The sequence below is a fragment of the Arachis hypogaea genome, chromosome 12, assembly GCF_003086295.3.
Source record: "Arachis hypogaea cultivar Tifrunner chromosome 12, arahy.Tifrunner.gnm2.J5K5, whole genome shotgun sequence".
NCBI lineage: Eukaryota > Viridiplantae > Streptophyta > Magnoliopsida > Fabales > Fabaceae > Arachis > Arachis hypogaea.
The window spans coordinates 46,004,623-46,076,711 of record NC_092047.1 but is presented as its reverse complement, the minus strand read 5'-3'; the positions used below and the strand labels follow the sequence as shown (position 1 = coordinate 46,076,711).

Below are 72,089 nucleotides of genomic sequence, written 5' to 3'. Positions count from 1 at the left end.
TTCAAGGGAGAGTTACAAAACCATACTATATCATTGAATAAATATGGAAAAAGGTGATAAAATCCCTTAAAATAAGCACAAAATAAACCACGAAATCGGGGTTTATCACAAGGGCATGAGATACAGGAGCTAAAGCGCCAGAAGCTGCCCCTTGAAGAGCAAGACGTCCCATGGATTGAAGGAGCAAGTATCTCTCAAAATAAAGGTTGTTGAGTCCTAACTTTGTGATAACGTTTGTTATTAGAGACCTATTTTATGAGTCATTTATTTTTATGTCTTTAATTTCCTTTCTTTTATTGCTATTTGTCTGATTTTATGTTTAGTTTCTATCTTGTTCTTATCTTTATTCAATGATTATTAGTGTTTAGTGTCTATATCTTAAAGCTATGAATGATTCCATGAATCCCTCACCTTTCTTAAAAGAAAAATGTCTTTATTTGCAAAAGAACAAGAAGTGCATAATTTCGAAATTTATCTTGAAATTAGTCTAATTATTTTGATGTGGTGGCAATACTTTTTGTTTTTTGAATGAATGCCTGAACAGTGCATATTTTTTATAGTTAAGTTTATGAATGTTAAAATTGTTGGCTCTTGAAAGAATAATGAAAAAAGAGAAATGTTATTGATAATCTGAAAAATCATAAAAGTGATTCTTGAAGCAAGAAAAAGCAGTGAAAAACAAAGCTTGCGAAAAAAATTTGGCAAAAAATAAAGGAAAAGAAAGAAAAAAAATAGAAGAGCAAGCAGAAAAAGCCAATAACCCTTTAAACAAAAAGGCAAGGGTAAAAAGGATCCAAGGCTTTGAGCATTTATGGATAGGAGGGCCCAAAGGAATAAAATCCTGGCCTAAGCAGCTAAATCAAGCTGTCCCTAACCATGTGCTTGTGGCGTGAAGGTGTCAAGTGAAAAGCTTAAGACTGAGAGGTTAAAGTCGTGGTCCAAAGCAAAAAGAGTGTGCTTAAGAACTCTGGGCACCTCTAACTGGGGACTCTAGCAAAGCTGAGTCACAATCTGAAAAGGTTCACCCAGTTATGTGTCTGTGGCATTTATGTATTCGGTGGTAATACTGGAAAACAAAATGCTTAGGGCCACAGCCAAGACTCATAAAGTAACTGTGTTCAACAATCAACATACTGAACTAGGAGAATCAATAGCACTATCTAAATTCTGAGTTCCTATGGATGCCAATCATTCTGAACTTCAGAGGATAAAGTGAGATGCCAAAACTATTCAGAAGCAAAAAGCTACTAGTCCCGCTCATCTAATTGAAACTAATCTTCATTGATATTTTTGAAATTTATTGTATATTATCTTCTTTTTATCCTATTTTGTTTTTAGTTTCTTGGGGACAAGCAACAATTTAAGTTTGGTGTTGTGATGAGCGGATAATTTATACCCTTTTTGGCATTGTTTTTACATAGTTTTTAGTATGTTTCAGTTACTTTTTATTATATTTTTATTAGTTTTTATGCAAAATTCACATTTCTGGACTTTACTATGAGTTTGTGTATTTTTCTGTAATTTCAGGTATATTCTGGCTGAAATTGAGGGACCTGAGCAAAAATCTGATTCAGAGGCTGAGAAAGGACTGCAGATGCTGTTGGATTCTGACCCTCTTGCACTCGAAGTGGATTTTTTGGAGCTACAAAATCCCAATTGGCGTTATCTTAATTGCGTTGAAAGTAGACATCTTGCGCTTTCCATCAATATATAATAGTCCATACTTTTCCCGAGATTTGATGGCCCAAACTGGCGTTAAACGCCAGCCAAAGACCCTTTTCTGGCGTAAAACGCCAGAACTGGCACCACAACTGGAGTTAAACGCCCAAACTGGCACCCAAGCTGGCGTTTAACTCCAAGAATGGCCTATGCACGTGAAAGCTTCAATGCTAATCCCTAGCACACACCAAGTGGGCTCCGGAAGTGGATTTCTGCACTATCTGCACTTAGTTACTCATTTTCTGTAAACCTAAGTTACTAGTTTAGTATAAAAACTACTTTTAGAGATTCATTTTGTAACTCATGACATTTTACATTTCACATTGTATCTTCTACAGCCTGAGTCTCTAAACCCCATATGTGGGGGTAAGGAGCTCTGTTGTGTTTCAATGGATTAATGCAATTACTACTATTTTCTATTCAATCACGTTTGATTCTATTCTAAGATACTCATTCGTACTTCAATATAGGGAATATGATGATCCGTGACACTCATCATTATTCTCAAATCTATGAACGCATGCCTGACAACCACTCCTGTTCTATCTGAGCTTAACGTAGTCATTGGGCGACAGCTTGAGTGCGTATCTCTTGGGTCTCTGATCCACTGACCGAGTCCGTGAGATTAGAACCTTTGTTGTATAGGCTAGAACCAATTGGCAGCATTCCTGGGATCCGAAAAGTCTAAACCTTGTCTGTGGTATTCTGAGTAGGATCTGGGAAGGGATGACTGTGATAAGCTTCAAACTCGCGAATGTTGGGCGCAGTGATAGTGTGCAAAAGGATAGAGAGATCTTATTCCGACACTAGTGAGAACTGACAGATGATTAGCCGTGCGGTAGCTGTACCTGGTATTTTTCATCCGAGACGAGAAATCCGACAGTTGATTAGCCATGCAGACATCGCACTTTGTATTTTTCATCTGAGAGGATCATACAGCTTGCCATTGAAGGAAGCCATGCATGTTTGGAGATGAAGGCAGTAGGAAAGCAGAGATTCAGACGACAGAGCATCTCCAGAACCTCAACCTGTTCCTCACTACTGAATCACAAGTACCATTTATTTCATGTTATTTACTTTTCATAAATAAAATCATTTTTATCATTAATCTCCTGACTAAGATTTACAAGATAACCATAGCTTGCTTCAAGCCAACAATCTCCGTGGGATCGACCCTTACTCACGTAAGGTATTACTTGGACTACCCAGTGCACTTGCTGGTTAGTTGTGCGGAGTTGTGAAAAGTGTGATCACAATTTCGTGCACCACTAGTGTTAAAATATACTTATATTATAGTTAGATGATAGGCTTTGTGAATTAATTGTTACTCTTATTGTGTCAAATTAAAATACTATTGTAGTAATACTGACAAATTTTATATTTTTTATATTAGTTATTTTTAGAATTTGAGACTTAATTATTTATAAAATGTTAGTGAAGATATGTATTTTAAATTTTAGTTTTAAGTTTTTGATTATTTTATATTTTTTATTTATCTGAGACCGGTTTTATCGGTTCAACCAGTAATTTATAGGTTGAATCAATAAACTAATGAACCAATAGCTTGATCGTTTGATCACCGGTTCAGTTCTAACAACTATGTTGTGTGGTGTGATATGTGTGTTTCACATTAAGTTAGGTTTTACTAGTTTATTGAATTGTTTCACCATCCCTACACAACTTGCACTACTTGACAGACACTTTTATGCGTAATAGACTCTAACTGTTGCAATGCCCTACTACACATAACTTTACGCTTAAGTCTTAAAACAGAGGTGGTGTGGTATTACGACCTCTAAAATAAAATATACATGTATAATAATTGAAAGAATGTAATATACGAGGAGTCTTGAAGGATAGGTAAAGAAAAATCATAAAATTAAAAGCGCAACGCTCAGGAATACTGTTTACTTGCGTACGAAGAAAGCTTAGGTACATAAACATATATATACAAGAAGAGTAGAGAGTCAAGATTACAAAATATTCAAGCTCTGAACTCAGCCTATAAAGCTAAGGCTGGCCGGAGAATATTTACATACATACATATAAAATCCAAAACCTCAAATACACAAAAGAAACCCTAGTGCTCCATAAACATCTATGAGGTACAAAAGTATATCAAGTCTATAAGAGAGTTCTATACATGAGCATATACCTAAATAATGTCCCAAAAGACCCACTTCACTGTAAGAACTCCAGACGCCTAGTGAGGTGCCTCTCGATCTGCATCTGAAAAACACAAATATCATATGGAATAAGAACCGGAGGTTTTCAATATGGTAATGGTGCCGCATACATAAGATATAAGGTCCTGAGAAAGCCAGAGGCAATCCTAGAACTCTGACACTCATATTATAAAACTTAAAGATTTAAAACAGAAAACCATAAACAAGGGTGGTTCTCTAAGGTTCCTAAACTTAACCAAACTCTATTCTAACCCTCCATCATCCATCATCCACTTTCCTACAAATTCTCCATCTCTGGTGGAGCCACATAGACAAACAAGCAGACAATGGCAAACACAATTAGAATACAAGTAATACAGGTAGCAAGTATAACAATTAGGCATATTAAATTCATATAGGCATTCTCAATTAATGCAAAAGCAAGCAATTCAAACATAAGCATATTATGTATGCCTGTTCTATGGCTGATGAGTCTCATCTACTTCTTCCCCCTTGTGTGTTTTGAACGTGTGTGGTGAATGGACAAGGAAGGAATGCTGAATTGGGGTTGGGCCTTAGGCTCAATACGGGCCTATTTTTCCTGGTTTGGCCCGTTCAGCCCAATCTTGGGCCAAATTCCTTAAAATTAGTATCAAAATTCTTGTTTTAATTAGTTCTATGTCATTAAACTAAAAATTTCATATTTCTAATTTCTTTTATTAAAAATTAATTTATTGACTAATTATTCGTTAATTTTATAGGGTTTACAACTGTTCTTGCTTTTCCAGGCCATTAAGCCACCCCAACGAATAGGGCTACTTTGGCTTGCTACTATTCGGCTAGAGCTAATCTCTTTATATATAATAGAAGAACAGTACATGGTTCATTACTTGACAAGTGTCCAATCTCTATAATTGAAACGTGGTGCAGTAAAAGGATAGGGGCATCAAAGTAAATAAATATTGTTTAGATGTCAAATTTAAAACTATATTGTGTACATATAAATAGAGTGACAAAACCCCAAACTGAACATTTTTTAGCAGCCACTATATTTCAAAATTTGAAAACCTATTCTCCTCCCTCATCAGATCTCTCTCCATCCATCTCTCCGCCTGCCGGTACCGAAGCTCTGCACCGTCATCGGAGCAAACATAGAAACTTTGCTTGCAATGCAAACAAAGGAACTGTCGGTAGAGACTTTTCATCTGTTTGCGAAAACCGAAGCTCGATCCCTTCGCAGTTACTCAGCATGGATGGATGTCATTGGTGGTGTTGCAGAGGTAATTTTTTTATGAGTTAGAATAGTTACACAAATCATTGTGTTTATGCAAAATCAATGAAACTGAAAAGTGTTTCTTTGGCACGGTTAATGAACTCAAAATGGATCTCAGATTCAGTTTAAGAGCTTGAATGATTCTCGATCTATTGCATTAATGTATGTAATATTCAGGTATGGTGTCGGAGAGTATCTTGAAGGAGCTCAAAGATTTGCAGAAGGACCCTCCTACGACCAGTGAAGAAGTTCAAGAAGGTAATATTTGATTCGCTTATATTGATTGATTGGTAGATTTGGGGTTTAGGTTTGATACAGTGTTGCTACTGTCAGTGAAGACGCAATAGCTCAGCAGCAAGATAATGATGCTGGAAAGCTAACCAGAGGATATTCACTATCTAAGAAAAAAGAGAATAATGGTGGTAGAGATCCTGCCGTTGAAGGTGCTATCGACGGTGAGGCAGAAGTAATTTTTATTTATTTCAAAACAAAAATACTTTATGTAATTATTTTTCTAATATCCTTCTATTTTGGCTGAAGGTTGGGGTCGGGTTCACAGAGCAGGGAATGAGGTTTGAAGGTCGATGACGATTCGTATGAGGTCGTGATAGGTGGCTTCAAGTTTGGTTAAATTGTTTCTGGATTGGTATTTGATGTGAATTGGTTTTAGGTTTTGGTGGATGGTTTGTTTTGAATCATAAATGTGTTTTGTTGATATGGTAGATTTTAGATTCACTATTATTTTTGGTTGCTGTTTGATTGGGAGAAGAAAAGCAGAAAAAGAAAAAGAACATTTTCCCCTTTAAATTTGCTTTTGTGTCTTCTGTGTGTATTTATGTAGGGTTGAGTGTGGGGATCTCTAGTTTGATTAAATATATTTTCAATGTTAGTGAATAATGAAACGTTTGTGATTTGTCTATTTGATTGTGCTGTACTAAAATGAAGATGGCGATGCTGTGAATTATTATACTAAAGTTTAGTAAATGAATGTTTGATGGGAGTAGCTTCGTCTTCCTGACATTGTTTACTCTTTTTTTGAAGCTTGCAACTTATTGTCAAACAATAGAAATAAGAAAGTTTACACAGTATATTATTAAGGAAAAGAAAAATGACAAAATAACATTAGTGTTTAACTTAACAGTGTGTTCACAGTTAAGTTTAAGTGATGATAAAAAAAAACAAGTGAAATCAGCTCCTATGATTTATTGATTTTTCATCTTCTGAAGTTTAGGGTTTTATGGTATAATTAAATTATTAATTCCAAGTTTAAATCTTTGTGATTGTTTTAGTGACCAAAAGAGAATCAGAAGCAAAGAAGAAGAAATAATCTTGCAGCAAAGGAGAAGTAAGTTATTATTGCACAAATTTTCAAAGTTTACACACTATATCCATTACTTTTATAAAATTTTGTTTATATATTACTTATTTGATTAGCAAGGAAAAAGTTCTATGTTTTTTAGAATAACATAAAAGGGAAGGGTTGGGTTGAAAGTTACCAAATACTAACATAAAACCTTTTTGTATGTTTTGAGCTAGATTCTAAATTCAGATAAAGTGAAAATCCTATTTTGAAGAGGTTTTGGATATAGAATGCCATGTATTGGAAAAGTTTGTTGGTCATATTAGTCATTTTTTGTATTATTTTCTGTATTTTTTGGTGGTTACTTATTTGATGTTAAGTGTTTTACATCTAAATTTGCTCTTTTCGAAATCACTAAACATGAATATTTTTATGCTTTTTTTTACTGCCATAAAGAATATGAAGATTTTTAACCTTTTAGATCTTTAATTGAGTAGTATTATCATAAAAATATTGAAACATGCTGTAAGGTATTTTTTTTTTGTTAATTTGCATTTCTAATTTTTTAAAAATAAAATATGTAGCTTATTAAAACAGAAACTTAGTATTAAAAAGAGAAGTTGGGATAGTTTTTAAAAGTGTGATATTTTTCAAAATATAAAAGTTAGACACCAAATAAGAGAATTTCCCTTTATAGGGTTACATGTAGGTATATATATAATGATAAAGGTATTTTGTTTACTGTAGGATTTATGCTGTGCATATATGTTAACATGTGGTGTTTTATCTATGACTTATAACTGCTTTGTTTCTTTATCATAAATGGATATGTATTAATGTAGTCACATTTTGAGTTGTAAATGAAATAGAAGTCATTGGCAGTTCTTCATTTTACTATTATGATACCAATTAGGTGGAATGAATGCCTTTTTATCAATGGAGTGTTCTCCTTCCATATTGTTACATCATTATGAAGATGATAAGGTTGACAAAATAACCATTTTAGTTATTTTAAAAGTGAGATAAAATTTATATTTAAACATGTCTTATTAATGAGAAAAACTAATGTTGATTCAGGTTGCATTTGCAAAAGGGCACTAAAAGATCCAAATCTGAGGATGGCTCATAAGCTGCATAAGATGTCATCATAATTGGATTAACTTATAAATATTTTTGTATTTTGCAATAATTGTGGTGATAGAAAAGTCTGGTGTTTAATGTCTTTCTCTTTTCTAACAATAAATTTTACTTTGGATCTGTATTTTATTTTTTCGGTGAATGACAGCTACAAGTTTCACTGCTCCATGGTAGGTAATTGATAAACCATTATTTTATGGTCTATATTGTGTTTAATTGTGTGGTTTTATCAAATCTTTACCCACTTATTCATATGATTAGCATGTATTTACAATTCCTTCCTAAAAATTACTCCATGGTTGAAAACTTGCTTCCTAGAGACTTTTAATTATGTATTTTAATTCTCCTTTATTCTATTCGATGCCGTGATCCGTGTGTTAAGTGTTTCAGGCTTTATAAGGCATGAATGACTTGGGGATTGGAAAGGAGGCTTGCGAAAATGGAAGGAACACAAGAAATTAAGGAGATGACCAGCGAGAAGTGACGCGGGCGCATGGCTCACGCGACCGCACGAAATAAAGGAAATTGCAGTGACGCGATCGCGTGCCTAACGCAAACGCATGGATTGGAAACTGCACAAGTGACGCAAATGCGTGGACGACGTGCACGCGTGGCAAGGCAAAACGCTGGATGACGCGAATGCATGGATGACGCGATCGCGTGAGTGCGCGATCTGCAGAATCTGCAGAATTCGCTAGGGGCAATTTTGGGCCCTGTTTTGACCCAGTTTTCGGCCCAGAAAAGCATATTAGAGCCAGGGAACATGCAGAGATGAAGGACGACATTCATTCCGCATAATTCTAGTTTTAGATCTGATTTTACTCCTCCTCTAGGTTTTCTCTCTACAGATTCATAGTTCTTAGTATTTTGATTTTGATTGCTTTTTTTGGATTGGGATATTGAGAAGAGTTATTACCTCCGCCAAGACTTCATCATTCTAGTTTGTTTCCTTACTTGTCACTTACTCTTTCATATCCTTAATTTATTCAGAGTTATTATTGGATTATTTTTAGAATTTATTAATACAAGAACTATTTTTATTTGTAATTGATCCTTTTGATTATTATTTATCATGTCTTTCTTTATTTCCCTTTCTTATTTTGTGAAGTTTACAATCATAATGAGCGAGTAGTTCCATAACTTGATTGGGAGTTGATTGAAAGGAAGACCTTGAGTTGGAATGCACAAGAGTAAAATTATAATTGGGTTTATCGTTGGGTCGCCCTCTAGTCAGTGACACTAGTCCTTCCCAAGGGAGAGGATTAGAACTTGTGAATAGAAACTGACTTCCAACTTGCTTAACTTTCCTTTATCTGGTAAGGGATAACTGAGCAGAACAACCTTCGATTATCAATTGATCTTGGGAGAACTCCAACAAGGATAGCACTTCCGACTAATCTAATCCCGGTCAAGGTTTTTATTTAAATTACTTAAATTCCCTGATTTAATTTCCTGACTATCAAACTCAAATCCTTTTGGAAAACATCTGATTAATAAAATAGCACATCTCTCTGCAACTCATTGGGAGACGACCTGGGATTCATACTCCCAGTATTTTAATTCTAATTTTGTGACAACCCTTCTAAATTGATAAGAGGATTTTTGTTGGTTAAGGACTATACTTGCAATGTTCTTCTTACATCAATTTCTTAATCCGCCAATTTCCGCCATGTCAATTTTTGGCGCCGTTGCCAGGGAGTTGCAATAGAGTGCTAAGTTATTGATTGGAATTTATTTATTTGTATTTTATTTTATTTTTTTTGCTACTATGAGCTGCATATTTCTTTCATTAAATGACGCGTTCACTTCCTGATCCAAGCTTGCCAGTATTTGATCCTGAGATTGAAAGAACTATTTCACGTATAAAGCAAGCTTGGCGTCGGTTAGTCCTCCCCAAGGGCGAATCTGAAATGTCACGTAAGGAAGAAACAAGCTCCCTTTCTACTGATTCGATTGATTTACGTGCAGGTGACATGGCAGCACCTAGGAGAGTTACCATCCAGGAGGCTGGAGCCCCTGATTTTACAATGCAACCGTTTCAAGCGCATCACCCAGCGGTGGCTACAGATTTTGAAATAAAGACTGCACTACTCAACTTGATGCCTAAGTTTCATGGCTTACCTGCTCAAGAGCCTATCAAGCACCTTAGGGATTTCCAAGCAACCTGTTCTACTGTCAGGCGTGATGGTGCAGATGAAACTTCTATTCTGTTAAAAGCCTTCCCATTCTCTCTTGAGGGAAAGGTGAGAGAGTGGTACTACACTCAACCCCCAGCAACTGTTTCTGACTGGGATATGCTTAGAAGAGAATTTTTGGAAAAATTCTTTCCAGCTGAAGTTACTGATAAACTGAGGAAAGACATTTCCATGATTGTTCAGGATGAATCCGAAACTCTCTATGAATACTGGGAGCGCTTCAAAAATCTTCTGGAAGCATGTCCCTACCATATGATTGACAAGATAGTGTTGCTCGGCTATGTCACACAAGGCATGAGGCCTCAAGATAAGACCACATTGGAAAGTGCTAGCAATGGGTCTATGAAAAAGTACAAGACCACTGATGAGGCATGGCAATTGATCAGCAACTTAGCTGAATCTACTCGGAATCACAGGCAGAAATAAAGCCGGTCAAAAGCTATTGCAGAGGTATCTTCTAGCAAGGAGACTACTGCTCTGACTCAGAGTATATGTGAAATAACCAACTTACTGAAGCAGATGCAGTTGAGTCAACAACAAGCACAGCAGAGCCAACAGTTAATCCCACAGAGAGTGTGCAGGATCTGTGCTGATTATAGCCATTATACTGATGAATGTCCGCAGCTCCAGCAGGAAGACAACACTGTGGCAGCTACTCATAACTTCTATGAACGCCCCAACCAAGGATACAATCAAGGTGGCAGCTACAACCATGGATGACAAGACAATTCCAACCAAGGTTGGAGAGATAATTCTAACCAGAGTTGGAGGGACAACAATAACAGAGGAGGCAGAGACAATCAAGGAAATCAGAGGTGGAATAATAACAACAACAGGCAGCAGAACCAGAACCAGCCTTACAGAGCACCTCACCTGAGGCAATCCCAAGGAGCACAGCACAACCAACAACAAATTCCACAGATCACTCAATCTAATTCCTCTCCGAGTGACGAGGTGTTTCAATCCCTTGCGCAAGGACAAAAGAACGTGGAGAGTTCACTTAACAGTCTAACATCCGCTATACAAGCTCTCATATCTCAGCTGGGATCATCCAATACTTCAAACATTCAACATGCAAGCTCCAGTGCAATTCCTTCTCAACCCTTACCCAATCCAAAGGGTGGCATCAATGCCATCACCCTAAGGTCCGGAACCACACTACAAGAAAGGAATCAGGAGGAGCCAATCCCATCAGAACACGCCTCAACTGAAGAGGTGGTGGAAGTAGAGGATGCTGAAGAGGAAGAGGACATACAAGACATGGTTGAAGAAGAAGAAGCTCAACCACAGAAAAAAGCACCAAAGGATACAGACGCTGCAGAAAACGCCCTTCCTATTCCATTTCCCCAAATCACAAGGAAGCCCAGGAAGCAGATGGAACTTAATCCCAAAATGGTAGAAATATTCAAAAAGGTTGAGGTAACTGTTCCCCTTTTTTATGTTATTCAGCAGGTACCTAAAAACGCAAAGTTTCTAAAATATTTATGTATACATAAAGACAAAATTAATGAATTTGAAACTATTCCTTTAGGTAGTTCTATATCTGCTTTAATGGGAGGTATACCTGAAAAGTGTAGTGATCCAGGTCCATGCATGGTTAATTGTACTATTGGTGGTGTGATATTTTCTGACTGCATGTGTGATTTAGGAGCATGTGTTAGTATAATGCCTTTGTCTATATATGATACTTTGAGGCTCCCTCCCTTAAAAAGGCCGGCAGCTCGTTTTGTGTTAGCAGATAAAAGCATTATTACAGTGGTTGGAATTGCTGAAGATGTATTAGTGAGCATTAAGGGGCTTACATTTTCCATTGACTTCTATATCTTGGAAATGCCCCCTAATGACTCAGGAAGGCCATCATCAATCCTGCTTGGAAGACCATTCCTGAAGACTTCAAAGTTCAAGCTAGACGCATTTTCTGGAACTTATTCTTTTGAAATAGATGGCAGACTAGTAAAATTCAGTTTAAATGGAGCTATGAAGCACCCTCCGGATGATCATTCTGTCTCTCAGTGTGACATCATAGATGAAACCGTGGCTGAAGTTCACCAGGAGGAATTAGAAGAGAAGTACACAGGACAAGGTCCAAGTGTAGGGACACTTTCAGAGGACAATGAGGGCACTTTGCCATTATCACCAGCTCCGGATGATCCAGAGCCTAGCCATGAGTAGAAATTAGAATTAAAGCCCCTCCTTCCATACCTCAAATATGCTTACCTTGAGGACAAGTAGAGGTTTCCAGTTATTATTGCAAGGGAACTCACTTCCCAACAAGAAGAACAGCTACTCAGTGTGCTGAGGAAACACAAGAAAGCAATTGGATGGAGCCTGGCGGATATAGTAGGCATCAACCCTCAAGTTTGTGAGCATCGAATATTCCTAGAAGAGGGAGAAAAGCCTATCTGTCAACCTCAGAGAAGACTGAATCCCACCATCTTAGAAGTTGTCAAGAAAGAAGTGACCAGGCTACTTGAAGCAGATATCATTTATCCCATCTCAGATAGCGAATGGGTCAGTCCAGTACAAGTGGTGCCCAAGAAGTCTGGAATCACAACAGTAAGAAATGAGCATGGAGAGCTTCTGACAACTAGAGTGCAGAATTCATGGAGAGTTTGCATTGACTATAGGCGTCTCAACCAAGCCACTCGCAAGGATCATTACCCCCTACCATTCATTGATCAGATGTTTGATCGCCTGTCAGGTAAATTCCATTACTGCTTTTTAGATGGTTATACAGGCTATTTTCAAATCCATATAGCTCCTGAAGATCAGGAAAAAACTACTTTTACATGTCCTTTTGGCAATTATGCTTATAAGAGAATGCCCTTTGGCTTGGGCAATGCACCAGCTACTTTCCAAAGGTGCATGATGAGTCTTTTCTCTGACCTTATTAAGAAGTGTATGGAGGTTTTTATGGATGATTTTAGCATTTATGGTGATTTATTTAGCCTTTGCTTGGATAGTTTATCTAGAGTATTAGATAGATGTGTCAGTACAAACCTTGTACTGAATTTTAAAAAATGTCACTTTATGGTAAAACAAGGGATTGTACTAGGACATGTTGTGTCTAATACTGGCATTTCTGTAGATCCAGCAAAGGTGGATGTTATTTCTAGTTTACCTTACCCCTCCTCTGTGAGGGAAGTCTGTTCGTTCTTTGGCCATGCAGGTTTTTACCGGAGATTCATTAAGGACTTTAGTAAGGTAGCACTACCCTTATCCAGACTACTGCAGAAAGATATTGAGTTCGAGTTTAGTGAGGATTGCAAACAAGCGTTTGATAAGCTGAAGACCGCCCTGACTCAAGCTCCAATTGTGAGAGGACCAGACTGGAGCCAGCCATTTGAAATCATGTGCGATGCTTCCAACCATGCAGTAGGAGCAGCGCTGGCTCAGCGTGAAGGTAAGGATCCTTTTGTAATTGCTTATGCGTCTAAGACTTTAGACACTGCTCAGTCTAATTACACTACTACTGAGAAAGAGCTTCTTGCTATTGTTTTTGCTCTGGATAAATTCCGAGCCTATTTACTTGGTGCTAAAGTAGTAGTGTACTCAGACCACGCAGCTCTAAAGTATTTATTAGCTAAAAAGGAGTCCAAACCAAGGCTTATACGTTGGATACTGCTACTACAAGAATTTGATTTAGAAATTAAGGACAGGAGTGGTAACCAGAATCTAGTGGCAGACCACTTGAGTCGCCTTAAGCATATTAGGGATGACTCCATTCCTATAGATGATAATTTCCCATTTGATAACCTGCAAGCAGTATCTGAAGTAGTCCCTTGGTATGCGCCTGTAGCTAATTATCTAGTTAACCGCACTTTTCCTCCAAACTTTACTAAGCATCAAAGAGACAAGCTGAAAAGCGAGTCCAAATATTATATATGGGATGACCCATATTTATAGAGATGTGACGTGGACTAGGTAATTAGACGGTGTGTGCCTCAATCAGAATTCCAGTCCATTTTAGAGGCCTTCCACTCATCTGAGAGTGGAGGACATTTTGGCCCTCAAAGAACAGCTAGAAAAATTTTAGACTGTGGATTCTGGTGGCCTACTCTTTTTAAAGACGCTGCTGAATTTTGTAAATCTTGTTCCCCATGCCAAATGTTTGGTAATATATCCAAGAGGGATGAGATGCCTCAACAGACTATACTTTTCTGTAAAATTTTTTATGTTTGGGACATTGACTTCATGGGTCCATTTTCACATTCTAATGGTTATTTTTATATATTGCTAGCTGTAGATTACATTTCTAAATGGGTGGAAGCAATTCTTACCCGCACTGATGATGCTAACACTGTTGTTTCCTTTGTTAGAACCCATATTATTTATCGCTTTGGATCACCACGAGCAATCGTGAGCGATCAAGGCACCCATTTCTGTAACAGGAGACTAACAGGATTACTAAAGAAGCATGGGATAGTTTATAAAGTGGCAACAGCCTACCATCCTCAAACTAATAGGCAAGCTGAGGTGTCTAACAGAGAGATAAAGAGTATATTGTAGAAGATAGTCAAACCTCATAGAAGAGACTGGAGCACCAGGCTACAAGATGCACTCTGGGCATACAGAACAGCATACAAGACACCCATTGGGATGAGTCCCTTCCGCTTAGTTTATGGAAAAGCTTGTCACCTCCCAGTTGAGGTAGAGCACAAAGCCTTTTGGGCAGTAAAAGAGTGCAATATGGAATTTGAGAAAGCCGGAGTTGAAAGGAAGTTGCAACTGCAAGAATTAGAAAGCCTTCGCCTAGAAGCTTATGAGAACTCAAGGCTGTACAAGGAAAAGATGAAGGCTGTGCATTATAAGCACATCAAGAGGAGAGAGTTCCAACCTAGGGACTTTGTCCTCCTTTACAACTCTAGACTGAGGCTCATGTCAGGCAAGTTGAGATCAAGATGGGAAGGTCAATATAGAGTAGAGAAGGTTGAGCCATACGGAGTTTTCCACCTGAGTCATCCTTCAAGCTCTAAATTCATCAAAATTAATAGACATCACTTAAAGCTATATCATGGTGAGAAGGCGACAAAAACCAAGGAGTTAGAGATCTTCCTCTTGGAGGATCCACCCATAGCAGAAGACTGAGCTAGTGGAGCGTCCAACTTAAGGACGTTAAAGCAAAGTGCTGGGTGGGAGACAACCCACCATGGTATGATCGTTCCTTTCTTTCTTCTTAGTTTTCTTTTTCAATAACTCTTCTCATTATTAGCACAGTTAGTTTGCATATTCATTTGTAATATTAAAAAAAAGCGAAAGGAGGAAAGCGGCATGCGATGCGACAGCGTCACCAACGCGTCCGCGTCGTATTGCCCTGGGAAGCAAACGCAAACTTAACAAAAAGTCACGCGAGAGCGTGGCTGGAGGCGTGCCTTAGGCACAAATTGATCCACGCGACCGCGTCACTGACGCGTCCGCGTCATGTGGGAAAAATGCCTCCCACGCATCCGCGTCACTCACGCGGATGCGTGACCTAAAAATCGACGTAAGAAAGGGTGCATGGCCGAAAGTTGTGCTGGAGTGTGGCTGGACTGGCGCTAGACGCACAAGCCTTACCACGTGAACGCGTGCCCCACGCGTCCGCGTCGTCTTCCAATATTGGCCACCCACGCGATCGCGTCCACCACGCGATCGCGTCCACCACGCGAACGCGTCACCCTGGAATTTGGCAACAATGAGTTTCAAACAGAGAGTTGTGCGAGCGCGAGGCTGCCCTCGCGCCAGTAGCACCGAACGAGTCATACGTCCGCGTGACCGACGCGACCGCGTCGATTCATATAAGCGCCATCCGTGCGAACGCGTACCCCACGCGTCCGCATCGATTGCGCTACACAGCTTATCCTAATCTGCCAAAATATCTTATCTTTCTCTTCCCCAAATCCTACTTTTTCTTTTCCCTTCTTATTTCTTTCTTTCCCTTTCTTTCTTCTTCCTTCTTTCTCACTTTCTACTTTCTCTCTCTCTCACCACCATTATCAAGGTTTTTCTTTTCTTCTTCCCTCCTTACTTTTCTATTCTTCTTCTTATTTTTATGTTTTCTTCTTCTTTTCTTTTTCTTTTCACTTTCATTATCCATGTTTTCTTTTTCATTCTTTTTCTTTTAATTGGTGTTGGAAATTTATTAGGGTCATTATTATTCCTTATGATTTGCTTGTGGATTGTTAAGGAATTGTTTGGAAATTATATATTAATTTTTAAGGGTTGCTTGCATGTTCAATTCAATACTTTCAATAGCTTATTCACCATGCATGCTATGTGTTTGTGAAAACGCCCATATGGCATTTTGCACCATTTTGAGATTTCTTTTAATCTACTACTCTAATTGCTTGCTTTTCACAAAAACCCTTCTTTTATTTTATTATTTAAATATAATTGTTATTACAAACAGGTTATTAGTTTGAAAGGCTTGGTAATCTAACTTGGACAGTGAATGCTTGATCTATGCTACTCACGCCTTTGCCGGCATGCCAATAAACACCTTGAATTTATTTGTCATCTTATGCACTTGTTATTTTTTTCCATGGATGATTTTTCACATGTAGTCATGACCATGTGTTAGCATCATTCATCTTTCATGTGCATTGTTTACCACCTTTCCCGCCTTCTTCCTCGCTCTAACCCTTGATGTTTTAACATACTTGCTCTTTTCTTTCTTTTAGGATGGCCACCAAGAAAGGCAAAGAGAAAGCTACTCCCAATTCAATAGCAAGAAGAGGAACAAAAAGACCATTAGTGGCAGAGCCATCTTCAACTGCAGTTAAGCCCTCAACAAAAAAGAATTAAGAGGATTATAAAGGTTGATGAAAAAGAGAAAGCCTTCCCAGCAAAGGACACTGCGCGATTTACCAACCGCTACTGTGAGCAGATGTTCCCCATCCTGGCAGAAAGGAGTTACAACATCGAATACCTTCTTATCCTCCCGACCCGTATTGCTGAATTTGTTGAGCCGCAAATTGAACGAAGACAATGGGTTTCCTACAGAGACAGCCACGGCAGGTTAATCTTTCCTGGGTAGTCGAGTTCTACTCTAACTTCCACCTGCCAACCCTGCAGTCTGTCTATGTCCGTCAGAAGTAAGTCCCCATTACAGAAGAGGCCATTCAACGAGCTTTAGATCTTCCCCTACTCCAGAAGGACTAGATGCATTTCAAGAGGCCGCACTCAAGCGCCAGATGTACCAATTTGACTGGGACGCTGTTCTCAGAGTTATCGCACTACCTGGCAGCAGATGGATTTATAGATACCATCATTCTCATCCTAAGAGAATATCGGCTTCCGCACTTACCTTGGAGGCTCGCGTATGGGCACAGATTATGTCTCATTACATATTTCCGAGCACTCATGAGTCCTCCTTCACTGCGGAGATGGCCGTTCCACTATGGTACATCCTTATAGACCAGCCTCTAAACCTACCAAGACACATCCGGAATGCCATGGATCTTGTCTCAGCAGCAGGAGTCTCCTACAGAGCTGGAGACACCAAAGCCATGCTCCCACGGGATGATCAGTACGTCCCTAACGGCAAATATATCAGATCCCCAGCAGCCACTACAAGCCAACCTACTGAACCGGTTGAAGACATTCTACCTTCAACACCACAAACACCTACAACAAACCAACTGCTCCATCAGATACTTGAGAGGTTGGATCGGCAGGAACACAAAGCAAAGCTAAGAGAGCGCCGTAACAAGCGCCGATTCACATACCTCAAGGAGCTACTTATGGGAAAATATAAAGACCCAGACATCCCAGACTCCACTTCATTTATCAGCACAGAGAGCCATGACGGTCCCGACTGTGGAGATACTGCTACTAGCCCACCTTTGTTCCTGACAGATGGCACCAAGGACGGTGCAAAGCCTTAAGTGTGGGGAGCTCGGTCAGTACCTGACTTCCGGAGGTAATTTCTCTTCCTTAACACTAATAAAATAGGATATTTAGTTAGTTTTTCGTTTGTAGAATAGGATAAATTACATAGTAATAGGTTAGTTGCATGCATGTTCTACTTGATTGAAAAGATAATAAGTTTCTTCTAAGACTCTATTTTTAGAACAAAATTTCACTAATTTTAATCAAAACTTTTATGTTAAATTTGCTTGAAGTTGTATTTGGAACATGGGTTTTGAGCCAAAGAACACACAACCTGTGAGACTTTGAGCCTAAATACATGGTTACATTATTTAACCATAATTATTTTATTCTTGTGTGTTTACTTCTCTATGATTGTAATCTATATTTTGTTTCATCCTATATGTCCAATGTTTAATATATTTATATGCTTGCATATGATTGAGGCCATTATTTGTTTAGCTCACTTATCCAAATTAAGCCTACCTCATAAGTTACCTTTGTTAGCCATTTTGAGCCTTTAAATCTCATTTGTTCTGTATTTTACCACATCACTAGCCTTAAGCGGAAAAATAATTATATATCCCAATTGAATCTTTGGTTAGCTTAAGATAGAATTATGTGTTAATTAAGTATGGGAAAATTATAGGAACAAAAGATAATAAGGGAATGTGTCATGATAATATAATGAGAATTTGGGTACCTACTCATGTGAAACTATAAAAGAAAATTAAAAATCTATGTGCATTGATAAGCTATGTTTATTTTTATTCTTAAAAAAAATCCAAAAATATTCAATAAATAAATAAGGGGACAAAATTACCCCAATGCTAAGTTAAAATTCAAGGATCAATGCATATATGATAAAATTAAAAATAAAAGTTGATACATGAGTATGGAATATGAAAGGGAAATTTTGGGTAGCTAGGTATGAATTTTAAGTTATATAGAATATATGTGTGTGTGTGTGTGTGTGTGTGTGTGTGTGTGTGTGTGTGTGTGTGTGTGTGTGTGTGTGTGTGTGTGTTAGGTGAAAGCTTGGGTTAATTAAAGATTCAATTTATAAGCTTACTCAGCCATATATGTACCCTTACCCTTACCTTGGCCCCATTACAACCTTGAAAAGACCTCATGATGTTTGTATTGGTACATTAAATATTGTTGATTGGTTAGGTGAAGAACAAAAAAAATTAGAAAGCATGATTAGAGAAGAATAGAGTGATTACTCTATACACTAGAGAGACTAGAGCATACATACATCATCAGTAAGGGTTCAATGCTTAAATTCTATGTTCCCTGCTTTCATGAGCTACCTTCTTGCATTTTTATCTGTTGTTACTATATAAGAATTGAATTAGTGGAATTTGATTTGTGATTGTCTTGAAGAGCTTATTTACTTTTGACCAAGTGGACAAGAATCATATAGTTGCATTCACATATATAGGTTGCATTGCATTGCATGAGTTTTACATGTTCCCACTCATTTATTTTATCTCCTTCAACTAAGCATGAGGACATGCTAATGTTTAAGTGTGGGGAGGTTGATAAACCATTATTTTATGGTCTATATTGTGTTTAATTGTGTGGTTTTATCAAATCTTTACCCACTTATTCATATCATTAGCATGTATTTACAATTCCTTCCCAAAAATTACTCCATGGTCGAAAACTTGCTTCCTAGAGACTTTTAATTATGTATTTTAATTCTCCTTTATTCCATTCGATGCCGTGATCCGTGTGTTAAGTGTTTCAGGCTTTATAGAGCATGAATGACTTGGGGATTGGAAAGGAGGCTCGCAAAAATAGAAGGAACACAAGAAATTAAGGAGATGACCAGCGAGAAGTGATGCGGGCGCATGGCTCATGCGACCGCGCGAAATAGAGGAAATTGCAGTGACGCGATCGCGTGCCTGACGCGATCGCGTGCCTGACGCGAACGCATGGATTAGAAACTGCACAAGTGACGCGAATGCGTGGACGACGCGCACGCGTGGTAAGGCAAAACGCTGGATGACGCGAACGCATGGATGACGCGATCGCGTGACGTGCGCGATCTGCAGAATCTGCAGAATTTACTGGGGGCGATTTTGGGCTCTGTTTTGACCCAGTTTTTGGCCCAGAAAAGCAGATTAGAGCCAGGGAACATGCAGAGACGAAGGACGACATTCATTTCGCATAATTCTAGTTTTAGATCTGATTTTACTCCTCCTCTAGGTTTTCTCTCTACACATCCATAGTTCTTAGGATTTTGATTTTTATTGCTTTTTTTGGATTGGGATATTGAGAAGAGTTATTCCCTTCGCCAAGACTTCATCATTCTAGTTTGTTTCCTTACTTGTCACTTACTCTTTCATATCCTTAATTTATTCAGAGTTATTATTGGATTATTTTTAGAATTTATTAATACAAGAACTATTTTTATTTTTAATTGATCCTTTTGATTATTATTTATCATGTCTTTCTTTATTTTTCTTTCTTATTTTGTGAAGTTTACAATCATAATGAGCGAGTAGTTCCATAACTTGATTGGGAGTTGATTGAAAGGAGGACCTTGAGTTGGAATGCTCAAGAGTAAAATTATAATTGGGTTTATCGTTGGGTCGCCCTCTAGTCACTGACACTAGTCCTTCCCAAGGGAGAGGATTAGAACTTGTGAATAGAAACTGACTTCCAACTTGCTTAACTTTCCTTTATCTGGTAAGAGATAACTGAGCAGAACAACCTTCGATTATCAATTGATCTTGGGAGAACTCCAACAAGGATAGGACTTTCGACTAATCTACTCCCGGTCAAGGTTTTTATTTAAATTACTTAAATTCCCTGATTTAATTTCCTGACTATCAAACTCAAACCCTTTTGGAAAACATCTGATTAATAAAATAGCACATCTCTCTGCAACTCGTTGGGAGACGACCTGGGATTCATACTCCCAGTATTTTAATTCTAATTTTTTGACAACCCTTCTAAATTGATAAGCGGATTTTTGTTGGTTAAGGAATGTACTTGCAACATTCTTCTTACATCAATTTCTTAATCCACCAATTTCCGCCATGTCAGTAATCAATTAAAGTTCTTCTTCATCCTTTTTGGAGCTGTATCTTGATGGAGGTAGGTAGTCAATTAAAGCTCTTCTTCATCCTTTTTTTATTCTTCAGCTATGTGTTTGGATCAGAAATTGTAGATTCAAGAATCAGAATTTGGAGTTTTCACGTGAAAGTCACTATTATGGCAGATCTAAGAAACAGATTTACGAAAGTTACCATTATAGACTGGGATTTGGGATTTGCTCAAGTAAGTAGAGGAATGCTTCCTTTTTAATTATTTCCACAGATTATAGATTATGCACTAATATAAAGCTTGAAGTGCCTTTGAAGTTTATTTCATAAAATGATGCTATAAATGCTATTTGTAAACCCCGTAAAATAAGCGAATAATTAATCAATAAATTAACTTTTAATAAAAGAAATTAGAAATATAAATTTTATATTTAAATAGGATAGAACTAATTAAAACAAGAATTTAGATACTAATTTCAAAAAATTTGGCCCAAGATTGGACCGAACGGACCGAACCGGTCGAATTGGGTCCGAACCGGGCCCGTGGGCCCGACCAACTCAATAAATATGATGAGTTGAAGCTCATCTTCTCCCTTTCAGCATGCAAACACGCTAGGAATATTCAAAAGGGTGAAGAACATGTTGCAAGTTCACAAACCCTTGATTTCATTCAAATCCATGTAACTTTTGATCCGGAGCTCCGATCGCCGTACCATTTGCAGCCATGTGTCCACGGCGTCGAGCTCTACAAAGCCCGGTACATTGTAAGATAAGGAATTCACGTTTCCTTCCTCGATTTTCTTAGTTTCAGTTTCAAAAATTCATGACCAAAGATGTTGAAATTATCAAATTTCGGTGTTTAGGATCAAATTAACTTGGTAGACTTGCCGAGTCTTGTCCCAATTTTCCATTGGTAAGGTGAGAATCCTAGAACTCTAGTTAATTCTCTAATTTTGTGTGTTGGATATTAAATTTGGATATGTATATGTGTGGTAATGTGAAGTTAGGTGTATACATATTAATTGGAGCTTGATTTGTGGACACTTGAGACTTGGTGGAGGTTGGATGACGTTGCCTTGGTGATTCTGGACCTCTTGGAGCTGTGATGATGACCTAAAGTGGGTTTGGAATTTCTCTCAAAAATAGAATTTCTCCGTTGCAAGTATAGTCCAAACCCAACAATTGACCATCAATCAAAGTTTAAATCAAAGAATAGTCACAATTCAAATCAAATTAACCGGGAGTTTTAAGTCCCGGGTCATTCTCCCTAGGAATTACAATGAAATATTCAATTATTGGTTATGAAATCAAGGGGGTTAAGATTGCAAGAAATTAAAATGTAAGAAATTAAATAAGCATGCAAGGGAATTAAAACTCAAAGCAAGTAAATCAAAAATGGAATGCAAGTGGCAAAAAGGACTCTGTGCAAGGATTGGGGAATTGAGGATTCCTATCCTAGTCATGGACCACAAACATGGTAATTGCATAGAATTAATCCCAATTAGTCTATCCTAACATCGAGGATAAGTCAAAAGGGCATAATTAATCTCAATCCATAAGTCCTAGTCAGCTTATAAATTACTTAGTGAAAGACCAGCGTCAATAGAAACCCAACCAATGAACAATCCTAACATAATGTAGAATGGACATTCATAACTCAAGTTCACCTAATTATCCAATTCCTAACCAAGAGTGTGAAAAACTATACAAAAATTAGAAAAGACATTTTACCAAACACCTAGCATGCATAAAAGGAAAAATATCATAAATTGCAATAAAAATAAATTCTATAACTACCAATTGCATGAGAAGAATAATAGAAACTCAACAAGAATTAAAGAAAGATAAAATATCAAAATTCCATTAATAAAACCAAAATTGACAAGAGTATTCATAAACTAAAAATAGCAAAGTTGAGAAAATAACAAAAGAGATGAAGATAATCAAGACAAGAAAGCTTGAAAACATAAATGAAACTATACTAAAACAAGAATTAAAGACTAAAATTAAAGGAAAATTAACTAAGAAAACCTAAATTCTAGAGAGAAGGAGGAGCTTCTCTCTCTAGAAAATGACCTACAACATGATAAAACCTAAACCTAATTGCTCGCCCCCTTCATCCTTCTTCACTTTGGCTTGAAATAGGTTCAGAAATGAGTTGGACTGGTTTTGGAGGCCCAGAATTTGCTCCCAGCGATTTGCAATTAATGAGCTCACGTGCCAGGACTTGTGCGTACGCACACTTAAACTTATATCCACTATAGCAAATTATATATCATTTTGAAGCCCCAGACATTATCTTTCCAGTGTCACTAGAACCGCCTCATTTGGACCTCTGTAACTCAAGTTATGATCAATTTAGTACAGAGAGGTCAGGATTGACAGCTTTCCAAATCCTTCCTTTCTTGAATTCTTCCACTTTGCATGCTTTCCTTCCTCTTTCTCAAGCCATTCTTGCCTTTAAAACCTTAAATCACTCAAACAAATATATCAAGGCATTGAATAGGAGAAAACTAAATTAAAATTGGCAATTTAAGCATGAAAAGCATGTTTTTCACAATTAAGCACAATTAGGAAAGAATTCACAAAAGCATGCTATTTCAATGAATAAATGCAAGAAAAGTCAATAAAATCCACCCAAATAGAGCAAATAAATACTAAGGTATGGTTTAGGTTTCGCGTATTTAATATATAATATTCTGTGAAAACTTAGGCTAGATGATTATAGGATAGGTTGAATGCATGATTGTACTTAATGCTTAGTAAGACTTATGAAGGATGTTGAATGAGTATAAGGATGGATTGATGGTTATTGCTTGTTGTTGATGTTGGTGATAAAATGCTATATGGTGAATTGATGGTGTTTGCTAAGGTATGAGCGTGAATATGTATTTTGTGATCGATTGTTGATGAAACTTGTTTATTTAAATGATGAAATTAGGAATGAGAATGTGTATATAGGATTATAATTGATTGAGGTTGGATTTGGAAGTTTTGGTATTTTAATTGGTATGTTGTTATGCTAGATATATGTATAGGAAGTGGGATTTGAGTTTGGTTTTAATGAAAATGAGGTTTTGAAGTTTTTGTGAAAATTAGTTTTTGGCCGAACTTCGGCGAGCCATAACTTGGCTTTCGGACCTCCAAATGATTTCAAACTTGTTTTGTATGAAAATTAGATCCATGAAGTTTATGCCGTCAAAGAACGGATGAAAAATGTTTTAAGACGAAAAAGTTATGTGCATCGGAAGTTTGGGGTTTAAAATGGTGAATCTGCAGTTTTCAGACTTAGTAAAATTTTTGGTAAAATGTACGCCCACGCGTACGCGTAACATGAGACTTTTGCGTACGCGGAACCCTCATTCGCATGTGGTGGCTACTTCCTCCCATGCATGCGTACGCAAACAAGCCAATGCGTACGCGCCATGGACCAAACTTGCACGCCTACGCGTACGAGTGGCCGACGCGTGCGCGTAGCCTTTGTTTTCTGTAAAATTGGATTTTATGTTTTTAAACGGAATTTCAAACTTCTAAACCTCTATTTTCATTCTTTTAGTTATAAAATATAATAATAAGCCTAGTAGTTAGTTGAAGCTAGGAAATAGATGTAACTTGGGAATGAAGTAAAGGTTAAAAGATAAAATAGAAAAAAATAGGTAACAAAATTAAATGAGGAAGATGAGTATGTATGAGGAATATATGAATTATATATGAAGTAAAGGTTAAAGATGAGTTGTGTGAGGAAGATGTGTATGTATGACGGCTATATGATGCCATGGCTATGATGAATGATTATGTAAGGAATATGAATGGTTATGAATATTATGCGGCTTATGAATTTTAATGTTATCTGAGATATGAGTTTTCCTGGGTACAGAGCCATGGTTTGCCACCACATGTTCCACGTTGAGACTCGATACTCTGTTGACCCTACGTCGTAAGGGTGACCGGGCACGTATAAATCTCCGGGAATGGATATCCCCCATTGAGTAAGTTATATAAGAATATATGAATGTATGAATGAAATGAGAAAAAGCTATGCATATACTCATGGGATGCATGACGAGGGACAGTCTAAGGGTTTCAGACTTGTTGGGTTGGTTGGATAACTGGCAGATGAGCCTCATCAGCCATAGGACAGGCATACATCATGTTCATTATATTTGTTTGTTTGCTATGCATTATTTGGGAGTGCCTAACTGTATATATGTTGTTAATTGCTATATTTGTTACTTGCACTACTTGTCTCCTACCTGTGCTTACAATTGTCTGTTTGTCTGTCTGTGCAAACTCACTGGAGACGGAGGAACAGAGAAAAGGTGATCAGGGTAAGGTTAAGATTAAGTTAAGCTGAGTTTAAATTTTTCTTAGAACACCTACCCCTTTGTGGTTTCTGTTTAGTACTTAAGCTTTATAATCTGAGTGTCGGCATTCTAGGATTGCCTCTGGTATTCCCAGGATCTTATATATTATGTGCGTGACACCTTTACCATGGTGAGAATCTCCGGTTCTTACCCCATACTGTGTTGTTGTTTTTCAGATGCAGGTCGGGAGGCTCCTCGGTAGGCATCTGAACTTCTAAAGCAGAGTAGTCTCTGGGTTTTATTTTGATGTACAGCTTTATATATATGTACTTGACTTTCTCTCCGATCAGCTTGTTTATTTTGTTCCTCTTAGAGGTTTAAGGAGAGTTAGGGTTTCAGTTATGTATTTTGGGCTTTCAGGATATGTATATATATGGAAATATTCTCCAGCCAGCCTTAGCTTCGCAGGCTGAGTTAAGAGCTTGATATTCTGTACTTTTGGTCTTCTATCCCCACTTTCTACTTAGTTACACCTATGATCTCTAGGTTTCTTAGCATGCAAGTAATCTCGTTTCCTGAGTGCTGCGCTTTTTATTTTATGATTTTGTTTTACCTGTTTTTCAAGGCTCCTAGTTTATTATATTCTTTCTGCTATTATATATGTATTTTATTTTAGAGGTCGTAGCGCCTCGCCACCTCTATTTTACATCTTAGGTGTAAAGCTCTGTGTAGTAGGATGTTATACTATTCTACTTTTATATGTCATCTATCTGTCCATGAATTTGCACTGATAAATTTTTACTTACAAGTGTTGATGGTGAATTCACGTTAGTATGATTTTAGCTTTTAAATCATTTCCATTTAACACTTTATTAGTCCTTAAGGGATGAAATATGTACAATTTAATCACTGAATACTTTTTGGTTTAGTGTTGTAGTCTTTAAGGAATTAAATGTGTATAATTTCAATGGTTATAGAGTTTGCTTTTAATTTGTGCAATTTGAGAAATATATGTGCTGACTGGGACATGCATCTGCTAATTTTCTAAGCATATTAATTCATGCAAGAATATTTTTATATTTTAGAAATTTTCAAACAAGAAATTTTGATAAAGCCGTGTATGTGAAATCTCACGAGATTCAAGAAAAATTAGAGGAATTCCATATAATTTAATTGGTTTATTGTATGGTTTCTAGAAGAGGTTGTTTTTTAATGAATAATAAAGAACAAAAAATGATATTTCTCATTTAGGATTCAACTACAAAATGTTCTTAATTAGTCTGAAATGTGATTTAAATGTGATGCTACAAAAAAAATATGTTTTAGGTGGTTACTAAGTAAATACCAAAAGAGGGATTAATGTATAAATAGTGATTGTATGATGATGACTTTGAGAATGATTTTATTGTTTCTTTGGCATAAAATTTTAGGAGGTAATATTTTTTTACAACAGGTTTGCCAGCATGATAAAACAAAACAAATTATATGAGGATCAATTCTAGAATTTTGTTAACATTGCTTAATTCCAGTGACATTTTATGGTAGATTGTTGACATTATTTGATTCCAGGGACCAATTCTATTTGTTTAAAGTTATTATTTGCTTTAATATTTTTTCTTCTTTTGGTTTTTAATTGTTTGTCATGCATTTGTAATCGATGTGAGGCATGTTGAATTTACTCTTTATTGGCAAAGCATTGTGATTATAAATTTTTTTTGTTTATTTAGCAATTTTTTGGGATATTTTATACTTATTTGGTTTTCCAAATCAATAAATGTTTGGGGGTTGGAGTGAGTAGTTATTACCCTTTTGTTTCTCGTTTTCTATTCATTATTTTGGCTTTGACAATATACCCATTGATGTCATCCCAAAAAAGTTTGGTTATCATAACTTGACATGCTTTTCTTCATTAGATTTGCTACCTTATTGCATTAGATTTGGTTACGAACTTGAATCTAGAGAAATTATTACTTTTACTGATATTAGACCAAAAGTGATAGCTGACATGAACATACTCAAATGTAATATCATATTGTGTATATTTGTTGATCTGAAGATGAATTTAAAGATGAAATTGAAGTACTTTTGTGGTGTGTTCTCTGCAATTTTTTTTTCTAATTTTCGTTATTAAGTTTGATGCATCATTAGGTTTTCTTGAAATGCAAAGTGTGATGTTAGCATTCATGAGTATCTGAATTTTGTTACATTGCATTGTTTGTCCATATCAATGAAGAGTAATTGAGAAATAATTATGTTAATTATTTCTTTTTTTTTTTTGCTACTATTTGTTTTACTTTGATTTGTAACTGCCTTTTATAAATTTTGATTACTGTGAAAAATGAGAACAGTTGCATTTGTTTTGATTCCTAGGTTGATGAAGAGTTTACATTGTGTTATTTGTTTATTGAGAATGAATGATTAGTAAATAATGACTGAGAAATTTTTTTTTAATTTGACCTATAGTATTTATTGAAAAGTATTTCTTTGTTTACTAGAAGTGATGATTCAGAGAGAGTTGATAGGAGGAATGGGCTACACTCCAGATTGTATATGGCCGCAGCAAAGGACAAGGACTACTGTTCAATGCTTAATGTATGTGTTAGAAATATTCAGAGCATAAGTGCTCACATTCAATTTGAAAAGGGGCAGGTGGCATTAAAAAAATATTTGCATATTTCTTTTAACAGTAGTTCTATTTATTGTTTAGAAAGATGTGAGATTTGGAGCAAATGATAGAATTGAAAGAATGAAGTAAGGTTGGATCAGAGATTGAAACATGGGGTTCATGTTCAATTGCCAATGGTTCTTGAATTAAGAGTTAAAGGTGCACTTGGATTCAACTTAAATCAAAGCTTAAAATTAAAATATTTTTGTCTTTCTGAGTTTATTTTTATTAATTTATGACTTTATTTTTATTTTTTTTTTGTTGGATTGGCAATAAAGCAGGACTTCCAATTAAATTTAGAAAAAAAAGTTTATTTTATTTGTGATGTAGTTAACTATGTGTATTTATTGTACCATTAGTTGAAAATGATGTTGTAATAGTGATAATAGGGAATTAGGTATTTGTATATGGTTAACTATGTGTATTTGTTGTACCATTAGTTAAAGATGATACTGTAATTGTGATAATAGAAAATGGAATTAGGTATTTGTATATGGTTAACTATATGTATTTATTGTATCATTAGTTAATTGTATCATTAATTTAGAAAGTACTTACTTGTGTCCAAGCTTTATATTCATATCTCTTGCCGCTCTTTATTTTTTGTGGATCTATTGTTTCCAGCCATTTCATTTCGAATATTCCACAATCATAGCTAAGCAAGAATTGAGTATAATACGATCATTAGTATATAAAATAAAACACGTTAAAAATAGCACTATAGAAGAGAAAGATTCTTACCTTGTACGTTGACCATTCAATGGGATATACTCTGCTTCCTCTCCCAGTGCATCCTCTATTAAGGGTTCCGCCCCAGCGTACACCCTCATTTGGGAAATTATTAAACTTTGAAAGAGACAAAAAAAAGTAAATAAACAAAACCAACAACAGTGAACCAAACTCCTCTCATGTACAGAATAATTTCAATAATTTACAAGAAAATAACTTACAACAAATTTGTTTATTTCTTGAATCAGGTATTTTGTCTGGCTTCTTGTTAATAGGGTCAAGGACATAGAACTTTTTATTGTTTATATCAGCAATCCACAACCATCAATGCCATCCATTGCAAATTGGGACAAATAGCTGAAGTTTCGGAAAATTATAGAATATTTCAGTGGAAACAATAGCAAACAAGAGAATTATCAAACAATTTTAAATATTACAACTTACAAATGGATGCGATGCAAGTTTCCTTTTGTCAATAAACTGCCAATGGTGGTCATACTGCTGAATATTAAAACTGTGGACTTTTTTTATGCTCTTATCATAGTACTTGTCGCCATATGTTCCCATGATAAAATTTTGAAAAATCAACATCAGTTAAATCATATTTCACCGAACCGAACAAAAATCATATGCTGAATAAAACGTGAAAAACATTCAATCTTCAAGAAAAAAAATTTCTTAATCCAAAAGTACTCAAAAGAAGACATAAGAATCAGGTGAACCAATATTAACATTCTCACTGAACCAAAAAGTAAAAAGCAATGAATAAGAAATTTACTTACCACAATATCCATCGGCACAATGTATATTTGTTCTTAGTTTTTATTTCGTTGAGAATCAAGCTGTGTATACTAACCACCTACAGGATGAAAATTTATGAGACATAATATATAAGAGTGTTTAAAAAAATCATTAATGTTAATGTAATTGGCAAAGGATTTTACCACGGCATGCACTTGTTCTTTGGGCTTTAGAGACGTGAAATATTCTCTTAATCCCTCGTAGTGTCCCTCATGTTTCAAGACAAATAATGGTTCATATTCATTGGTACCATCTTTTTTCTGTTTTACATGTGTCATCCAATGATAACACTTATCAATCAGCTCGTTCGTGATTTTTGTCTTTTTCTATGGGATTTTGTAAACTTAAGCCACTAGTAAGGTTGGTTCTGAAGATGTTTCTTCACCAAATTTTAATGCTGCTTCCACTCCAGCCTCTATCACCACCTCTGCTAGGATGTCAAGCTGTGAATCACTCTCTTGAGAGGGCTGAGTTGGTTGAGATGCTGGTGGACTTATCCCAAGGCTAAAGGAAGGCCTTTCATCTTCCCTTTCCTTAGGTTGAGCAACACTGCAAGATGATAGATATTTAACAATGATATTAAACAAAAATGATATTTAATCTCTATAGTGAACCGAAATCCAAACAAATAGTGAACTCAAATCCAAACTAACAGTGAACCGAAATGATATTAAACAAAAATGATATTAAAGAAAAGCAAGTAACATACCTGTCAAATGATGACAAGATTAGAGTTTCTTTTTCTGATTGCCGTGTCACTCGAGGTTCTTTGGATTATTCTTCATCAGAAACTTGATATACATCGGCATCCTTGAAAAAATGTTCAATAACAGAGCTTGTAATAGGCCCTATAACACCCTGCTTGTTGAGTTCTTGAGGGCAGCTATAAGAAACAGAAGAGAGTCCAAAGACAACAACACATTGAATTCATTTCTGGTTTCAACCAAACCATAATTAAACCATGTATAACCAGTAAACATTATCGATATTTATATAAGCAGTAAAACTTACACATCAACAGGTGCTTCTTGTTTGGATTGTTGCTCTGTTGGTTCTTCGCGGGGATGTTCTAGAGGTCTGCTTCATTAAACAATAAACATTTCTATAATTATCCTAAACTATTATCATACTTAACAATGATATTTAACAGAAATTACACTAATCATTATAGTGAACCGAAATCCAAACTTATACTGAACCAAAACCTAAACATACAGTGAACCAAAATTATATTAAACAAAATTGATATTAAAGAATTTAATGCTTACACATTAAAAGGTGCTTCTTGTTCTAATTCATGTTGCACCAGTGGTTCTTGGGCTTGTTGTTCTTGTTCTTTTGCAGGGCTGTTGCATTAAACAGTAAAGATTTCTATAATTATACCAAACTATTATCATATTTAACAATGATATTTAAACAGAAATTACACTAATCATTATAGTGAACCGAAAACTAAACTTATACTGAACCAAAACCCAAACTTATAGTGAACCAAAATTATATTAAACAAAAGTGATATTAAAGAATTTAATGCCTACACATTAATAGGTGCTTCTTGTTCTGATTCTTGTTGCACCGTTGGTTCTTGGGCTTGTTGTTCTTGTTCTTTCGCAAGGCTGTTGCATTAAATAGAAAACAGTTCAATAACAACCATTAAAATTAATAAAAAGAATTTTTATGTGAAACTTACTCTTCATTAGAAATTTCATACACATAGTCATCTTTCATTAAGTCTTGAATTACAGAACTCGTAAGAGATACTGTAACACCGTGCTTTTCAACTTCTTGAAGGCAACTGTAATAAGCAGAAGAAAGTCCAAAGACAAGATCATATTGAATTCATTTTTGGTTTCAACTCAACCATAATTAAACCATTTATAAGCAGTAAACATTGAACAAGATTCATGTGGTAAATAAATATTCATTAACTTACTCAGTATTAGATGTTTGTTGTGTTTCCTCTTGTGGATGGACATAGATGAAGTCATCCTTCATCAACGCTTCCTGAACTAAACTTGGAAGAGACAATGCAAGAGGAGGTCTAAGGAATGTAAACAAAAATAAAGTTAATGTTGAATAATTAGAATAATTAGAATTTGTTTTGAAAAATAAGAATTTGCACATGGAAACACTCACACTTCCAAAGGTTCAAAACGAGTTTGTTGTTAAAACTCAACGATTTGTAATTCAGATTCAGGTGTAGCTCTAGTTACATTTAATCACAATTTCCTTTTGATTAATTAAACAAAAATTATTAACTAAATTTAAAAAAGTAACATAAATATTTGTAACTTACACTTGTGCAGTTTTAGACATCGTTTTTGGGAAGATTTTCTTTTTTCTAAAATATTTGACCGGAGTTTCTGGGGTATTTTTCCTAAAAAAATAACAAATTAAAATTAGAAACCAAGATTAAAAGCAGAGGTCTAAAAAGACATTAAATTCATTTTTGGGCAACCACCGAACCGAAAATACAATATGCAGTGAACCAATTTACCTGGTATTGCTTGCAGCATCTACAGAAGGTGTAGAGCTTCCTTGTGTCTGTAAGACTTACTCACTATCAATATTTATAGTCGGCACCCTAAGCAATATAAATAAATATTAGTAATTGAATCTATAGAAATTAGAAAAGGTTGTAGCAAAAGTAAGCCAAGTAAGAAAAAGAATTCGGGAATAATAAACTGAATCTTACGTCTGAAAGAAATCATTTTGTCCTTGTGGAGAGTCAAACTGATCCGGAGCAATGTTTGTTGACTGAGCTCCATCATTTCTTTTCTTTGATCTTTTCTCCCTTATTATCTCCAATGCTCCATCATTTCTTTTCTTTGATCTTTTCTCCCTTATTATCTCCAATGCTCGTTTTCTTTTTTTGGCAGCATTGTCTTTTCTTGTTTAGTTCTAAAAGTTCATAAAATAAGTATCAAGAAACCTAAAATGTAAGTATCAGTAAAAGAAAATATGATTCTAGAAACTTACTCCTTCTCAGGTTGGGTTGGTGTTTTTACCACTCTTTCTAGTTGTTTTCTTCTTTTTATTATGGTGTTTTCTCAGTTTCATTTTCTCTGTAAAACAGATAAACACATTGAATTTATACCGGAGACAAGACATTAACGATGAAGTCAACCAAACCCAAAGATAACACCGAACCGAAATAAGTTAAACTGCTAAACCGAAACCTAGAAGCCCACCGAACGAAAATAGATATATATGCAATCAACAAAAATACTTACTCGTTTTTAGATTCGCTTGTGCTCTCTGAATCTATAGGCACAGGCTTTTTTTTTTGCTTTATTTTTTAACCACCTTCAATGGTTGTTTCTTTTTTTTGTGATTTTTTTATTTCTTCTTCTCTGCAATACATAAGAACAAGCGCATAAGAACAAATTTTAGCAAATACAAATTAAATGAAATTGATATGAAAATTAAACTTACTCGGTTTCGGATTCAGATTCGAAAAGTCTTTCCTCTTCTGAAGAAGAATCCCTCTCAACATTTTTCTTTTTTATTTTCTTTTCTTTTTCTTTTTTCTCCAAGTTACTTGTTTTTGTTTTTTCTTTTTTTTTTTTACTTTTTGTACAGAATTTCCTAAAACAAAAACAAGGTCTCAATTAATTAATCATCAAAATAACAATTTAACAATTCGGTGAACCGAATAAAGTAATCCTACCAAACCGAAAAACATTCATATGGTGAATAGTACATGACAACTATTTATTCATCAAGAAAAATATTTTTTAATGCAGAAACATTCAAATGAACAAAACTAACAATTGCAAGTAGGACAAATAATTTAATTATAACCTAAAAGCATTTCAAAGCAAATTTTTCAGGGAATTTTAGTATAGTACTTACCAATGGTTGTGTTGTTTCGGATGAAATCCATTCAATGATCTTTTCCCTTGTCCAATAGGCCACCCATGGTGCAGGGGGAGCATTAGGTGCAAATGGGCGGGGGAACTTTGTTTCATGGAAGTATATCAACATTAATATAAAAACACAACCATCAACAGACTGATTCTTCCCCTCTCTCTTATTTTCAACTCATTTCATTAAGAAGTTGAGAACATGCTTTGCCCAATCCCATTCTCTAAGGTTGTCCACATGAAAGATCGGTGGCTTATGGATTGGGGAGGCCACATAATAAGAAGAATTTTTGCCGGTTTAGAATCAAGAATCAATACGTTAGCAGCATAGTCCAAACCAACAATGAATTCTCTTAATCAAATGTCAAATTCAAATTAAAATAACCGAGAGTAATTAAACCTTGGGTCGTTCTCCCTAGGAATTGCAATTAAGTATCCTATTATTGGCTATGAGGGATTTTGAGGGTTGATTATAAGAGGCAAGAAATTAAAGTACAAGGAAGTAAATAGACATGCAAGAAATTAAATGAAAGCAAGTAAAGGCAATGAAAATGGAAATTGAAAGCTAAAAGGACTCTTGGCAAGAAGTGGGTAATTAAAGATTCCTATCCTAGTAGTAAACCACAAACATGGTAATTATGTGTGAATTAATCCCAATTAGTTAACCCTACATCGAGGATAAGTCAACTAGGTATAATTAATCTCAATCCACAAGTCCTAATCAACTCATTAATTAACTTAGTGAAAGACTAGCGTTAGTGGAAACCAAATTAATTAACAACCCTCACACAATGGGAAATGGACGTCCACCACTCAAGTTCTCCCAATTATCCAATTTTCCAACCAAGAGTGTGAAAAACTAAGCAAAAACCCAACCAAGCATTTTGTCAAACACTTGGTGGGAATGTAAAGAAAGCATGGTAAAATGACAAAAAATAATAAATGCTACAACTACTAAGCAAGGAAAATAAAGATAGCAACTCAATAAAGTAATAAATGACATGAAACATAAAATTGCATTAAATGTAAATTAAAGTGACAAGAGTGTGCATAAACATAAAAGACAACTAAAATGAGAAATTAACAAGATAAACAAGAAAATTAAGACAATAGAACAAAGAAAGGTAGAAGAAACTAGATTAAAACAAGAATTAAAAGTAGCAATTACAAGGAAATTAAACTAAGAAACCCTAGTTCTAGAGAGAAGGGGAGCTTCTCTCTCTAGAAAACTAACAAAAACATGTAAAAACCTAAACCTAAGTGCTCCCCCCTTCATTCCTCTTCAATTTGGCTTGAAATAGCTTCAGAAATGAGTTGGATTGGGTTTTGGAGGCCCAGAAATTGCCCCCGGCGGTTTGCAGTTAATGAGCTCACGTGCCAGGACCTGTGCGGATGCACAGATGTGTGCATCCGCACACTTGCTGTTTTCTGACCTGTGCGTACGCACAAGTTGTGTGCGTCCGGACACATAGACTTATGTCCACCATAGCAAATTGTATATCATTTTGAAGCCCCGGACGTTAGCTTTCCAATGCCGCTGAAACCGTCTCATTTGGACCTCTTTAGCTCAAGTTATGACCAATTTAGTACCGAGAGGTCAGGATGGACAGCTTTCCAAATCCTTCATTTCTTGAATTCTTCCACTTTGTATGCTTTCCTTCCACTTTCTCAAGCCATTCTTGCCTTCAAAATCTTAAATCACTCAAGCAAACATATCAAGGCATCGAATGGAAGAAAAGTGAATTAAAATTGACAATTTAAGCATGAAAAGCATATTTTTCACAATTAAGCACAATTAGGAAAGAATTCATAAAAGCATGCTATTTCAATGGATAAGTGCAAGAAAAGTCAATGAAATCCACCAAAATAGAGCAAATAAATACCATAGAATGTGGATTCATCACCACACTTACCGTTGTGGGCAGCAAGAAGCACTTTTGTATGAAGACAACAAAAGTCCTCTTAAATTTTTTCTGGTTTTCCTCCCCTTCTACACTTATTTCCAACACATTCCTTGCCAAAGTTGCCAAGAAAATATTTTTGACGCTGTCAAATATTTCTTTGTCTGTTGTATTCAGCTTGTTGTAATCAACCTTTTCAGGAAAAAGATTTCCTAAAATATTTTAGTAGCAAAAATAAGACAAAAACGGCCAGTTTAATTATCCGGACACCAATGAACTGAAAATAAGCAGTAAGTGAAAAATGTATTACCTCCATTGGTTATGCCGAAGGCAGCCGCCACCTTCCGAGGAGTTATGTTTATTGTCCCCTGTTTTGTTTTCATGCATCCTCTCTCTATATCAAACCGATCAAGCAATTCTATCAGCAGTGTGTTAGAGATGTTCATTTCTGGCACATGTGCCAGACCACCAAATCTCATTTCTTCAACAATATCTTTTTTTTCTTGACCCATTTCCCTATACACTGTTGCTATTGTCTTTGTTTGGCATCTGCAATAGTGAGTTTTCTGTAAGTTTTGAAACTGAATGTGAGGATATATTTATAATACAAAATAGATACTATTCAAATGAAAGTGGATAAATATATAATGTGCCTTCTCCTTCATTGTTGCCATTTTCTTGTTGTGTTTTGCTGTAATAAAAAATTTTGGTCAATATTTCATTCAATACATCAATAACCACAAGCATGTGTATGTTAAACAAGTCAATTAGAATGCCACAACCCACCGAACCGAAAATCTTTTATGCACAGAACCAAAATAAAAAAGGCTACCAAACCAAAAAATGTTCATGTGGTTAGTAAATGATTATCAGCTTTCAATCAACAAAAATACTATTACAGCAGTATGGCTTATCAAAGTGAAAGAGTAGTTTCTAATGTAACTTGTCCTAAAAAAACTCATTCAATACATCAACAACTACAAGCATGTGTATGTTAAACAAGTCAATTAGAATGCCACAACCTACCGAACCAAAAATCCTTCATGTACAGAACCAAAATCAAAAAGGCTACCAAACCGAAAAATGTCCATGTGGTTAGTAAATGATTATCAGCTTTCAATCAACAAAAATACTATTACAGTAGTATGGCTTATCAAAGTGAAAGAGTAGTTTCTAATGTAACTTGTCCTAAACAAAAATCATTCAATACATCAACAATCACAAGCATGTGTATGTTAAACAAGTCAATTAGAATGTCACAACCTACCGAACCAAAAATCCCTCATGCACAGAACCAAAATCTAAAAGGCTACCGAACCAAAAAATGTTTATGTGGTTAGTAAATGATTATCAGCTTTCAATCAAAAAAAATACTATTACAGTAGTATGGATTATCAAAGTGAAAGAGTAGTTTCTAATGTAACTTGTCCTAAACAAAACTCATTCAATACATCAACAACCACAAGCATGTGTATGTTAAACAAGTCAATTAGAATGCCATAACCCACCAAACCGAAAATTTCTCATGCACAGAACCAAAATCAATAAGGCTACCGAACCGAAAAATGTTCATATGGTTAGTAAATGATTATCAGCTTTCAATCAACAAAAATACTATTATAGTAGTATGGATTATCAAAGTGAAAGACTTGTCTCTAATGTGAATTTTTTTAAACAAAACTCATTCAATACATCAACAACCTACCGAACTGAAAATCCTTCATGCACAGAACCAAAATCACAAAGGCCACCGAACCGAAAAACGTTAATGTGGTTAATAAATTATTATTAATTTTTAATCAACAAGAATAGTGTTCTTCAATGGAAAATAAGTACTGAAGATACTAACAGAGCTCTAATTAAACTATCCAAACCAATAAGAACAAGCAATTATATCTTAAAGCCCTAGTTATACTGTAAAAATCATTCACAATAGTTCAATCCACTAAACGAAGCAAATCAACCCAGTAAAATTGAAATGAAACTAGGTGAAACGCGATATTGTAAGATTTTAAATAAACAGTAGTTTTCTCATACCTTTTGTAGTCTTTGTTGCTGCTTTCGTTTGTTTCTGGTTGTTGCTTGCAAAATCTTCTTCCGATTCATTTGCAGCAGTGGTTTTCACAAAGAATGTGATTGAAGTTTGAGTGATGTTCATAGAGATTCGAAGAGAGTGAGTTTTTTGGGGTATTGGTTTCGTGTTGAAGATGTAACGTTCGTTCATAATGAAGCGCAAATGGGAAAACGAGAGGTTTTTTGTGTGGCGCGTGTTTCTCACTCTACATTTAATGCGCTTGAAACAATTTGAGCTTGGGCCTATATGGTTATATGGTTATATGGACGTGTAGCAGCCCTGAATAATTTATAGGGTAGAACGTAGAAATAAACCAAATCCAATAAAAAATTACACAATTTACCCAAACCTGAAAACGTTATATAGATCTCCCTTATTTATATCTCTATGTAAATCGAATGAGTCTAATTCGATTTAGCAACTCTCATACTAAATCGAATCAGACTAACTTGAATTACTAAGAAATGCAAATCGAAGCTGAGTCGATTTATGCATGCATAGGACATACCTTAATAAATCAAATCATCATAATTCGATTTATCTATGCACGCGACACACAATAATTCGAAAAAAGCTATTTCGATTTACGCATAGTTTTCTACATTTACTAATTCGAATTGGAGTGATTCGAATTATATAAATTAATTAAGACAGTAACAAACATATATCGAAATTAATTTTTTAAATCGGTCAAAATTATATTTTTAATACTATTTTATTATTTTAAAAATTATATTTTATACCTATAAAAATTAATTTTTTTATAATTATATGTACTCGTATTTCGTTTATAGTATAAACGAAATAATTTTAAACGTACGTGGAGTACGTCAACTTCTACGTATTACGTGTGCACCCGTAATATGTATTTAGAAATTTTCACATATTTCATTTACAGTATAAACGAAATGGACTAAAAATATTTCCAAATTTTCACATATTTCGTTTACAGTATAAATATTCCTCTATTATCTCGTTTAATCCCTATCATTTAAAATGGACTAAAATTGATCAAACATATCTATTTTAATCTCTTTTACCAACATTTTTATGTACTAATTACATGCCAAAAGTTTGGATTATTAATATTATTAATATTTTTTATTATTTTCAATTTTTTAAAAAAAAAATACATTTATCTCGTTTACACTGTAAACAAGATAAACACGTGTGCATATACCTCTTTTATCTCATTTATACTATACATGCAAAATTATTTCGTTTATCGTGTAAACGAGATAAGAGAAGAATATTTATTTAGATAAATATTTTGGTAATTATTAAATTTATTTTATTTATTTAAATAAAAAATCCTTTTATAAACTTGCTGCAAATTGTTTATATTCGTAAATAATATATTTATTTAATTTATATAAAATAAAATTCCCAGAAAGTCTTCCTATTATATATATGACAGCATAATTAACATTTATGATAAGTCATTATACTATATGTCCAATAGTCTATTGAGACTCGAGCATCACGAACTTATTAACTAAGGTATACATGTAATATTTATATTTTTTTTTTATACATTTCTTTTAACAATGACCGTAAAAATAATAAAAACATTTTATATTAGAATAATCAAATTATTTACAGCAAAATAATCAATTTTTTTATTAAATACTAAAGTTAGAATATATTTTTTTTTCAGTAGTACTATTTTTGTATTAGGTTAGGATTAAATGATACTGACATAATTAAAATAAATCTTACATTGTTAAATATTTTTTTATCTAAATAATATTTTATAAAATCCATCGTTAAATGATTGAATATATGGTACTTACGTGGCTTTATCCAATTAAAATTATATATAACCTTTGTATACCCAAAGATACATATTGTCAACGTAGGATAGAGTGAAGCATAAGGGAAACTGACAAATTAGAGAAAGGAAAGGAGAAAAGAAATGTGAGTGGAAGAGTGTGGCTAAGTGGATTTGCTTCAAAGGTTACCAAACATGATTATATGCACTGAACTTAAATTTTACTTAAAGTTCATACAACCGATTAAAGAGTCTCACATTCTACAATTGTTTCTTCAGTTTTAACATTCTCACAACAGAAGAAGAGAGTCTTATCCCTCATCAGAAAATGACATGCATAGAGAGAGCGTCCCCTGCTTTGAATCAGATCCTGCTCAAACTATACAGGTAACAAGAATTTAATATATGGATTTTAATTAATTAGGTATAGAGAAACTAACAATTCCATTTGGTTATAATGCACCTGGTTTCTCGTTCTTTAATTATTTATTATTACATTATTTTTCAAATTCAGCTGATTATGGGTGTAAAATTGAAATTGAATTTAAGTGGTGAGAAGAAAGAAAAAGTAAATGTATCAATTTAGTTTTTGAGGTTCTAATTAGTAATTGTATTATTGTCGTCCACGAAATTGAATTCCGATACTACAGTGATCCCTCGACCTTTTCCGACAATAACTCAGACAAATGGAGTGATGAGTTAGCACTCTTTTATTTCGTTAGACAATAGTAAAACGATGCACGTCGTAAATGTTAGGGGTTACTATGAGAATAAAATCGCACATTCTAATAAGTGGATAGTGCATACGTAAAAAAGAAGGAATAAACATCGGCAAAACATGGAGGTAGAGAAATGAAAAATACGAATGATGGCAAAGTTAGAGTGAGAGGGAAAATCATGCGTACAGTGGAACAATCATCACACCAAACATTGATTTACCACCAGTTATGATGGAAGTAAGTGTCATTATTCAAAACAAAAGCTGTGATTTGGGGTGGAAACTACTGATATCGAAAACTAATTCTTTAAAGATAATCACTAATCTTTGAAACAAAGAGGAAGGAGCAAGAGATGATTTCAGTGAATAAAATGTATTATTTTAGAACACTTGGATTCTCACTCTTAGCTAATTCAGCTAACATACACTTATAACCGATCCTATGTTTTCAAATACTAAATTTCATTTAATAAAAGTATTCAATTATCTAGCTAAACTAGAAATTTCATATTTCATCCCACATAAAACAAAAGAAATAAAGAAAATAATCTCCTTTTGAGATATAGCATCTAAGAGATTTCTCTATCTAATGACAGTGCTGAGAAGCCCATGGAGATTGATCATCACTTGTATGAATTTGGGTCAGCGGAATATCATATTCTGGTAAAATTCTCACCATACTCTGCTTGAACGATATGAGCACTATTCACTTTTTGTTACTTTTTGGTTGATGTGCGTGTCACAGCTTATGGCAATAAGTATAGAAAAAATAAATTCAGTTAGTATTTGATCAATTTTTTCTTTTTCTTTTTTTTTTTTGGTAAGGGTAAGGGGCACTAGGCCCAATCAATTTTTTCTTTTATTTGGTTGATTTTTGACTAAGAAAACTTAGCCCCCTGCAAGTGCTTTTTACTTTCAGGTTTCACAAGTTTATTTTGTTCTTAAAGTTAGATCTTTAGCTTTTTCAGATTCTAAAGACTAAATCAACGTTTAGCAAAAAAGAATAACCAAAAATGTGAGTATTTGTGTGTTATGCTTACAGTCTGAAGCCTCTGATCCACGAGTAGCTTTTTTGTCGATATCAACTGCACCTCTTTGCCCTGGAGTCCTTGCCACAAATGAGCTTTCTTCCTATACAATTGAAATGATAAAGGCACTTTGTCCTGCTGTTGTGGAAATTGCTGAATCTACACGAGAAGGATATCAACTTACTCTCAAGCTGAATCTCACTAAGATTCCACGTGGCAAAGGTTAGCACCTACCCTTCAATTTCACGTTATTTACTATGTTATCCGGAAACATAGTACACAAATAGGATATATAATTTCATAAAATACATTAAAAAATAAGTAAATTTTATCGAGCTCTTTCTAAAATAATATATAACTTATCTTTTATAATATATCAATTTTTAATTAAAATGTTATCTCATAATTAATTATACTTATAACTTGAGTTATTTCAATTTAATTAAAGTTAATATTTTAACTATAATAGAATTATTTTATAATTAAGTTATTATTTAAAATGGATAATTATATAATTTTTTAAAATATTAATAATTAAATCTTTTTTTTAAATTATTGTTTTCAAACACAAAAAAAATTTGAAAAACTTCTTTTTTTAAATCAGCTACCCTAAATTTCTCTATAATGACTTTCACTCCTCTTCATTCCTTCTTTGTCGTTGCGCCTCCCAAAATCGTTCACCCCATCTAATAATTAACTTGAATACACTTTGGTAGGCGAACTCATAAAGTCTTCATTCCTATCTAGTTTTCTATTATCTTCTTTGACAATGATATATCATTCTTTATATCATTTCATTTAGGGTTTACATGGGTTTATAAGCATGCCAGAAAGGCCAAACAGTCAAAAACAGAGTTTGTTCACAAAAATAGGACCTGTACATACGCACACTATTATGCGCATGCACACACCAGAAGCCACTTCCCGTCTTGTGTGTACGCATGGGCCTTTTTATCCATTCTGTGATGTGCGCATGCACCATAGTGTGCGTGGACACGCAAATCAGAAATTCTAATTTTCTGCGAAATTTCAAAATTCAGTTTAAAATAATAATTTTAATCATTCATAATTTTTTCTACAAAATTTAGTTTTTTATTATTCTTAAACAATTTTAAAGCTCTCATCACCACCTTTAATTTAAGACAAATTTTATTGAAATTCGAACTTCGAGCACCAAGTTATGAACCGTCTAAATTGGTCAAAAATTCTTTTTTTTTTTTTTTTACCAAGTTTTACGAAATGCTCGTTTCAACAAATTTTCAAATCCAACTTTGTTCAAACCATTTTAAAACCTCTTCTATGCATTCCAAAACTCATTCATCATCTTATATCCATTCGGCACCTAGTCAAGCAAGTTCCCATATACTCATTCCAGTTTCATAAGTTTTCTATAATAATCTAGTTAACAATCCAATCACACAACCAAATCCTCATTAATATAATCATTAATTCAATCATGACAATCAATTACTTACCATGAATTACCATATAGGGGATATCTCAGCCTATCTCAACCTCTAGCCCAATTTCTATATCAATGCCAATATAGGCAATCATATCACACCAAAATTCAATTATACATATTCAGTTTCGTTCATTCCATTGCATAACACTTATCAAACACCTAATTCGCATATCAAGTAAATCACAATCCATCATCAACATTTTCATTCAACGGTAACCTAGGTGTAATACCCTAACTTTTAGCACCTCATGATCGTACTAAAAGTCCAAGTGTTACTTACCTCTAAACCTTTTTATTTTATACTATCTTTGTTTAATATTGAGCCTTCGCGAATACGAACCAAAGTTTTAACCAAGAAAATGAAGAGTCAGTACTTTAAACCATTTAATTACAAAAATATATATATCCACGTAGCATTATATACATAAACTTATTCAAAGATCCTCAAATACAAGTCCTACCCCTTTAAAAACCAAAACAATAAACGACGAGGAAAAAATAAAATCGAACAACTTAACTCCTATAGCTCTGCACTAAACCTTCGCACCTGTAGCTGAAAAGGGTGGAAATAGGGTGTAAGAACTGGGGAGTTCTTAGTAGGGTCGGAGTGTATAGTTATGTTCATTTTATTATTTGTTACACAAAAATTTCGCAACAGAATACTTACAATCTTCAACAGCTGGCTAATAGCAACAAACCTCATAATACAAATAACTTTAACAAACTAGAGATATAGAGAAAATCACAAGTCAAGAAGCATAGACACACACAATCACAGAAACATATATCATAGAGAAGTATGCGCAACCAAGTATGATGCATGTCTATCCTATGCAGGCCATGAGCTCATGTGTCGGTTGCCTACCTGCTTCCGACATTACCCGGGCACAAGTCCCAGATATGGCTTTCCAGATAAATACAGTGTGCATATAAGTCTTACGGCCAAGCTGCATACAGTGTGACTTTTAAATGTATTTCAATATGCTTACATCTGAAAAATAGTTCTCAGTGTATGGGCGTCCCCACTATACATTTGGCACGAAGGCCCAAATAAGGTCACATCTACTCTCTTGTGACAGACAGTCTTTTAAAGTTTTTCCTTTATCTTTGCCCTCTACTCTCCTGTGGTAGAGATCCTTTCAGTTAATACATTTTTTTTGTGCTCTGCTCTCCTGTAACAGAGATTCATTAGATTCTTTTAATCTTTGTTCTCTATTCTCCTGTGATAGAGATTCATTTAGTTAATACATTTCTTTCTCTTATGTTCTCTACTCTCATGTAGTAGAGGTTCTTTAGTTTTTTTAATTCATTTAATTCTTTTATTCTCTGTTATTTATTGAATTATATTTCGACTTAACTCAACAACCTTTGTCTGAGTTTGGCTTCCAGTGCTATAACCTCTGTAAACAACCTTTATCTTACAGGTGCGACTCTCTTGAGTCGATGTATACAAACATAACATTTGTAAGCAACCTCGGTCTTATAGATAAGTCTCTCTCTAGCCAATGTATGTATTGATAACATCTGTAAGTAACCTCTATCTTACAGGTGTGACCATCCCCTGGATTGGCCGATATATCTCTAGAAAGTAAATCTCGGTAGACTCACCACCATATATCTCTGCTTATCTCATTTTCTTTTTGTTATTTCTTTCTTTTCTTTCTTATCATTCCATAATATAAATTATCTTCCCACTATTCTCTCATTTTTTCACTAAGTATCTTAGGAAATAAAATTATAAATTTTTTTAATTAAGTCTGCGTTCTCTAAAGTTTTAAGATTATTCTACTTGCTTGCTTTATCATTAATAATACGCATTATGATACTCTTACAAGATAATATCTTTGATAAATAATAATTATAATAATAATTTATTTTAATATAATTGAGTAATTTTAAAGAAGTATTTAAAATAATATTTATAATCTTCTTTTAAAACTTAGTTAATAAAACCTTATTTTTAAACTTTTATTAATTACTTTATAAATCACGAACTTTTTAATATTCTATTTTTAACCTCAATATATATATATATATATATATATTGAGAATGGGGCAAGAATTTCGAGTTTCTTACCACAATGGTTGGATAGAATCTAAGAGCACGACGAAAGCGATGCGTGACCGCAAACGAATCTTCGATCAGAGCTACGGTTTGGGAGATATGTGGATTTTTGTGGAGTAATGAATAGTAAGCTTAGGGCATTTCTTCCCTCTTCTCTTTTCTTGTCCGTGCCCTCTTACACACACTAAGATTATGTTTGGTTGGAAGGAAAAAAAAAAAGAAAATAAAAAGAAAAGAAAAGAAAGAAAAGAAATTGAGTGAGTTTTTATTTTTCTTAGATGTGTTTGGATGGAAGAAAAATAAAAATGAAAGAAATGTTATAAAAAAACAATTTTATCTTTATATTATAAAATATATTGAAAAGAGTGAAGGAATAATATTAAAAGTATAGATAGAAAATAAGTTTTCTCTCTCTTTTCTTTTCCAACATTGGAGAGAAAAAATTGGTGGGTCTCACCAATTTTTTTCCATTCCTTTTCCTTCTTCTCTAATTTCTCTCATAGAACCAAACAGTAAAAAATAATTATTTTTCTTCTCATTTCCTTTTCTCCATTTTCTTTCCTTCCATTTTTCCTTCAAACAAATATAGTCCAAGAGAATGTACTGAAATGGTTAAATTTAAAGTTTATGTATATTGGCTTGGGTCCAACATAGGCCTGATTTACTTGTTTTGATTTATTAGCCTAATTTTAAGCCAAAACTTTTAAAATTAGTATTTTAATTTATATTTTAAATATTTTATTTTTTTCTAATTATAAAATTTTAAATTTTTAACTTTTTTTTCTCATAATTAATTTATTAATTAATTATTTATTATTTAACCGGCTTTTACATGTTTGGTGATGAATATATGGCCAAATTTATACACTCATATAAAGTATGGCATTTCAATTTGAAAAAAGTATAGGTAACCAATAACATTTTTGAATAATGTGTAAACAATGTAAATTAATAAGGTTAAAAGAGTAAATTAATCTTAAATTTAATTAGTAGCATTAAATTAAGATGTAATGTATTTTTATTTGATTGGTGGTTGTTTATATTATTCAAGATGGTCATTGTTTACCTAGCATTAGTCAATGTTATGGACATGCATTGGAGAGGTCCAAATTGTGGGAAAAATGAATTCTGTAGACTACTCATTGAGTGACACTTGGATTACCCAAATAAAAAAATTCCATTCTATAGTATTAAATATTAAGATATACATGCAAGACAGACATTTGAAATTTTCATGCAACATTGCTTATTTATACTAATTGTTTTCTTTTACAAACTAGTCAAAATGCTTTCTTTGATCTATTATTTGAATATATAACTTATATACTTAATAATTAGATACATTTTAAAATCTAACCGTGAAGAGAAGTAACGAAGTCTATATTTTGATCGGTGATAAAGTTGGTATTGAAATAGATGCATCAATTTTTGGTGTGTGCAAATAACATTGTTATTCTTTTAATCCACTTGCTTTCATATAGTAAACCTAAAATCTTATAAAGTTTCCTTCTCTTGTTTTGTTTTGGTTTCTAGATGTTCCAAACGCACAATCGCAGAAATTAAGAATCCGTTAAGTAATTGAAACACAAAGTTGATAAATTGTGTGCGTAATTGTTGATATTTCTACGTAACATAATTGTGTTCCAGAAATCCAATTTAAAAGTTTGAGTAAATTACTCACTAAACTTCATAACAGAGTATGTCAAGCTTTTAGATATATATATGCTCAGGGACAGGTGCTTCCACTAAAATTTAAAATTTTGTGGATAGTACAAAATAATAATATTTATTTACCTTTATTAAATTATTAAATATGATTTTACAATAATTTTTATTTAATTTTTGGTATTTAATAGTCAATTTAAGAATTTTATAGTAGATGTCTATTAGAGTTATCAATCATCGATTTAAATGAAATTGGTGTTCTTTCTCAGAAATCGACTCGAAAGAGTATTATTTATCTTCTTTTGAAATTAGCTTTAGTTTTTCTCGTAGCATTGCATTAATTAAAAGAACTTTCTCAACTATGAATATCAATAAGAATTGGCTTCTAATTGTATGAGAAGTGAATTTTTAAATAATTGTTTAGTGATATATATATAGAAAACGAGACATTTAATTGTATTGTTAAGAAAAAAAATTACTCAATTTTTTTAAAATATAAAACTTAAAAAATAGAATTTTAAATTATATATTATTATTTAAATTAATATTTTAATTTATACATTAAATATTTTGAAGGCTAATCATATTTTACAATAATAAAATTTAATTATAACAATAATCATGCTATATGTACATAAAAAATAACTATCAGTATAAAATACACATTAAAAATGAATTAAACAACACATATATTTATATACAATACATAATCATTAATAGAAAATTAATAGTTAATTTTTATATACATATAACATTTTTATTATAAAAATTATTATTATGTTATATATATTTTGATCCTACCATTAAAAGTTTTTAGATTCATCGTTAATATGCTGGATTCAAATTTGAGACTATTGGTCAATGCATAAGAGTATTTGTCATTCTAACAGAGAATGTGTAATTTTCACAACAAATATTTGATGATAAAATGTGAAACAATGCATTCATTCACATAATACATTAAATTTTTAAACATGAACGGTGATACAGATATAATTCTAATTCTTTGTTCTAGATTATATCAAGGTAATTAAGGAAATTTCAACAGTTCACTCGGTGATTTTGAGTTCACAGCTGAAAGAAATATTGTGGAATTTCAACTCTGATGATGCAATTAAGGGGATGCACAAACCCATCAAACTAGTCTACAATCCAAGAGAACCTTTCTTTGTCATTAGACAGGTAATTCCTAGGTTACCAAATCTTTGAACAAGTAGTGTTGGATGCCATGAAAGAAAAACAACATTACAAATTTGTAACATGATTGCCAACCTTAAAATGGAACAAAACGATATAGAGAATGTAAGAAGTTATTTACTTGTGAATTTATGAATTTTTATCCTAAATTTAGTGAGTAAATATTATTTTGATCTTCAAAAAATCATTTTGGTGATGAAAAATAATATCTTAAAGTTGGATATATTCTATGAAAATTGAGGGTATATATGTTTGGATGAGTTTATACGAAAATATCTTTTTTCAAATAATCTTTTTTAATAAGATATTTTAAAAAAGTAAAAGTAATTTTATATTTGAATATTTTATATAAAAATATGTTTTTATCTAACAATTATGTTGGTTCAATAATATAAAAATATTATTTATTTATTTATTATGTTAAAAAGATTTTTTAAATAAAAAACATATTAAAAAAGATATTTTGTTCTAATACTTTTATTTTTACTATTAAAATTTTGATAAATATACTAAAAATTAAAGTAAAAAAATATTTTAAATTTTTTTAATAATTTAATGACACTCAAACAAACATAAATTTCGAACCACAAGTGTAATTTAAAATGTGAGGACCAATTTGTTAGCAAATTAGTATTCCAGTAAGGACCAAAGGCAAACTAGTGGTTCACAGGAGACAAAATGAAATGTTATAATCTTTTGGTACCACAACATGATTAAAAATATTTATGGTACTATTTTGTGAGTGAGCTAATCTTTCAAGAGTTATATAGCGATATTTACTCATCTAATGATGACATGGTACCTTAAGTACAAGATCAAAGATCACCGGGGATGATCCTTTAGATCAGATTCACAAGACAAAAAAAAGTTGTTAATAAACAAATATTATTGCATACATTTTAACTTTGACCAACTAGAATGTTACTTTAAAATAATCAGAGTTGGAATAGTAAAAAAATAATTACTTGTTAATGTTATTTCTTTTAGAAACATGAAATGGCCGCAATTAAGTAACCAAAAACTACTCTTCCATGTAAAAGTTGTTCATTCTATTTAATGCATAAATTTTCGGTATTGACAAAATCATATATGCTGTAAACAGCCGCAACAAATGATCGCAGTATTCCCTATTCGGTTCGCAGAAAAGTCAGATGTGATTATTTCAACAGCTTTCTTCCAGGTTTGTTGCTGATTTTATTTAGTGCGACAAGATTTTGTTATTGATTCGCTATCCACTGATTTTTTACTATGACTATTGAAAGGAGCTGGTGGATGTTGGAAGTTCAGATAGATATGCCAAGGCACCACCATGCAGCTGGTCAGCCATTCCTCCTCCAGAGCTAAGAGGAGAAGCTTTTGAGGATTTGAGTACTAATGGAGGCTTTGTCTCTTTTGGTATTACTATTATCCCACACCAATTTATTCCACAAACTATTTGTCTACAAAAGTTTTGGATCAAAATTTTTTAATGTGAGAAAGTTAATAAAGTGGTAAAGGGAGGAATTAATTATTTTTAAATTAAGAGAGTATGACACACATTTCATATAAATTACAAAATCAATAGTAATTAACGGTTCACTTTATTGCTTTATTAACTTTTTCAGTTTAGAGGATGTAAATTTAAAGTTTTTATATGTTGATTGCAGTACAAACCACCAACGTAGTTCCGATGGATGCTTTTTTTGTTCCAAATGCAGATATGCTGGATATAGAAATTCATTTGGTTGTAGAGAGTATATGACGGCACTTAAAAAAAAAAAGAGTATACGAGGATTAAATATTAAAAAAGCTAATTAATTTAAAAATCAGTCAAATAGTTAAAAAGAATTGAACATAAAAAAACATCTAAAATTAAATAATAAAAACATCTAAAATTCAAGTAAAAAAATTTAAAAATAATAATTTACGGTTTAAAATTTAAAATTTGGGAGTTTAAAATTTAGAATTTAAATTTTAAATTAAAAATTTAATATTTGAAATTTTTAAAAAATTTAATATTTAGAATTTAAAGTTTAAGGTGACTGAATGTAGTAGTGGGTGGGTCACTGAATGTAGTAGTGAGTGGGTCACTGGTGGTGTTGGTATGTTGGATGCATGGTTGGTAATAGTAAGTGAAATGATTATAGGTTTAATTATTCTATTGGTCTCTCGCAAAATTTTTAATTAGATTCCTAAATTTGGCGCGAAGACTTAATTAAAAGAAAAAAAAAGTATAGGGACCTAATTAAAAAATTTGCGAAACTATAGGGACCAAAAGAGTAATTAAATCATGATTATATTAGAAAACTAGAAGAAATAAAAAAGGGTAAAAGAATAATTTAAATTTGTGCTTAAAAGATTTTTTAATCAAATTGACTCTTTAAAAGTTACAAATTAATCATATTTGTCTTTCAATTACTCTGTTAACAATTTTCGTCAACGAGTGATGATATGAAATATTAATTGACAACATACATAATATTTGACATATCTAATTAGACATTGACTAGATATATTGATGAAAATCCATTAAATTCTTTTTTTTCAATTACATAAACTATATTCGCATATGATCTAGTAGGTAAATTAATAGATTTTCGTAAACATATTTAGTTAATATCCAATTGAACATGTTAGGTATCATATATGCTACTATTAGTTAATATTCTAAGTTATCAACCATTTACAAAAAATATTAATGAAGTGACTAAAAAAAATATAATTAATTCGTAATTTATTGAATGATCAATTTAATTTATAAATTTTTTTAGAAAAATACTCCATCTATTTATTTTAATAAAATAATTTTTTTTCTTTTATGGAAAATGCTCCATCTATTGTGATCTATTTAAAAGAACAAGCAAATTGTGCTACACTTTTTATTTCTTTAAAACTTTTACACTTTAAAAAAGAGTTCAAAAAGTTCATTCTAATATTGAGTTAATCTATTTATTTCAATAAGAAAAATGATAGGAAACCATCAAAATTTATTGTTTTTGGCCATCATTTAATTAGTCATTAACTCAATTCGTTTGATCTAGTAATCCAATAATATATTCTTTTCCATAATTTTAAACATTAATGACTAACTAATGACCAAAAATAATAAATTCTGAGTACTCTCTAATAATATTTCTCTTTTAATAAATAAAAAATTTTCATTCAATGATCCAAAAATTAAAAGCTTAAGCCTTAAAGTAAAGGACAAAGTAGTAAAAAACAACATTTTTTTTCTTGCATATTAGACACACACCTATATAAATATGGCTAGACTCAGCTTTTCCAACCAGTGACCTTTAATTTTCATAGTTTTACATATTTTAGTATTTATAGAATTAAGTTTTTATTTTTATATTATATATACTTATGGTTTCAATTTTTTAAGATCCGTCCTTGTGTAGACAGGAGCAAATATATTCAATTTTTTTGGTCAGAGACAAAATATTCTCGTTTTCTTGTAATTTATAAAAGTGGAAACAAAAAAAAAATTATTCTCATTCTTTGTCCTTCCGCATTTATGTTTCTATCTTAACAACAGAATTCAAAGAGACAACCAAAAGATTGAAAAAAAAAAACTAAAATTTTAACTCCTCCTAAAACTAAATAAGTCTCCAAAATCAAAATCGAATTTTTCAAAAACAAAATTGGTAGTTTATTCGTGATTTCATTATTTGAAATTTGGATTCACATAAAATAAGATAAGAAAAAGAATTGTTTCATGTAAAATGGATTCTAATAAATCGTTGGCTAACATTGTTTTCATGATCACTAACAGATATCTCTTCTCACCATGTTGATGGCAAAAGGCTAGACAAAACTGTTTGGAATCTACTAAATTTTAATGCCTATGTTAGGTACCATGTAAAGGTAATACGTGTTAATATCAATATCTTCTTATGCACAAGTTCTAGTTCAAATAACTATTCTTTTTTTATGACATTTTGTTTGGCATTTCTATACCACAGACCACAAAAGGTTTTATCCAAAGAAGAATGAGGAAACGCTTAGAAAATCTGGTTGAGGTAAGAAAAAGAGATAGAAAAAGACATTTGCTATATTCGCTAAAAATATATATTTTTTTTAATTTGTATACAACATAGAAATACCATATTTACAGCTTAACCTACTTATACATTGATGAATTTTTTTTTTCTTTTTTCTTTTTCATGCAGGTCCTACACCATACAGAGTCATTGGAGCAAGTTAATGAACAAATCACAAGGCATCAAGGTCAGCTATGTTGCGATCACATTCCAAGATTCATAGTATAAACTTGTTTCATGAACATACTTTTTATGTTTTAATTAAATGTTAGTCTAAAAGTTTTTTATATTGAAAAATTATTTGGACAAATAAACATTGGTCTATGTTTATTAGTTTCCCAATATTTGTGTCTAGATACTTCAAAAAAATCTAAACATTATTTATTTTGAAACGAAAACAATTCTTCAATAGCAGCTTATTATAATACTAGTAATAAATTATTTCAAGAATAAACCCTCCAAAATAGTTTTCAATAAATTCTGCATCAAATGAATTAGTTTCTAACAAAATAAATTGACAAATTAGTTCCTACCCTTTAAAATATCAAATGTATTAGTTCTTAATATTTAATTGATGAAAGACAGAGTGGTTCCTTTTTAAAAAAATAAATTTTCTTTTCATTTATTAGAAAGTAAAAGATCAAATTAACTCTTTTATTGTTTTATATTAGAAACTATTTTTTTTTTAATATTTGAAAAAATAAAAGATATTTAATTTGTTAATTTCTTCTCGTTCAGAACTAATATGTTATATGTGTGAAACAAAATTTGGTAGCGATCATAATGGATTTGCTGTTATTTCAATTTTAGGTTCTAAACTTGTCTAATATAACGTGCACTATATAGATAGAAGAGAATATAACGTTGGAAATTGAATAAAATTTCTTTACATCATCCTCTTTGTTCATTTATGATTTCTTTTTAAGATGCAGGATGTAGTACAAAAAGACTAGTAAGATCATCTAAATACAGCATCCTGAAACAAAGATGGGGCAACCTTGGAAGAAAACTAAAGAGGATTCACTTTCGACTTAAGATTCAAGGATTTGGACGATTTCGGCAACGGTGGTTGAGGTTACCAAAATTTTCTTCAAGAGAATATACGAAGTTGGATTAGATGCTTTATTAGTTTCTATGTAATATATGGATATGGTCTTCAATTATGTTAGCTGGACGTGAAAGACAACTATTGATCACACAATTTTCATTCATGTCTTACTATAAAATCTGACTTTCAACTTCTTGATTGTAAAGACGTACGATATTCAGTTATCAACTTCTTGATTGTAAAGAAGTACCATATTCGTACGACATATGATTTAAAATATTAACTAAAATGTAATGTCTGGAAATCATTGAAACAACTAGTGATTGGAATAGATGTTTATAGGACATGTCTCTTACTCGAACATTCGATGGAAGGAACAAAAACACTAATTAATCAGAGCTCTTCTCAATGTTGATGAGTATCTTAAACATTTTAGAGTATGTCAACGGATCACAAGGAATTAGTCTGGCAATGACATATCGACGTCTCTATCCAAAATATTTTGGCCAATATTTGGCAACAACAGTATCTTTGTAGTATCTGTAAAAAAAATTTTAAATTTTTTAAATTTTAAATTTTTTATTTTAGAGGTTAAAGTGTAATATTTTATTTTTAAATATTTTTTTTTAATATTTTTTTTAGTCTTATCTATAAAATTAATGATAAAAAATTACAATTTATCATCTCAAGTAAAATCCAAAATTTAAAAAATCAAAATCCTAAAAAAAGGCACAATACTCTAAGAAAGTGCACGTGTGTATACACGTTCATGCTGAAACAAAAAAAAAAAAAATCCTTTCCTCATACCCTTCATCAATTGTTTACTGAATTCTCAATATTTCCTCTGCTTTCTTCTCTTCTTCTCCCACCCAAAGAGTTCATCTACCAAATTAATTTTTCTATTGTGCACAAAGAAAATGAGTTGGAGGGAGAAACCTTTTACAAAAATCAATATAACTCGTATAAATGTAGAAAATGCAATGGTGGAAATGTTGGAAGGTTTGTCTTTATGTCCTACTCTATGAGACTTATCCTAAGTTTATTCTATTTAATTTCTTCTAATACTTTTTCGTTATTGCTGAAAATTTTAAAACCTTCATCTCGATAAGAAAAGAAAAAAAAGCATTATAGTTTAAATAATTTTACACCCATTAATCAATATAATTTGCATCCAATTTGACTCATTTCTTTTACACCCATTCATTTGTAATGTTAGTTTAGTTCTTCAAGGAAGAGCTTCTAAGCAAGCAGGTGTATATGCGTCTGTTGCTGTTAGTGGCTCTTGGTGGATGTTAAGAATGGAGAAAAAAGTAGTGGTAATTGCTAATTAAGCCCCAAACTTTCAACCATTCGTGCACATTAAAATTTGTTTTTATAATAAAAAATTTTGCTTATCAACCATCTGTAACATCATATCACACAAAACTTTATGTTTAAGTCGTAAAACAGAGGTGGTGTGATATTATGACTTTTATAATAATATATATATATATATATATATATATATATATATATATATATATATATATATAATAATAATAATTGAAAGAAAGTAGTATACTAGGAGTCTTGAAGAATAGGTAAAATAAAATCGCGAAATTAAAAGCGCAATACTTAAGAATAAGGTTAACTTACGTACGAAGAAAGCTAAGGTTCATAAACATATTTATACAGAAACAAGATTAGAGGGTCAAGAATAGATAATAACAAGCTTCTAACTCAGCCTACGAAGTTAAGGCTGGCCAAAGAATATTTACATACATGTATATATCAAACTCCTAACCCAAAATACATACATAAAACCCTAGTTCTCCATACACCTCTAAGAGGTACAAAAGTAAAACAAGTTATTGGGAGAATCCTATACATATAAGCGTATACAAATAGTACACAAAATAAAGTCCCAAAGATCCACTTCGCTGCAGAACTCCAGACGCCTAGCGAGGTGCCTCTCAACCTGCATCTGAAAAACACAAATATCCGTCTGGAATAAGAACTGGAGGTTTTCAGCATAGTAAAGGTGCCGCATACATAAGATATAAGGTCCCGGAAAAGTCAGAGGCAATCCTAGAATGAAAACAGAAACCATAAACGGGTGGTCCTCTAAGGTTCTAACTTAACCAAAACCGAATTAAAACTCTTAGTCTCTTTGCCTTTCCTCCGTTTCTCCAACTCCGATGAATTCACATAGACAAACAAGTAAACAATAGCAAACACCGGTAGAATACAAGTAATACAGATAACAAGTATAACAAATAACATAATAAAATCAATTAGGCATTCCCAATTAATGCACAAGCAAGCAATTCAGACAATATGCATATGATGCATGCCTGTCCTATGGCTGATGAGTCTCATCTATCGGTTATCAAGCCAACCCGACAAGTCCTGTTGCTAAACCCTGGACTGTTCCCCGTCGCGCATCCCCAAGAGTCTATGCATAGTTTTTTCTCATATAAAATTTTCTCATTGGGGGTATCCTTCCTGGGAATTTATACGTGCCCGACCACCCTTACGATATAGGGTCAACAGAGTATCAAGTCTCAACCTGGAACACGTGGTGGCAAGCCATGGTATTTTACCCAGGAAAACTCGTATCTCAGATAATTGAGTGCATAAGCCAATAAAATTCATAATCATTTATAATCATTTTTTACAGCCATGGCATCACATATACTTCAGTTCTCTGCATTTTTCATACATAATTCATCATTTTTAAACCTTACTTCACCCCCAAGTTACCACCTCTTCCTAGCTGCATCTTATTACTAGGCATACTATTAAGATCTAGGGCTAAAAGAATGAAAATAGAGGTTTAGAGGTTCAAAATTAAGCTTAAAACACAAAATTCATGTTTGCTAAAACAGGGGCCACGCGTACGTGTGGGCGTGCCTTTTGCCATGCTTGCGTGCACAAACACCTTGCTCGCGTACGCAACCCCTCAAAAACCACTGCTCATGTATGCAAGTACTCTGCCTGCGTACGCAAGATGCCAAACCTGGAGAGGTTGGTCGCATCGCGTGCAGAGGTCGCGTATGCAAGCTATGCAAAATGGCAAAAATGCTAAATACTGCAGAATTTTCAATTTTGCACTCTAAACTTCTGACGTGCATAACTTTTTCGTTTTAAAATATTTTTCATCCGTTCTTCAAATAGCATAATCTTCATGAATCCAATTTTCATATGAAATAAGTTTGAAACAATTTGAGGATTTGGAAGCTGAGTTATGGCTCACCGAAGTTCGGCCAAAAATCTATTTTACACAAAAACCCTTAACCTCTACCTTCATTAAAAATCGTACTCAAACCTCAACATTCCATATATATAATCAGAACCACAACATACCAATTACAGTACCACAACATATATATAAAATCACCCTGTAAAACGTGAAGTTGGGACTCAGGATCGATAGTGATCCTATTAGTGGCTGTATCGGTGGGTGAGAGCAGCAGCATGTTAGACGGTCCATTGAGGACTCATGCTAGCAGCTTTTGGGTGTTGTTCGGGGCCCAGAGGATAGAAAGTCATAGATCAAGTAAATTTCCAAACTCACATGGTTTCACAATATCGTCTGCAGAGAGCTAGAGTAGGACGCCATTGAGGAGCGCTTGTTGCGGTACACGAGAGGGTATATCATACAGGTGATCGAGGGTATCTTATTCCCGGATACATTTGACTCTCGGGTACATATCAAGTGGCTCCCCCTGCTAGAGGACCTTGATAGATGTGGCAGGTTATCATGGGGCTCGGCTATGCTGGCATGGCTGTACCACTAGATGTGTCGTACCACAGAGCATAATCAGCACAACCTGAGTGGTTGTGTTGGTTTGCTGCTCTCCTGGGCCTATCACCATATTCCACTGCTACGGATGGATGGATTTGAGACTTGTCAATTTCCACTAGTTGAGAGGTATGATTCGTTTTTGCATTTTTTGTTCATTAGTCAATGAAATTGAGAAATAATGTGTAATCATTCACGGTATTCTAGGTGGGTTGAGTACCGTCCGGATAATGCTAGAGGCGAGAGTAGGCTTAGGCATTACAGGTGTACGTTGAATGGGATCGGTATCCTCAACGTAAGTGATAAATATTTAAAAATTATAATTTTATGTTAATTCAATTTGAATCTTGTATGTGATGCATCTTGCATTTTCCATCAGGTTGATTGGACGCTGTACACAGACCCACAGTTACATGGTCTAGTTCCACTGGGGATAGCTAAGGCTGAAGCCTTGATGGCGATTGAATGTCTGCTCATTTGCTTCACTATCGTCAAGTGGCATAAGGTTGACCGGGTTGTGTGTTAGTTTAGTGGCCTACAGCACATTCAACCAGGCCTATGAACATCGACGTGATGCATCGGCACGATGATAGGTTTGGGCGAGGTGAGTAGTTCCCGCATTTCCTGGGGGCTGGCATGAGATGTGGGATGCTCATGCAGACTATTGCCTCCATCTACATCATCATATTGACCTGCGTCCATCATGGCCATATATGACTTGATATGTTCAGTGGGCCCACATTGAGTTATTTGGTCAGGGTAACAAAAACTTGGTGGTGGGCGGGGTTGTGCTAGATGACCTGCCCATGCACCACCCAGATGCTCCAGATCTGTATCAGCCAGAGGATGGTGACCCTCCAAAGGTGCAGCCAGCTGCTGGGGGAGGGAGAGGTAGGGGGTGGGGGAGAAGTAGAGGTAAAGGGAGACACGGTGGACGGAGAGGTAGGCAGGGGGATCCGGAGGTTGCCCGCAACAGAGATTCTGTCAGCTCGCCAGGGCATGTGGTAGAGGATATTGGACACACGGTTAGGGATCTTTCAGGACCCTTCTCTGGAGACTACCTGTCCCTTAGACCACCTTGGTTAGACCCTTCGGATCCCGGGCCCAATCACCAAGGGCATACACCAAGATCCGGCCCCAGTGCACATCTTGACATTCAGTTCAACCTGCCGTTCAACACGTCAGACTTCGGGCCCCAGCCAGATTATGAGCCCATGTTGGATACACAAGACATGGTTGATGTGACGATGGATATGCCTGACTAGATGACTCGCTTGATCAAGGGGGTGATGATGGGCTGCAGGATGTTCTGGCAATGCCACAGCAGACCCATCCCTTTTCACAGATGCACACCACTCCTCCACAGTCTATATACCAGTCACGACACATGGACGATCCATCTAGTGGGTCATCCTCCACTGTAAATTATGTGACTCTGAGGGAGCAGATGAGCACTCTAGTACTTGATCTGGATCTTCCCCTCAGGTAAGGATAGCGCGATATCCGACCTCTGCATGTGGCACAGGTGGATGTCTCGACCCGAGGCCTCATGGATGACGTCCTGGTCCACGTAGTGGTAAGTGAGGTCGTGGCTTGTAGGTTTTGTGATAAAATATTAATTTTGTTTTAAATGTGTATTGTACAATAGTTGGTTGTGAGAAAATATTAATTTTGTCATAATTAATGTCATTATTTTAAAGTTCAAACAAGTATTCCAACTTCAACTAGTCAAACAAAGTAAATTACATGGTATGACGCTTACAATAACAGAGTTATCCACCTTAAAATGACACGTATAACTAACATCAACTAGACGATGCCCCTCCACTGTCAAGAGCGGTACAAGTCCTATATGTGTGACCGACTTGACGACACAATTTGCACTTCTCCTGCCCGCTATGCTCAACATCATCCATGTTGTTGTGAATCCTAGAGCTGACGGGACAACCTCTCTTCACTCTCATCATCCTAGGGTTGGGCCGAATTCGGGCCCTGTCATAGGATGGCCAATCATCCTCATGACGTATGGGTCAAAACTCTGATCTATAAACATTAAAGACCAACTTCATGTGATACACGGGATGTACATACTGCTTTCAATCCAGTCGTGCATGAGAGCAAGCTGCAAGAACGTGACATCAAGGAAGATGAAGAGCTTGAAATACCCACAATCATACTTACCCTCATCAAGTAGCACTTGTTAATTCTGTTGTCTAGACCCAGGCATTGTCGCTAACTCTTCAACTGTGAACGTAGTCCTCGACCGATCAAACTGGTAAATATTCATAGTGTTGTTGTGCTTTGAGTTGTATTCTATGGCCTTCATCAATGTCTGTGAGAATTCAGCACCGACTTGAAGCTGGGCAAGGGCCTCTGAACCCTTCCTAGTAAAAAGTTCACCCAAACAGAAATAACTGGACTTAACAAGCACCATGATGGGCGAATTATGAGAACCCTTCATGACAGTGTTAATGCACTCCGAGATGTTTGTCGTCATGTGACCAAACTGACAACCCTCATCCGCTTACTGCGCCCAATGTGACCGAGGCATTTCTTCAAGACAGTTTGTGATTATTACATTCTCACCCCTCAGACGGCCAAAATATTGAGCGAACTCCCGCTGTGACTTTGAATACACTGCGTTAACTAGAACCTTCTTCAAGTCCTTATTTATGAAGTGAGTCATGAATTTGGCAACAATGTGTCTCGTTCAAAATGCTTGGAAGGCATGAGGTGGTTTCCATAAACTTCCATCGGTGTTCAACGCGGCATCAATTGATTTGCGTTTGTCTAAAATCACTAAGACGTCGGGTTGTGGTGTCACATGCTGCAGCAGATACGTAAGAAAGAACGACCAAGCCTTCTTCGTCTCACCCTCAATAACAGCAAATGCAATAGGCAAAATTTTTGCATTGCCATCTTGAGCAATGGCCATCAGTAACGTGCCTTCGAATTTGCCATATAAGTGGGTGCCATCGATGGAAATAAGTGGCTTGCAATGCTTGAAAACCTCAACACACAGTGGAAACGTCCAAAAAACCTGATGAAATATGACAGTCTCGATTGAACCAGGCCAAGGTTGTGTCACAAGTTGGACCCAAGTACCTAAAAAACCATCAACAGTTAGCACATGTAGACAATGACTTTATACATAACTGAGGATAATGAAATGAATCTTACCGGGCAAGTACATCTGCACAGTGAATAACCAACAAGGAAGCTCATTGTATGACTCCTCTCAATCACCATATATTCTAGCAGTGACCCTCTGCTTTGCAAGCCAAACCTTTCTGTAGGACACCTTGTAACCAAAGTGATTCTCCGTACCTCCTTGCAGAATCCCGATGCTGATTGTTGGATATGCTTTGACCATTGTGAATATGTGTTGAGCAATCATCGTTGAATCCAACCTATGATGGTTATAACACCCTTGCTATAAGAATGTCATGCTTTCGGCCGCGCCACTCTGATACTTTAGGTATTACAACGACTTTAAACATATTTAATGTAACACCCTAATTAGCCTAAGCTTTACCTTGCGTCGTAAAGCCAAGGTTAATCAGAGATTACGATAGTTCTAAGCTCATACATAATATATATAGAAGGAATAGTATAATCTAGAAGCCCGATGAAGGATATAGCCCAAATTTTGGATTTGAAAAGCACAAAACGTACTAACGAAGCTACTAGCTTAAAACATAAGGTACGGATAAAATATAACAAAAGGTAAGTATATAATATCATAGGAAACTAGCCACGGCTCACGGAGTTTAAGCTGGCTAGCCATATACAAGTATACATATCCATACAGAAACCTGACAGTTTAAAAATAGCTTATACAAGTTTCTCTCTCATAATACAAGCCTCTAGGCAAAGACGAAAAACAAAAGGAGAGATGTATAAACAAGATAAACCAAAAAGACTTCAAAGGAATCCAAGATCCTCCGCTTCTATCACCATCCAAAGCAACTCACCAAGGTGGGTTGCGACTTGCATCTGAAAAACACAACAGAAATATGGTATGAGAACCAAAGGTTCTCAATCCTAGCTCCATATCCATCACAAGATTCAATTTAAAGCATTCTAAAACAAATAAGCATAATTATATGAAACCTTAACATAACTAAACAGGGTACTCTATCTTAGGGGAATACTATTCTAACCAAACACCGCTGTCCCACAACCTTCACCAATCTATCCTCCATGCGATCCCATCGCCACCGCCTTCCGAACCTCCTCAATCCTAGTAGAAAGCACAATTAATAACAATGCAAGTAATTCACAAGTAAAAGCATACAAGGTAAGTAGATCAAGTAAACAAATAGGCATGTTATTCAATTAGGCATACAATTACAAAGTCGGCAAATCAAACAAACAGATAGAAAATGCATATGATGAATGTCTGCCCTACTGCCTATGATATCACATTGTCGGTTTAACTGCCAACCCGACACATCTCCATGGAGACGTCGCCCTTCGGATTTTCACATATGGGAACCCCCGAGATATAGTGCCCAGATCACTGTCCAGGTACCGGCGCCTGCACGCTCTATTGATCCGAAAGGGATGCGAGCGGGATACTTTTGCCACAGACTTCACATCTCAACGCAAGCGGGATGAACCACCGCCCTTACGCCGCCGCTACCTCGACGGGCGGGATCCAACCGCCGTCCATGCCGGGCACATAAAATCTCATAATCTCAGTAAAAACAATATTTCAGTGGTTTTCAGAAAACATTTTCAGTATACATGGATCCATCATCTTATTCAGAGTCCGCGATTCATCTCAACCACTGCCCATCCATAACTCAGTTTTCAAATATCAACAGTTCATCATTCCTCATCTCATATATCAATCATCCTTCACCTAACGTCAAACCAATCTCAGTACGCCAGAAACCTAGGCCTCCGTTTTCTAATTTATCATAAAATCATGTACTAGAACTCTTAAGTTATATCCCATGTTCTAATACTCAAAACTAGGCCCAAAAGTCTTAAAATGATGTTATAGAAGCTTACAACCTTGTTGGGAAGGTAGACTAGTTGAAAAACAAGTAAAATTTAAGAAACAGGGCGTGTGCGGCCGCACAGGGGTGTGTGCGTGCGCACGCCCAGGAGATTTTAAGATGTGTGCATACGCACAAGTGGCAAAACTTACAGAATCTGTTCACTCGCACAACCTGTGCTAGCGCCCCTAACAGACTGGCCGTCCCAACATGTGCGTCCGCACAGGTTGAAATTTTTCCCTAGATATGTGCGCGCACAAGCTGTGCTAACGCTTCAAACAGAACGCACTTCCCTGCCTGTGCGTGCATACAGGTGTGTGCGTCCGCACAGGTCAAAATTTTCGCAGGGTGTGCGTCCGCACAAGGGTGTGCGCTCGCACATATCAGAAATCATGAAATTCTGCAACTTTGCAGAATTTCAGATTTTTAACACCAACTTTGAATGATCATAACTTCCTCTACAAAATCTCAATTTTCACAAACTTTATATCAATTAAAAGGGTTTTCAAAGAACTTTAATTCTAAACAAATTTCAATCAATTTCAAAATTTGAGGAAAAAGTTATGATCAAACAAAGTTCACCAAAATTCCCTTTTTACCCAATATCACAATTTCCTCAATTCCTTTATAAACCACAATCAAAATCAAACTAAACCATTCCAAACACCAATTCTCATAAAAAATAACACTCTATGGCATATTGCACCAAACTTACCATATATTTCTCCACCTTTCCTCATCCTCAACCTCCACATTGATATGTCACATATAATCAACCTCATTAATATATTCCCAATCAATTAACATCAATGTCACATTTATCAACATAATTCACTCTCCAACTTCACAAATCATTCATTCTCATCATACTACTATCAATTATTAATATCAAACTCAAAAATCATCATTTCATCATACATCATCATACAATAGCATCCAACAACTCATCAGCCATTCAAATCCAATCATATCCTATGGGTCACTAGCCTAAGTATCCATGAATATTATATACTATATAGAAGAAACCGAAACCATACCTTGGCCGATTTTCTATATGCCCTTAACCCAAAGTTGAGCATAAGCTAGGCTTTCCAACACAATCCAAGCCACCAACAATCACCAATAAGCTCCAACAAGTTCAAATACTCACCACTTCAAGCTATAACACACATAATTCACAAGAATTCAACCTAGGGTTTATCAAACTTGAAATTTCAAAGGGTTTAATGGCTCTTATTTTTTCCAACAGATTTGATGGCAAAAATCCAATGCTAAGTAAAGATTAGAGCAAACCTAAACATCCAAAATCACAAAAACTCATTTAACCCAAAACCCTAATAAACCCGAAATTTTGAAGAGAAAAACTGAAAGGATTTCGTGGTTACCTTACTACTTTCTTGGGTAGGTTTTGTAGAGCTCTTCACGAGGAATGCATAGCCACAAACGGTGCGGCGATCGGAGCTCTCTAGCTCAAGATATGAGCTTTGGAAGATTGAGATGAATAGTGCCAAATGGTTTCTCTTCTTCCTATCTTTCCAGCTGTGTGAGTGTGTTTGTTTGAGTGTAATGGGCTGATGGGTTCATTAATGGCTCTATTTATATGTTGGGTTTGGGTCTAACTTGGGTCCGGTCCAACCCGTTAGCGTTTTTAGCCCGTTTGGCCTAACTTCGGGCCAAACCTTTAAAATTAATGCCTATTTCTAATGTTTTTCTAAGGTTTTTGACCGTTTTCACTTTTTTACGTGTGGTACCGGGCAGACTGAACCGGTTCAACTGCCGGTTCGCAGTTTCTCACAGTTTTTCATAGAAGGCACATTTTCTGACTCAGAAAAATCTACTGAGTCCAAAAATCATCTTTAAATGTTAATTAATTCATTAACCGGTTGATTACTTGTGGTTCTTACATTTAATACTAAGATAGGAGCCTGACTAAAACTTTAAACCGTATAACCTTTCCAAAGGGGACCTTTTAGTTGAAAACATAAATACGTACATACAGACCAGATGTAATACTTACAAATCACATATATACATAATATTAATTTACAAACATTGCATATCACAATTCCTATCCCTCTTACAAAATTTGAAAAGATAAAGGCAAAGGAAACATAATATCTAATACAATACAAAATATCATGTAAATAGAAAATGAAATAAACGCTTCATAACTTCTTTGTCCATATCCTAAAATGGGAAAACCTGTAGGAGAGTGAGAACATCGTCCTCCCTGGTTCTCACTATAGGATTAGAGAATTGCTATAATAAGATACGTAAAATAAAAATGTGTTCAAGGTACAGTGATCGTTGCTTGTCTTATGTATCCTTTCAAAAGCCAAAGGTTTACATTCAAGGTACAGTAAAGTCTCATGACATTAGGGGAGAATGACCTATCTAAATTCCTTAAATTCATTAAAAATCCTTAAAATCATAGCTTCTTTATTTGAATTAATTAAGATAGAATTTAAACCAAAACAAGTCATGTAACCAAAAATTCCAAAACCAATTTCAAAATCCCTATTACTTAAAACAAAACCAATCCATTTAAATCAAAACTACTTTCAAATTCACTCTCAAAATGTCACAAAAGAAATTATTCAATCAAAGTCTAATTTCTTTTAAATTCACTAAAACTCTTCCGAATGTGATTTCTTAATCGAATTCAAAATATAAACCCTTTTTACATTTAATTCAACCTTAAAACATAATTTGTTTCTAAATTAAATCAAAATTTAAACAAAATTTCTTTCCTAAATAACTTGCACTCAAATATAATACATTTCTTAACTAACTCAAATAAAATAATATAATTATCAAATTCATAATTTTCTAAATAACTTTTCAAACAAAGTCTCAGATTTTATAGAAATTTCGGACCCCCCTAAAACCTGGACTTTGCCACCCTTTTCGGGTCCCAACCAAACTGCTTCACAACCCTTTTCAATGGGTTCAAAACCAAATCAGTTCAAAAATTAAGCTAATTCCAAAAGACCATATCATTTTCGTATCTCAAGGAAACTGATTCAAAATCAATCAATTTTTTTTCAACAAATCAAACTCATTTCCAAAACTTTAAAGAAATAATTCAGCAACCTTCCGTTTAACAAAACCAAACAATAGTCCAATCAAACAAACAATCATATTCATCCGAAACAGCCAGACAATACATAAGACTTATACAATCACTAAAAAGTGTATTTCTCACATCAATATCCATTTATAACAATTCCAAATTAAAAAATTGAGTTCGTAGAAAAACTCCTTCCTCGACAAGTCAAACACAAAACCTAACGTGTCAAAGAAACCTTTTCTTTTGGCCAGAAACCACGACAGCCGAAACCACAGCTCGACTTACCTCCGTTACAACAGAACAGCTTTAATCGCAACATGCGGCCCCAATAACTTAATCCTAAAACATTTACATCGCAAAAACTTTAAAACACATAATGGAATACTAACGACAAAGTTTCCGAGATAGAGATACTTACTATAATAAATGCACAAAGCAGCAGCGACCTCTGAACCGGTCCAGCAGCAGTTCCGACGACTATCCCAAACGACAGCGGTGACCAGAAGCTCGGTGACGGCAACTGTAACAACCACACAGCGACAAATAATCTTCCCAAAATCCAAAAGAATAGAAACCAAACTCAAAACCCTTACCGGCAGTGTCATTAGCGACAGCTGATGAGCGGATATTTTATACGCTTTTTGGCATCATTTTCATATTGTTTTAGTTATGTTTTGTTTAAGTTTTATTATATTTTCATAGGTTTTAGTGAAAAATTCATATTTTTGGATTCTACTTTGATTTGTGTTTTTTGATAATTTCAGGTAATTTCTGGCTAAAATTGAGGAGTTTTGGCAAAGTTTGATTCAGAGGCAAGGAAAGCGTAGCAGATGTTGTCAGATTCTGACTTCCATGCACTCAAATGAGCATTTCTAGAGCTACGAAGATCCAAATGGCGCGCTCTCAATGGCGTTGGAAATCTAACTTCCAGAGCTTTCCAATAATAAGTAATGGTCTATACTTTTCCTCGAAGGAGCCTGCCCGTATTGGGTATTGAATGCCTAAGGCCTACCCCCTTTCTAGCGTTCAATGCCCTCAAAGGAACAACAAGCTAGCGTTGAACGCCCAATCACCCCCTTTGGGGCATTAAATGCCTACCAAGAAGCACAAGGTAGCATGGATCAACCCCCTAATGCGCGTTCAACGCCCATCCCTCAAATTGGACGCCAAGCTCAGCTCAAGTACTCAACCAAAGTGGGCCCAAGAGTGGACTTTCACACCTTTAGTCTAGTCTATCATACTTTTGTACTTCTTAGTTATTAGGTTATTATATATAGGAGAAGATCACCCTTGTTTAGGATCACATTACTTTCTATAAACTATGAGCTACTAAACCTCCTAATAATATTACTGTTTCTATTTCAATACACATTTGATTCCATTCTCTTGTGTATTTTTGTTCTTCATCTCATGAATTGAGGATGAACCGTGACATTCATCCTTATTCTACATGGGTTCCGTGTGAGTCCTGACCCGGATAGCATTAAACCACAGCTAGAGAGTGCACTGCGAATTCCAAGAGCGTACCTGGGCGACTTTGGATAAGTGACATAAAATCTCGTTGACCGTGGGTTACTAAGGTCTCTGTGGTGTTAAAGCTAGAGTCTGAGGAGCAGCATTCCCTGATCTGGAAGATCCGACCTTGTCTGTGGCATTTTGAGTAGGATCGTGAAGGGGAGTGGATTGCTTAGGTCTTCACCTTCGGCTATAGTGGGAAGCCATGAGTGATGCACACGGAAACTTGTCTCTCAACAATTTTCCTTCGGCAAGTGTACCGAATTGTCATCAAGTAAAAACTCACAATAGAGTGAGGTCGAATCCCACAGGGATTGATTGGTCAAGCAACTTTAATTAGAGGAATGTTCTAGTTGAGCAAAGCAGAATTTGGGTTGAGTGTTGCAGGAAATTAAATGGCGAGAAAGTAAATAGCAAAAAATGTAAATGCCGAAAGTAAAGGGCTGAAAGTAAATGACAGAAGGTAAATTGTAGAATTTAAATGGGAATGGGGAAGATGCTCATAAAAGTAAATTGCAGAAATTAAAGAGAATGGGTAAGATCAGAAATGGGGATTCATTGGGCTTAGGAGATGTTGCATTCTCTGGATCAAATTCGTTTTCATCTCTTCCTCAATCAATGCATTCATTGATCTCCTTGGCAATCTTAAGTGATCGAATTCCAATTCCTTGGCAATTCAATCTCTCAAACTTGATCAATAGCCAATTCCTTGGTCAATTGCTCATGAGAATAGATGAAGTATGGTCACTGATTATACCACATGCATTCCCAAATCAAGTGTTAGTAGGATTATAGTCACCATATCCAACCAACCCTAATTTGGTCCAACATGAAAAAGCATTTCTAGCATGATCTCTTCATTCCTCTTCTAAGGTTCAGAAGAGATCCAAGTATGAATAGCTTCTTTTCCAAGATAACTACCCAATTGGATGAAGATTGAAAGCTTTCTAGTAAAATCAAGAGAAAAGATAGAAGAAGAGTAATGAAAACTAGTATTGATCCATCAAATTACAACAGAGCTCCCTAACCCAATGAAAGGGGTTTAGTTGTTCATAGCTCTGGAAATAGAAAATAAAGATGGAGAATATATCATGAAAATTAGAACTAGAAGTGCAGAGAAAGTAAATTATACAAAGAGTAGTTCCCAATTTCCAAATCCCCCAAAAAGCTCTTTTCTAATTCAAAACTACCCCTATATATACTACTCTTCTGATCTTCTAGTTGGTTCTTCAAGTCTTGGATATGGGCCTTTGGATCTTGAGTTTGAAGCAGTTATCTTCTGCAGTGGGCTTAGCTTTACTTGTAGAGAGAAAGTGTGAAGTGGGCAGGATGTTTAGCTCAGGACGTTAGTGGCGTTAACGTTAAGTGAGAGTGTGGGTTCGAGAACGTTAGTGACAATCACCTTTTTCACTAACGTTCCTCACCCAGGGATGGTCCACGTTAACTTCAACGTTAGTGGCACTAACGTGACCACTAACGTTGCCTCTTGGTCCTTCGCACACGTTATTGGGACTCACCTTTCCCAATAACATTGAGAGTCTTCCCTTCCCCCTACGTTAGAGTCCACGTTAACTAGGCTAACGAGGCTCTTAACGTAAGCTTGCCAATCCTTCGAGAACGTTAGTGACACTTACCTTTGTCACTAACGTTCCAATGTGCCCTTACTTCCCACGTTAGAGTCCACGTTAACTAGGTTAACGTGGCTTCTAACGTAGCAATGATAGCCATTTCCAACGTTAGTGACAAAGGTGAGTGTCACTAACGTTGGCTCATCATTCCCTTATCCACGTTAGCTTCCACGTTAACTAAGTTAACGTGGGAGTTAACGTTGCTCACATTGGCTCATTCCAACGTTAGTGACAAAGGTGAGTGTCACTAACGTTGGCGATTCTTGCTCCCTCTACGTTAGCTTCCACGTTAACTAAGTTAACGTGGCTCATTGTGGCTTAGCTCAACGTTAGTGACAAAGGTAAGTGTCACTAACGTTGGCTTCTCTTTTGCTTCTCAACGTTAGAGTCCACGTTAACTGAATTAACGTGGCTCTTAACGTGGCCAATTGTGAACTTGGTCCAACGTTAGTGACAAAGGTAAGTGTCACTAACGTTGGCTTCATTTCTTTCTTCCACGTTAGAGTTTACGTTAACTTAGTTAACATGACTTTTAACGTGGGCTATTATGGCTTCGAGGGCGTTATTGGCGATTACTTTTCTTATTAACTTTGCAAGTTAGCTCCCATTCCACGTTAGAGGTCACGTTAGTTAGACTAACGTGGCTGCTAACGTGGTTCTTCCTTGCTTTCTTTGTCCTGAAACCAAGCAATAAAGTGCATCAAAGCTCTAGTCCAAGTCATGGGAAATGCATCATCTACTTTGTCATTAAATTCATGCAAAATCCTCATGAAATCATGTAAAGTGCACAATGTATGCTTGAATCAAGATGTAAGTGAATTCTACCCAAAACTTGCTTATTCCCTAAGAAAATGCATGAAACTACCCTAAAAACAATAAAGAAAGGGTCAGTGAAACTGGCCAAAATACCCTGGCATCAATGAGTTGCTCGGATATGGTGGACTGCTATAGTTTAGAAGAGGCTAACTTGATGAGGATGCTACATGAGTTAGTCAATTACGACTTCCATTGAATCAATCATTAGTTATTGAAGTAGACAGTAAGAAAAGTTAATCCGGAAAGAATACGCATCTCCGAAGCCTTAACTAAATCTCTATCCCTATTTTTATGCCAACATGGTATTTCTTTCTTTATTATTTATTTATGCTTTCAAACAAATAACCATCTTTTCTAATCACCTGACTAAGATCTACAAGATAGCCATTGCTTGCTCAATCCAACAATCTTCGTGGGATTCGATCCTCACTCACCTGAGGTATTACTTGGACGACCCGGTGCACTTGCCGGTTCATTTGTGCGAAACTTGCGGAGTTCAATTTTGCGCACCAAGTTTTTAGCACCGTTGCCGGGGATTGTTCGAGATTGACAAACTATCGGACTATCTTGTTGCTTAGATTAGGTATTCTTTAAGGTTTAGTTACTCTTTTAATTGTGTCTTTTGTTCTTTTTCAAATTTTTTTTTTCAAAACCCTTTCTTTTCTTTAGTAATATTTATCTTTTGTTTGAGTCTTGTGTCAGTTCTTAAGTTTGTCCTATCTGTTTTCATCTTTTTCTTTAAAATTTTCAAAAAATTTTTTTGAGTGTTCTTTATTGTGTTCGAATTGTTTTTGGTAATTTTTTTTGTTTGATTTCAAAATTTTTAAGTTTGGTGTCTTTTAGTTGTTGTTCTTTTAATTTTCAAAAAATTAGTGTCTTTGATCTTAAATTTTTAAGTTTGGTGTCTCTTAGTTGTTTTTCTTTTTTCTTTAAAATTCAAAAAATTCAATTTTTTTTAAATTTTCAAAATCTTTACTATCTTTCCTTATCTTGATTTAAAAATTTTAAGTCACGTGTTTTCTTGCTAGTAAAGTTTAAAATTTTGAATTTCAAATCTTATCTTTTCAAATCTTTTTCAATTCTTTATTTTATCTTTTGTTTATCTTTCCTAAAATTTCAAAAATCTTATCTTATTTTAATTTCAAATTTCAAAATTAAAATCTTCAAATTTCAAAATATTTTTTAAATCTTTATCATATCTTTTTTGTTTAAATCTTTCCTATCTTATCTTATTTAAATTCAAATTTTAAAATTCAATTTCAAAATTTAAAATTCAAATTTTAATTTTCAAAATTAAATCTTTTTCAAAATTCAACTTTCAAATCTTACCTTTTCAAATCTTTTTCAAATCTTTATAATATATTTTTATTTTAAAACCTTCCTATCCTATCTTCTTTTAAAGTTTTAAATTTTAAATGTTTATCGTTTCAAATCTTTACTATCTTTTAAAGTTTGATCTTCAAAATTTTTAAATTTTCAATCTTATCTTTCTTAATCTTTTTAAATCTTTATCTTATCTTTCTTTTTGAATTTAAAAATTACCTCTCTTATTTTCTTTTTAAATTTAATACTTTCAAATTTCAAATCTCTACTTTCTTTTAAATTTGTATTTCAAAATCTTTGTTTGACTTCTTCTTTCTTTTAATTTCGAAATTCACCATTTAATTTTTAAATCTCTTTAGTTAATTAGTTATCCTAGATTTTAAATTTTCTTTTATTCTTCTTTATTATTTTGAAATAAATGAATAAAATAAAAATAAAACAAAAATATCTTGATTTTCAAATCTCTTTCTTCTTAATTTTCGAATTCTCAAGCATATATCTTTCTCCATTATTTTGAATTCTACCTCCCCTCTCTACCCTCATTCTTCTTATCTTCTCTAGATATTTTGCTCGGAGTTCTCTACACTTTGACATAGAAACTCCCATTCTTTCTTTTATTGGTTTTCTTTTCTTGTTTATGAGCAGGAACAGGAATAAAGAACCCCTCTTTGATCATGATCCTGAACCTGAGAGGACTTTAAAGAGGCGGCTACAACAAGCTAGAGAATAACACTCTGGAGGAAACCTCACAGAGTTTTTCGAACAAGAAGTTGAGAATACAGACACGACAGCCAACCCTAATGACAGAGGAGACGCAAGGAAGGTCCTAGGTGACTTTACTGTACCCACTTCTGACTTCTATGGACGAAGCATCTCTATACCTGTCATTGGTGCAAATAACTTTGAGTTGAAGCCTCAACTGGTCACTCTAGTTCAACAGAACTGCCAGTTTTATGGACTTTCACAGGAAGATCCCAACAGATTCATCTCTGATTTCTTGCAGATCTGTGATACTATCAAGACTAACAGAGTGGATCCAGAGATTTACAAGCTTATGCTTTTTCCCTTTGCTGTAAGGGACAGAGCCAGATTATGGCTAGATTCTCAGCCTAAGGAAAGCCTAGACTCTTGGGAGAAGGTGGTCAATGCATTTTTGACCAAGATCTTTCCACCTCAAAAGCTGAGCAAGCTTAGGGTGGAGGTTCAGACCTTCAGACAGAAAGAGGGTGAATCCCTCTATGAAGCCTGGGAGAGGTACAAGCATTTGATAAGAAGGTACCCTCCTAACATGATTTCAGACTGGACTATGCTAGACATCTTCTATGATGGCCTTTTTGAGATATCCTAGATGGCATTGGACCACTCTGCTGGTGGTTCACTCTACTTGAAGAAAATGTCTGAAGAGGCACAGAAACTAATTGATATGGTTGCCAACAACCAATTCATGTACACTTCTAAGAGGAACCCTGTGAACAATGGGGTAACTCAGAAGAGAGGAGTCCTGGAGGTTGATACTCTAAATGCCATTGGCTTAGAACAAGATCCTTACCCAACAGGTCAAGATGATCTCTCAGCATTTGACTGGATCACAAGCTACAGCTGACAGCACTTAAGAAGCCTCGTATGAAGGAGATGCATATAATCCAAATCAACCCATGATAGAGGAGGTTTACTATATGGGAAATTCCTCAGGAAATCCCAACAAGGAGCCTTATGGAAATACCTACAACTCATCATGGAGGAATCATCCCAACTTTTCATGGAGGGATCAACAGAAGCCTCAGCAAGACTTCAATAACAACCAAGGTGGAAAAAACCAAAATAGGTTCAATAACAGACCATTCCCACCTTCTCAGCAATAGATGGAGACTTCTAAGTAGAACCTCCCTGACTTAGCCACCATAGTCTCCGATCTCTCTAAGACCACTCATAGTTTCATTACTGAAACAAGATCCTGCATTAGGAATCTGGAGATACAGATTGTCAGTTGAGTAAAAGGATCCCTGAGATCCCTTCTAACATTCTTCTAAGTAACACTGAAGTAAACCCAAGAGAAGAGTGCAAAGTTCTCAGCGTGAAAACTGAGGCCAAATCTGAAGAGGACGTTCTGGCGTTGAACACCAGCAAGGGAATAGTTGGGCATTCAATGCCCAAAGAGGGACAAGTTCTGGCGTTGAACGCCAGCCAGGAAGTAGAGATTAGGCATTCAATGCCCAAAGAGGAGCAAGTCTTGGCGTTAAACGCCATAATGGGGGAAGACGAGCGTTCTGCGCCCACTAAGGACTCCCTTGTTAAAGAACTAAACCCTTGTTGAAGAACTAAAAGAAACCAGAACTCAGGAGGAGACCATAGAGGTTCCCTTAAATGCCTGGTTGCAGATTATAGACTCTGAAGAATACTCCTCCTTTGATGAGGAAGAGAAAACTATGGAAGAGCAAGTTGCTCAGTACTTAGGAATTCTGATGAAGTTGAATGCCAAATTATTTGACACAGAGACATTGGAGGACGAACCTTCAGTGCTCACCAAGGAACTCAATGCCTTGGTTCAGTAGAAACTACCTCAAAAGCTGCCGGATCCCGGACGCTTCCTAATCTCTTGCACCATAGGGACAATTACCTTTAAGAAGGCTTTATGCAAGCATAAACCTCATGCCTCTCTCTGTAATGGAGAGGCTAGGAATCTTTGAGGTGCAAGCTTCCAAGATCTCATCGGAGATGGCAGACAAATCACTGAAAAAGGCATATGGTCTAGTAGAGGATGTCTTAGTAAAGGTTGAAAACTTTTACGTCCCTGCAGATTTTATAATCTTAGATACTGGAGAGGACGAGGATGAATCCGTCATCCTTGGAAGACCTTTCCTAGCCACTGCCAATGCCATAATTGATGTGGCAAAGGAAGAGCTCGTTCTGCAGTTATGGGAAGATCACATCTTGT

The 72,089-nt window shown here is 34.7% G+C and overlaps 1 protein-coding gene and 1 non-coding gene across 5 annotated transcripts; one reads left to right on the top strand and one right to left on the bottom strand.

The window, feature by feature from the left end:
* Positions 1-38,882: 38,882 nt before the first annotated feature.
* Positions 38,883-52,275, top strand: LOC112727369 (actin-related protein 2/3 complex subunit 2B). Of its 4 annotated transcripts, XM_072209241.1 has the most exons (11): positions 38,883-38,989; positions 39,084-39,191; positions 40,119-40,185; positions 40,565-40,772; positions 46,761-46,927; positions 48,045-48,122; positions 48,205-48,337; positions 50,697-50,788; positions 50,887-50,943; positions 51,094-51,151; positions 51,891-52,275. In XM_072209241.1, exons 2-11 carry the CDS (start codon positions 39,133-39,135, stop codon positions 52,079-52,081), a joined length of 1,110 nt encoding a protein of 369 aa, XP_072065342.1. In that variant the 5' UTR covers positions 38,883-38,989; positions 39,084-39,132; the 3' UTR covers positions 52,082-52,275. The 4 variants fall into 4 exon arrangements, with proteins under 4 accessions (XP_072065342.1, XP_072065344.1, XP_072065343.1 ...); XM_072209243.1 differs by lacking the exon at positions 38,883-38,989 and having other exon boundaries at positions 39,059-39,191; positions 46,794-46,927; XM_072209242.1 differs by lacking the exon at positions 38,883-38,989 and having other exon boundaries at positions 39,059-39,191; positions 48,208-48,337.
* An 18,065-nt stretch (positions 52,276-70,340) lies between these two features.
* Positions 70,341-70,449, bottom strand: LOC112731073 (small nucleolar RNA R71). Its single transcript, XR_003166866.1, has one exon. It is a non-coding gene; the product is annotated as a small nucleolar RNA R71 (small nucleolar RNA).
* Between the last annotated feature and the right edge of the window lie 1,640 nt (positions 70,450-72,089).

What these genes read in the sequence shown, in the direction of transcription:
- LOC112727369 (XM_072209241.1), top strand. Translation starts at nt 39,133, where the DNA reads ATGACATGCATAGAGAGAGCGTCCCCTGCTTTGAATCAGATCCTGCTC. An exon ending in TTTCAACAGCTTTCTTCCAG is followed by an intron (nt 48,123 to 48,204) that starts GTTTGTTGCTGA and finishes GACTATTGAAAG; the next exon opens with GAGCTGGTGGATGTTGGAAG. An exon ending in GCTTAGAAAATCTGGTTGAG is followed by an intron (nt 50,944 to 51,093) that starts GTAAGAAAAAGA and finishes TTTTTCATGCAG; the next exon opens with GTCCTACACCATACAGAGTC.